General features: G+C 41.3%; 1 protein-coding gene across 5 annotated transcripts; it reads right to left on the reverse strand.

The window, feature by feature from the left end:
• Positions 1-2,455: 2,455 nt before the first annotated feature.
• LOC117501678 (protein MTSS 1-like) lies at positions 2,456-41,404 on the reverse strand. Of its 5 annotated transcripts, none has more exons than XM_034160628.1 (15): positions 41,127-41,404; positions 25,729-25,790; positions 24,454-24,527; positions 8,556-8,640; positions 7,937-8,028; positions 6,727-6,801; positions 6,588-6,599; positions 6,018-6,175; positions 5,652-5,759; positions 5,442-5,539; positions 5,088-5,304; positions 4,681-4,923; positions 4,306-4,473; positions 3,842-4,001; positions 2,456-3,729 (listed from the first exon to the last, which is right to left on the reverse strand). In XM_034160628.1, exons 1-15 carry the CDS (start codon positions 41,196-41,198, stop codon positions 3,125-3,127), a joined length of 2,229 nt encoding a protein of 742 aa, XP_034016519.1. In that variant the 5' UTR covers positions 41,199-41,404; the 3' UTR covers positions 2,456-3,124. The 5 variants fall into 5 exon arrangements, with proteins under 5 accessions (XP_034016519.1, XP_034016520.1, XP_034016518.1 ...); XM_034160629.1 differs by having other exon boundaries at positions 3,842-3,998; positions 5,088-5,307; XM_034160627.1 differs by having other exon boundaries at positions 5,088-5,307.
• Positions 41,405-57,929: the final 16,525 nt, after the last annotated feature.

Raw genomic sequence — 57,929 nt, forward strand, 5'->3', positions numbered from 1 at the left:
CTTTCCTCACTCTTCTTCTTGCACAGTCACAGTTTTTGAGAACTGTCTACTCCACACAAATTTACCATAGAGTGCCATACTGTTTGTATTTCTTCATAGCTGATGTAAATAAAGTTCAAAACATATTCAGTGACTTGGAAATGTTCATGTATCCATCCCCTGACTTGTCTGAAGAAAACTGGCAATTAAACTGATTATTTACAGGTATGATACCGAAGGGGCCCATTACTTATGCAACTCATCATCTTGGCTTTTATATTTTTCATTAATTTATATCAAGTTGTAAATATTTACTTTCAGTTTGAGTCTAAGAAAGATAATTTCAGAAATTTTTATACTGAGAAGCCTGATTTACTTTTTGTATTTGAAATGCCATAAACAAATTAAAATGCATGAAATACCAAGGGTCTGAATACTTTTGCACACTCTTAAGGCTATGAAATTGGGTTATTAGTAAAAAAAAGTAAGTTTTTAACTAATAACCCAATTAGTACTGATAACCCAAAATCAAGGGCATGTCCTCTTCAGCCTTAAGACTGTGCATATCATGAATGCTTGGTCTTGTTGATTTGTGAGAATCTACTGGTACCTTGTTTCCCATGTAACAATAAGAAATATACTCAAAACCTGGATTCATTTTTTTAGTCACATAGCACTACTATTATTCTGAACACTACTGTATTTCCTTGATTAAATGCCTGACCTCGAAGTGGGACCTGCCTCATTTAATGTCTGGGTCAAAACTTAATCTAGAGAAAAAAGAAAAAGTGCCTGCCTTAAATAAGGGCCAGACATTATTTGCATTAAAAATATTACAATTGGTTGAGTCCCTCATATTTGTAAGTCTGCTGCGGAGTGGTACCTTAAAATCCTAAAGCATGAATTTATGTTTCTACAACTCCATAACTCATTTTGTCCGATATGAGCGAACGTCTGTTATTACATAGAAAACCATACAGCAACATTGGGACTTTCGCTTTTTTCTGGTGAATGTGAATATCTGGTTTATACGATGATGGTTCAGGCAAGTTTTACTATTTTTTTTTTTTTTAAATTACTGGAGCAACTTCACTGTGACGAAGACAACTTCCTGCGACATAACTTATTCACGGTACATTTACCCCAAACAACCGCTGACTTTTTTTGGCATATGCATAATGGGCGTAAAATATCAGCACAGAAATCAGATGAATGTGAATGTGTTTACTGCAGCACATGAATGCATCATCACAAACTTACTTTCAGGTTGATACATAGTCTGGTTTTAGACAGTGAACCAAAATTTTACATAAAAAAGAACAAACAAACTCTTGCAAAAAAAAAGAAAAAAAAAAAGTTGAACAGTGACATGCATTTTTTCCCCCTTCATCAAACAAGTAGTTTCATGGTTCTCACTTTATGAACTGCTTCAGCAGCGCTGTGTTTGTTTACATTTGGCTCAGAACCGCCCCTTTAATACAGCCAACACTGCCTCATACTCAACTCCATTTATTTAGAATGTAATAACAAAAAAAGGGGACTTTTTGGACAGATTAAAAAAATTTTTTTTTTATATATATATATATATATATATATAAAACAAATAATATAATAAAAAAACCAGTGGACTGAATTAGAAAAGTTCTTTCATACCTTTAATATTCTATAAACATCAATTCTACAAATATGAGACTTGTTTTGCTGAAATGTTGCACTTTTCTTTATGTTGGTGTGATTACACTTTCAACTATTTGAACTGATTTCACAGCATTTTATATTTATATATTCATGGACCATACAAACTATTTTTGGATATTTGAGCTCAACATGTTTGAGAATTGTAAAAAAATAAATTAAAAAGAAAATAAGAAAAAAGAGACATGACTAGGACAGTGGAGTTACTTTAATTCTTTTGTACGGTTAATAGTCTGAGGTGTTGCATTCAGGTGCATTGGTGAAGAACAGTTCCTCACATTCAGCTTTAATCACTCTGGAAATTTAAACAGAATGAAAATAATCTAACAGCCCCCTCCCCCCTTCCCCAAAAACCAAATGTGATTTTTTTTTTATTATTATTTCACCAGAACATACATCATCTTATAGAGAAATGCAATTGTTTGTGATGATGGATTATCAACCAGCAAGTAGATTTTCCCAAGGCTTTGACCTCTCCTGTGAAATAAGGAAAAATCCATCCATCCATTTAATACGATAACTAAAAATCAATAAATGCAATCTGCCTGTAAGTATCCAAATAAAATCAACATACATTGAGGAGAAACAGATTAAAATTTGGTTAATTTTTTTTTATCATCCAAAAAGTAAGTTCCTGGAATATACTATAGTGGAGCTGTATACTGTACCTGCATTAATGGACCAACAGGTGGAAATGCTGCTCCATTTCAAGAACCTTGGGGCATGACAACAACCAACCTGTTTCTTATATATCCTAATTATATAATATACTATAGTGTGTCTGCCATCTGCTGGATAGGTCTGGGATTGGTGCAGGGAATAAACATCACAAGCATTATGGGAATTAGGAACAGGAAGCTCCTAGTAGCTGAAGTTACAGGTAGCTTGAATCATTTGTCAGTTTCACTTATAAAGCTGCTGCTTGTTAAATAATGTAGCTTTTTTTCTAAGAAAAACATTGCTAATAGTGCTGACACTAGATGGATACATGCTGAGCTCAAACATGCAAAAATGATTGGTTTGGTCACTAAGTTTAGCACGACAGCTTTTGGCACCTTCAGTGAAAACTACAGAAAAATAAGTAGTACAGACACGTCCGAAGAGTTAAGCTTTTCAAAATCGTCCCCTGTCACATAGCATTTACGGTCATGTGGCTAAATGTTTCGACTTTTCACTTCTGTTCTTGCATACTGATGTGCACAGATGGTGTCTGATCAGAATCCGTTAGCTCTAGTTTCGTGCTTTTAAGCTATCTGACCCAGTTCCTTTTTAATAACGCTGCAAATTAACTTTCTAAAGTTAAATATTCACCATTTAACCACAAACATTCTTTAACTAAACATTAACCTATTTACAAACTAACCCTTTTAACAAACCGACTGTTTACATTTTAATTCAAATTTAGCAATTCCCAAATGAAGAATTTTGTGAGGAAGTTCTTGCAAACGTCTCAGTGAAAACGTGGCGCTGATCGGTCGTTGGTCGTCACCTTCTTCAGCTTGACTCCACGGCGGATCATCATCAAATAGTCTTCGGCCTCACAATGTTCAGACTCTTCCAGGAGCTCAGGGAGCAGCCGGCGTTCAAACTCTGACACACGCCCCCCCGGCTGTGGTGGGGGAGTGGGCGGGTCTGAACCCTCACCGCGGAGCTGAGCCTCTGATGACAGGTCACCTCCCCCTGGGGATAAAAGGTTGGTCGAAGGGCTGAGTGGCGTCTGTGGTGTGCTGCTGCCACCCGGGGGTTCGGGCACAGTCGGGGTCTTGACTGGGATCATGGGTGGCTTAATGGGGATGGGACCCAAATTGAGGCCCCCTGAGGGCCGGCGCAAGTTGGGTTTGGAGGACGGAGTCCGGCGGATGGTGGCAACCCCTGGAGGAATTACAGCTGATGGGTTGGAGGGCAGGCCGGCGGTGGAGGCGGGGCGCTTGGACTGGAACATTCTGCGGTACGACTGGTTGATGTCGCTGTTTCTCGGGATGGTGGACGATTTATCGAAGTCTGACTGATGACCTTCCTGGTCAGCTCCCACGGAGAAGTAGTCACAGTCCGACACTGCAGAGACCAAAAAACAGTTTTGATTTTCATTCTCTGTTTTAGCTGCAGAATTGTTACAGACTCATGCAACTAATGATTTGCATAATCATTCTGTAGCCGGGATGTGCACCTTGTGATGGGATGGCGTCCTCCGAACAGCAGGGTGTGTTAGTCTGGCTGCTGTAGCCGCTGGAGCCCTGCAGCGAGTCCCTGCTGGATCCGTGAATGTCCAGGTGGAGCCCTCGGACCAACGCTCGGGCCAGCTCCTCGTGAACCTCCCTGTCCTCCTGCTGAAGTCAAAGAACCAATTAGGTTTGCTTTTAATCCTACATATAAGAGTCAGGTGTATGTGGGCGTATCTGTTAGTTATGGACCAGAATGTATCTGCAATGTTCAAATACTTATGGGCCTTCCAAATTTAAAGGTCAAGGTTTGTTTAGGAGGATTATTCTTAATCTTCTGATCTCACTCAATTCTGTCATTGATGCCTTTAATCAAAGACAAAGCATTACTGTCAGAGGTGAAGCAAATCACGATAATTACTAAAAACTCTGCTCAGAAAAGTTTGTTAAAGCAGATCTGAACCGGTCTGACCTTGACTGATATTCCAGGGCTGCTCTCTTTAATCCTGTGTGGCTCCTTCCCTGCTGTGGTGACATCAGTGCCCTGATGGCTGCTGGGATCTGGAGTTTCTCGTCTGTCTTTGCTTCGCCTCAGGGTGTTGACCACAGGCTGGTCATAAGGACCTGGTTTGGCCCAGTCCTGTGCACACGGTCACACTAAGGATCAACCAAATGCTGGACTTTGCTGCTTTTCTCAGTTTTAATTTCTGTGAATGTCAGATTTTTTTCTTTTAGGAAATGAGATGTTTTGACATTTAAATGGAAAACATAAGATTTTTCCATTTTAAATTGAAACTCAATCAGAAAGAAAATGAAAAAGAATTTCAGGGCACAACAAGGATCAAACCTTCCAGGACAGGACTCTGGATGACGGGATCATTCCGGGTCCTGCGGGGCAGGGGGGCGGGGACTCTTCAGATAGGCTGCAGCCTGAGTGAGGCCACGCCCACTCAGGAGAGAAAGATGAATATGGGGGTGAGTAGATGGGGAAAGTGGAGGTGAAGCATGGAAGGTGGAGGTGGGTGTCCTGGGCCTGCAGTAGCGCTCCATGCAGACAGAGGGCAGCGTGACGGTCAAAACCATTTGACAACTGAAAGTGACCGTGTGAGGAAGAAGCAAAAAAAACAAAAGTCAACAACATGAAAACATGATGCAGGTGAGTGAAATGTGCTGTATGGAGGCGGAGAGAATTTAACACCAAATGGGTCCCATCTCAGTTGGCCAATGAATGTTGTTTGACCTTTGGCTCCTTACCTGTGAGGACTCCAGAGGCATCGGCGACGGGGATTTGGACGGGTAGGCATCCTGGGAGATGAAGCCGGAGTCGTGGGAGGAGACAGAGGAGAGGCGGGCAGGAGTCTGCTGGGGGAGCACAGAGGAGGAGGAGGCGCGGTAACGGAAATGGGAGGTGGGGGAGTGGCAGTGGGAGCCGCTGGAGCGCGAGTCGCTGCTGTTGACGCTGTTCAGGCTGCTGCTGAGCAGAGACACGAGCAAAAAAAAAAAAAAAAAAAAAAGAAGGTTACAAATGCTTCTGTCTACAAACAGCTGCAGTTCCACACTCATTCCAGTAGGGGGCAGCAGATTACAGAATTTCACTTTAAAACCAACCTGCACATGCTGGACTTCCTGGAGACTGTGGTGCTTGGCGATGAGGGCGGAGTCTGGTACAACCACGTGCACTCTGAACCCTTCAGGTCCACAATGACCTGCTCCGAAAGACCGAAAACTTTAACACCAACATGTCTGTTTCCACGCCATCACAAACCAAAAACAAACAACGCTGGACAGGAATGGAGGAGGGGCTAGGCTCTGGCGCACCTGCTCGCTGGAGGCAGGGAGCTTGTGCGGGTCCATGGTTAACGCCTTCAAGTCATCGTTCAGAGTTTGGAGATGAGTGATCTCCCCGAGCATCGACATCTCCCCCTCCTGAGGCACACAAAAAAGATTAAAAAAAATACAGGATACGATTTACAAAAATACGATCAATTATTAATACTGTCATTGTTTGCACAATACATACATTTAATTAATCTAAAATTCTACTTTCACTAAAACTGAAGACCAACTTCATGATTAAGGTTTTTCACAATAAAGCTCAGCAGAATAACTTCAATGAAACTTGGATTTGTTTTTGCTTTTCCTCAAGGATAAAATGTTTTTGCTGTTTTGTTTGGTCTGACTGACCACGACAGGCCGCAGCATGGAGACGAAACAGCAGAAGCGGCTCCGCTCCTCCACCAGCGCCTTCCTCACCGCCTGCTTCTCCGTCTCCTCTAGCAGCAGGTATTTATCGCTGACGTCCTGCATGGCGCTGTCCAGCTGAGGCTGGATGTCCCCACGGCCTGTGAACACATCACCACCGAGGAACCATTAATTCCAACACAACCTATCAGGCAGACTGATTAGAACTTTTCTATGGCGTGTTTGAAGCTACATGACAGAAACCCCGTCGTAGCACCGCCAAGTCTGCGGCGGTCATGATAAAGCACGCTAAGAAAGTTGATCAGATTTTTAAGTGCGGGAAACTGCAGACAACACGAGCCCTGAAATCACCACAGCAGCCACTGCGTTCCATTTTTTTTTTTTTTTTGCTTCACACGGCATCCGCGACAGCTTTCATCACCGTCGACGTGACAAAAATCTCAGTTGTCCACTCAACAAACACCAGGAACAAAATGGTGACACAACCCTCAGCAGCAGGTCAAAGGTCATGACCCCAACACAGGTACAAAGTTTTGGTTCACAGTAACTCACCAAATATGTCAGCTGGACAGAGAAGAGCATGATGGGATACCATGAGGAGACAAAGGAGAACAAAAACATACAGTTAGTTTTGAAAATAACCTCTCTTTATTTATACCTGATTACTGATCATGATCAGATTTTCACAAACCTTTCTTGGCTTTTTTCTGCAGCTTCAGAGTGTCTGAAGATCTTTTCTTGATCTCCTGACGAGCCTTTTTATACTCTGTGGAGACGCAACAAGACAGGAAGTGACCTCATTTTCGTCATCAAAGCTACAGGGAGCGATCGAGTCGCAGTCGCCGCAGGGGAAAAAAAAACACCACCACCACCATCCCGAACAAACGTCTGCTGACATCACTGAGAACTGTTACCATTTTATAGATTATGTCGGTTGACCAATTGTCACTAATTGTCACTGGGGTCATTAACTCAAATCTGAGATTAGACCAACTCAGATTAGAGAATTTTATTAAAACAAATTATTCTCCACTGAATGAATAATGACATCAACACTTATTTATAATAACAGATTAGCCATTTGATCTGTATAATTTAATTCTGATTAAGAAACATTTAGGAGAGGATGTACATATGTATTTCTATAACAAAAACAAAACTGAATGGTAAAAATTTTAATTTAAACCTTTAAATCCACAAACTGCCACAAGTTTAAAAAAAAAAATAAAAACTTGGATCATTTATCAACTGAACAAACTATCAGGAAAAAAGAACAAATTCAAATTTAAAATAAAGTTAACCAATTTCATATTATTCTGCACATCTTACAATCATAATTCATTTGCATTATGCAGATCGTGTTAAAAAATCTAAAAAAAAAATGAGCTCCTCCGTGTAAAGGATGGATCTTTAATGACTCGGAAATCAGATGTTGAACTGCAGATGAACAGAGAACACAGACTGATATTGTACAAAAATAGAAACAAACATGTAGTTCATGTGAAGCATCTAGTGAAAATGTTGTAAATTACCCCCCCACACCCCCAAAACATGAACTTGCTTATGGTTTCTTTTTTATAATTACATTAGAATTGTGTTATTCTGCAACAAAGATATGTTTTGGTTCTGTCTGTTTCTAACCGTAAATATTTTGTCAACAGAGGTGCCAAATGTGCAGGTGCAGTGAAAAATGAGAGTAAGTTCAACAAAAAACACCCAGAAACAGTTTGCTGTTCAAAGGGTTAAAATCTTTTAGAGTCGAGCTGATCGGTGAAGAGACGGGCTGAATGACCTGTGAATTATTAAACTAAAGACCGGATCTGGACGTGGACAGCGTTGACGGTGGACAAGCATTTGATGTTTTTGCGTTAATGTGTTTGCATGTGTGCGAGCGCATGCACCTTTGGCGTGGTCTTTGTCCAGCGTGTTGGCCGCTCGCTTCCACTCCTCCATCTGTTCCTGCAGCGGGTTGATGAGACAATCCACAAAAACCCTGGGGAAAAAAAATAATAATTTCAGGTTTTTACACTTGTAAAAATAAAAATAAATATTTTTAACTGCTGCTCAAACAGGAACTGAAATAAAACTGGACTTTACTGGTTCATCTGTGACATGACATCACACTTTATAAAGTCACAGACATTGATTGTTGCATTTTTGATCAACTTATTGTCATTTGTGATCAGGAACCAGAACAGGCAACATTTTCAGTTCTGGATCTTTTTGGGTCATTTAGACTGAAATCATGTGTTCACATCCTAAAAAAAAAAAAAAAAGCAGGTAGCTGAATGGATAAGGAGCCAGTCCACCAATCCGTAGAGCTGGGTTTGAATTCCGCTTGTGCTTCCTGTCTGTGTCCTTGGACGAGACACGTAACTTGCATCGTCTCAGTCCGACGATGGTGTCGGACATAGTTAAGGAGCTGAGGAGTCAGGAGGGAGCAAAACAGATGCTAATGAGCTGGAGGGAGGCGGTTGGCGTGGTGACCTGGGAGCAGACACCGCAGCCGTTCATACTCACATGGAGAACTGACGGAGTCTGGTCTCAATGCTGCGGTGCCTCATGCACATTCTGGTGAGAGCAGAACCGATGTCCCTCGTACCTCCTGGAAAAGAACAAATGAACAAAGAGGACCAGCTGTCAGTCATGTTTGAGAAGTGGTCTGATCTGCAACCGGTTCCTAGACTAGCAAAGTCTTCTGGCAAACGTCCTGTAAAATTTGCATAAATCGCAAATAAATAAATAATTTCATACATTAAAATAAATTTCAGGTTTTGTTTAGTTTTTTGTTTTTACTTGAAACGGTTTAATAAATGCACAAGTCTCAGATTGTTGTTTTGGTCAGAGGAGGGAATAAAGAACCAAAACAGGTTGAATAAAGTATCCTCCACAGTGAGGTCAGAGGTCACAGTCATCTTCAGAACAGCTGGGAGGAGTCACAGTTTTGCTTAAGGGCACTCCAGCAGCGTGGAAGTGAGTGCATTGGAGCAGAAGCTCTGCGGGCACGTAGGAGCCAGATGGTCACTCCCCCAAGCCCTCAGCCTGGAGATTCAATGTTTGACCAAACGTGAACTTTGTCCCAAATCTACTATTAAAGGAAAAACACAATTTATTTTAAGTGACGCATTCAAGAAGAAACCCATGTTGCATTTAAATCAGATTTTTACAATCATGTAATTACTGAGTGAATATCAACAGTTGCCTTTACGCAGTCAAGCACACGGCTGTGAAAATATGAACCAATTTTTATGTAATAATTCTTTTATAAAATTTGGAAAAATCTTAATTTTTGAAATAATATTAGTTTCAATTGAGATTATCTGTTGACTTTTATATTAAATTCTAAGTTGCCTAAAACATTTGCATGGTAGAGCCATGTTTTATGGCTGTCGGTTTATTCTGCCCCCTGGTGGATGGGTAACATTTTATATCCTACAACAAATGTCATTTTGAGAAGGACTGCAAAATTTATTTAATTTCAGAATTTTCATTTATTCATTTTTAAATAATGAAATGGAGATGCTCAGAGTTGTGGTCACTCAATTTGATTTTGGTTAGTTTACGGAAACTCCAGCCAGAGAGCAGCGACCCAGTTTGGTACGGCCACCTCCAAGTCTGAGCAACACCGGTCCAAACCCTCAGAGCAAGTCCTGATGATGTCCTTTCCAAGCCAGAAGAAAGTGTGTCAAAAAAAGAAGTAATAATTAACTGAACCAGGCACAAATGTATTCAGAGTCGTACAAGTTATTCACCAACTTTTATACAGAAAAGAATAATGAGAACAATAAGAAGAAGAATCCCAATGACCCAATCCCAGATAAGCGGTTGAAGATATAAGCATAATAATAATTTGCTTTTGAATATTTCTGAGCAAAAGCCAAACAAAACAAGTCTCGAAAACTTAAAGAAAAATTACATACAGGAATTACATTAATTTGTATCTTTGTATTTGCACATTCTACATCGAAGGCAAAGTGGACGAATTTAGGTTTGTGAAAAAAATGTATGAAATCTGAGTTTTGGATAAAAAATGTAATTAGAGCTATAAGAATTTTTTAACCATTTTATAGATATAATATTTATATTTAAAAAATTTAATCAATAATGAAGATCACTGTTCGCTCAACTGATAAGTCAGCTACATGGGGTGTGCAGCCAGTACATTCTGAGTGCCGGTGTCGCAAACCGAACGGTCCCCCCTAAAAATTGGTCTGTCCTGCCTTCAGTGCGCATGCGTCATTTCGGACCACAGCAGCACATCTGAGTCTGACTCTCTTCACCCAAAGCGATCAAAGGGAATAATGTGAGTATTAACCATCAGATGACAAAGTAAAAGTCAGTTTTAAGAAAAAAAAAAAGAGGCAATAATTGGTGAGTCGCTACTGACGCTCTGAAATGACGTAGGCGCAGTAGCACATCCGAGTCAGACGTGCCGCTGCGGTGCTCTGATCGGTACCCCCATCTTTTATTATGAAATAATGCTGAATTTATTTGGAAATGATTGTTGTACAAAAGCTTCAGATATCTGTCGCTGAGACAGATGACTGCAGTGCAGTTTGAAGCAGAAACGAGGTGATAATCAGTGAATCGTTCTGGTGCCGCTCAGAAATGACATTGCTGAGCTCCGAAATGACATGCGCAGTGAAGGCAGGGTGGAAAGATTTTTTTGGGGGGGGCCCTTCGGTCGGTGACACTGTTCCCAAGCCTGGATAAACGAGTAGGATTGCATCAGGAAGGGCATGTGGCGTAAAAGTAGCCAAAATAGAGATGGACATTACAAAATAAATTTCCATACCTATCAATCGAGGCCCAGATTGACAACGACCACCACCAGTGCCACTGGGCTACTGCTCAGCAAACAAGAAGAGGAGGAGAACATGTCTACAGACAGTGGGAGAAGAGGAAAACTAGAAGGGTGGACGTGAGAGTTGGGTCTTTGAATGTTAGCAGCATGACCAGTAACGGGAGAGAGTTGGCTGACAAGATGGGGAGGAGAAAAGTAGACATATTGTGTGTGCAAGAGACCAAGTGGAAGGGAAGTAGGAGCAGGAACAGGCAATGGGTTGAGTTGTTGTATCATGGTGTGGACAGGAAGAGAAATGGTGTTGGGGTCATTTTAAAGGAAGAGTATGTTAAGAGCATACTGGAGGTTAAGTGAGTGTCTGACGGTGATGAGTGTGAAGTTGGAAATGGAAGGGGTGATGGTGAATGTCATCAGTGCATATGCCCGACAAGTAGGATGCAAGATGAAGAAAGATTTCTGGAGTGAGTAAGATGAGGTGGTGGAGAGTGTGCTCAAGCATGAAAGAGTAGCGATAGGAGCGGACTTCAGTGGGGATGGTGGTGAAGGGAACAGAGGTGATTAAGAAATAATGTGTAGATATGGTATCAAGGGCAAGAATGTGGAAGGGCAGATGGTAGTTGATTTTGCAAAAAAGGATGGAAACAGCTGTGGTGAATACCTACTTTAAGAAAAGTTAGGAACACAGGTGACATAAGAGTGGAGGAAGGTGCACACAGGTGGACCACATTCTGAAGATGCAGCATAAGGTGAAAAGAGAAGTGACAAAAGCTAAAGACAGGGTATACTGCGAGCTGTACAAGAAGTTGAATATTAAGGAAGGAGAAAAGGACTTGTACCGATTGGCCAGACAAAGGGACAGAGCTGGAAAGGATGTCCAGCAGGTTAAGGTGGTAAAAGATACAGATGGTAATGTGCTGACAAGTGAAGAGAGTTTGTTGAGAAGGTGGAGCAAATATTTTAAGGACCTGATGAATGAAGAAAATGAGAGAGAGAAAAGGCTGGATGCTGTGGAGAGAGCAACTCAGGAAGTGCAAGGATGAAGTATTGGCAATTATGGAGAGGATGAAGAATGGAAAGACAGTCAGTCCAGATGACATTCCAGTGGAGGCATGGTAATGTTTAGGAGAGATGGCAGTGGCGTTTCTAACCAGATTATTTAATAAAATTTTGGAAAATGAGTGGATGCCCGAGGAGTGGAGACGAAGTATGCTGGTTCCTATTTTTAAGAATAAGGGTGATGTGCAGAGCTACAGTAACTACAGAGGCATAAAGTGGATCAGCTACAGCATGAAGTTATGGGAAAGAGAAGTAGAAGCTAGGCTTAGAAAACAGGTGAGGATCTGTGAGCAGGAATATGGTTTCATGCCAAGAAAGAGCACTACAGATGCAATGTTTGCTCCGAGAGTACTGATGGTATCAATAATATAGAAGACCAGAAGAAGTTACATTGTGTATTTGTGGACTTAGAGAAAGCTTATGACAGGGTGCCAAGAGAAGAGTTGTGGCACTGTATGAGGAAGTCTGAAGTTATAAATAAATGGACTGCATTTATATAACGCATTTACATCTGCATCAGACGCTCAAAGTGCTTTACAATTATGCCTCACATTCACCCCGATGTCAGGGTGCTGCCATACAAGGCGCTCACTACACACCGGGAGCAATAGGGGATTAAAGGCCTTGCCCAAGGGCCCTTAGTGATTTTCCAGTCAGGCGGGGATTTGAACCCATGATCTTCTGGACTCAAGCCCAACACCTTAACCACTAGACCATCACCTCCCCTAAAACTAGTAGTGAGGGTAGTGTAGGACATGTACAAGGATAGTGTGACAGTGGTGAATTGTGCAGCAGGAATGAGTTTCATTCTAGGTGGAGGTGGGATTATACCAAGAATCAGCTCAGAGTCCTTTCTTGTTCACAATGGTGATTGACAGGTTGATGGATGAGATCAGTCGGGAGACTCCATGGACTATGATGTTTGTGGATAACATTGTGATCTGTAGTGAGAGTAGAGAGAATGTTGAGTCCAGCCTGGAAATGTGGAGATATGCTCTGGAGAGCAGGGGAATGAAAGTCATTAGGAGCAAGACTGAGTACATGTGTGTGAATGAGAGGGAGCCCAGTGAAAAAGTGCAGCTACAAGGACTAGAAGTGGTGAAAGTAGATGAGTTTAAATACCTGGGGCCAACTGTCCAATGTAATGGAGAGTGTGGTAGAGAGGTGAAGAAGAGTGCAGGCAGGGTGAAGTGGGTGGAGAAAGGTGGCACAAGTGATTTGTGACTGAAGAATATCAGCAAGAGTGAAGGGGAAAGTCTACAAGACAGTAGTGAGTCTAGCTATGTTGTATGGGTTAGAGATGGTGGCACTAACAAAATAACAGGAGGCAGAGCTGGAGGTGGCAGAGCTGAAGATGTTGTGATTCTCTTTGGGAGTGACAAGAATGGACAGGATTAGGAATGAACATATCAGAAGGACAACTCAGGTGGGATGGTTTAGACATGTGCAGAGGAGGGACCCAATGTAGTATACAGGGAGAAAAATGCTGAGGATGGAGCCACGAGGCAAGAGAAGAGGGAGGCCAAAAAGGAGGATTATAAATGTGCTGAGGGAGGACATGCAGGTGGTTGGCATGACAGAGGAAGATACAGAGGACAGGGTGAGATGGAAAATACTGATCTGCTGTGGAGCCCCCTAACGGGAGCAGCTGAAAGAAGAGGACTACTGTTAGCTCCACTGATTTTATGAAGACAATGCATTAAGACAGTTGTGTTTCTGAATGACTTTCAGAGGTGAAAGCTTCTAGCAGCCTGTCAGATTGAGAGGTCAAATGTCAGTTGTACACGGCCTGAAATTAAAGCGAATCCTGACTGATTTTTTTGCGACATCGTGAAGCAGCTAAAGATTACAGCAGATGTCTTCATATGTTGGCATTTGCTGTCACAGTGACAGTGAGGGGCCTGGAATGTAGGCTCAGAATATCAGAGCTTAGTCTGCCTCAATCAGAGTGGGAATGAGCTCCAACATTCCGGCAGGAGTCACCCGAGCCGAGCGCTACAGGAAAAAGAGCAGCTGAAGATGGCAAAGTAGTAAATCACCGTCCGCCAGCATGTATTTAATATCTCACTGCTGCAGGAAGGTTACAACTGCGAAGCTATTTTTAAGAAGTAGAGCACGAAAATGAGGAAAGAAGGCCGGAATGGAGGACAGGAAGAACCTCAAGGACAACAGAATTAATCACAAGCAAACATTTACTTCCAGCTTCTCAATTCTGAAGATTTACAGAATGTTCTGCTTTTCTTACTATAAAGTGTATATTTGGGTTCTAAACTAACCCAAACATCTGAAGCCGTTATCTTTGACTCAGAACTCACCAAGAGCATTCTGCATCATGTTCTAATATGTCTTAAGCAGTTTTAAAAGAAATGTGAAGAATCCACTCACGTCACATGTCAAAGAATCTGATGGATGTCGACCTTGATTGACCTTTACTTTGGAGACCAAGCATTAAAAACATGTCCTTTATTAAACCAGGTAAAGTCTCATTGAGATTAAACTCTGTTAGAAGAGAGATGTGGCCATGAACGCAGCATGGCATAACTACAGCATAATGAAAACAAAACACCAGTTTCAGTTTATTTAGGTTCAATTGTCTGCAAGAATTCTAGAGTTTGAAAAACAGAAGAAGACCAATAGATCATCTGCATAAAAATGGAAAGCAGAGTTTGATAAGTTGTTACAAAGATTACTTGTATACGTGGTGACATGCAGAGTGGTCCTAGTACTGAGCCCTGAGGAACACCTTTCAACACAAGACAAAAGAGAAACACCCAACAGACTGGGCACATTGTGTTCTAGCTGATGAGCAGTCAGAAAACCATTTAACAGCACTCAGATAAGGCAAAATGTCAAAGTCTATCTACCAAGATGTTGTGACCCACAGTTCAAAATGCTGTGACGGGTCAATGAAAAGAGTATCGCAATACTTCTTGCAATCCAAGCTTCAATAATGTCATTTACAACCTAAGTAATTGTAATAATTTTGCCGTGGAGTGGATGATACTGACACATTATCATTTGTATCTATAGGAAAAAAAACAAACATTTAAGACTAACTAAAACACATAATTAGAAATAGGCCTGTAATTATTTACCAGCAAGGCATTCCCTCCCTTCAGCAACGGAAGATCAAATGTGATTTCCATGTCAGGAAATACAATGCCAGACAAGATAAGATTAATGAAAATGACTCAGAGGTTCTGGTATAACAAAATCAAAATCATCCATTTTTACTAATATTGGACCAACTTTAACATTCTGACAAAATACATTTTGTATTTTTTCAGCATTTTCACCATTTTTACCCCACACCTCCACAACATTCAGTCAGATAGTCCAAACTATACCTTTTTAGAATCATAATTATCAGACAAATAATTTGATAGACTTTTCAATATGAATGGAGCATTTTTAAATGTGGGGCCCATGTATTCTTTCACTGACCCCTACCTGGGTATACTGTTTAATGCATTATTTAGGATATAGTCATGACATTAATATTTCACTTTCATGAGATTAGCAAATATTGCCCTCATTCAGAGAAACGCAGCCCTTGGTAAGAAATATGCAGTGAACTGAAGATGTTTAAGTTCAGCAACCAGAACTCTGAGGTCCAACCTCCACTGTTAATGGTCCTGACCCGTGAGGGAAGTAAATAGAATTCCTTGCACCTTCTGGAGGGTCGCTGAGGTCGTACAATCCTGGAATACCATGCAAGGGACCTGGGTGAGGGGGCAGGCATCAGAATGTCTGGCAGTGGAGGCTGAAGTCTTTGGATGCCTTCAAGAGGGCGTGTGCGTTTGGAGGGAAGAGTTTACAGTAGAGTCATAGGAGTCTTCAAATAGTCATCCCAGAAATATCTCCCATCTCCAATTACATGGTGGACAGGACGCATCGTTAGCTGTTGCTTGGAATTTACTATCACATATTAAGTCAGTGGTGCCCCACGACTGACGCAATGAGTTTTCTGAACACAAAAACATTTTATATTCTTTGCATAGTCTGAGTTCTCATCTCGCATTTAGTGATTTTATGCTGGAATTAAAAGGACTTTCAGCAGCTGTGGACAATCAGCTCAGACGAGCCACTAATACTTTTACGACGATAAAATCTTTAGTCAATTTTCAGCAGTTTAGTATTCTTTATCATCATTATCCATACGTGTAATGTATAAATACATACACTCAACTAGCAGTTGAGACCATCGCTGTGCATGAAGACTATTAGTGAGGGAAGCCACCAAGACTCCCAGAAAACTCAAAGGAGTTCCAGGCTTTGTCTGGATGTGATTACAGAAACTGGGGTAGTGCTACATTTGCTACTGGAGGCAAAATTTCACATCTTCCTTTTAAGAAAACCTTTCAGAGTTGTCTGGGCATCTTGTTGGCTTCCCTCACTTGCCTCCTTCTTGTGGTGGTATAAAGAGGGAAAATTATAAATAAATCTGACTGTACAGATGGGCAACAACTCAGACTCCATAAATAACAGGACTGGAGCAGCATGCTTAAGTGTCTGGAAAGAACCAACTTTTACATTTGAAACATAAAAGCCCAGTCTGGTTCAAACCCTCAACGTTTCTGCCATGAATATGGCTACATGTTATGTTTCTCGAGTATGATGTTGTATGAACTTTTCCACAGTGGAAGATTCATCAGATTCTGAGGAGCTCAGGCTGAATGTTTGTGGAGACAGTCGAAGATTAAAATGAAGATTTCAGCAGCTGTGGAAACAGAACCACTGAACGGTGCAGAAAAAGCCCTGATACGGCGTGACAGGGACCACCCAGCTACCAGGTATTTACTCGTTTATCAATGTTCCACACAAACATTTGTGTTCAACCATCTTTGTGAGGCTTCATCCAAACCAAAGCGGTGTCTTAATGGTGCTCCTGCAGGCGCTAAATATCAACTTATTTCAGGGTAATTTGGCACTGGTGAAAGTGGTGCTCATAAAGATAGAAAACACACGGTTTGATCTACAGAGAAGACAGAACACAGAAACAAGATCTAACTAATGGACGCTCTTTAATCCAGATGTCTTCAAACGCCCAAAGGCATCGTCCACGGCGGCAAGCGGCCAACGCACACACTCTGAGCCACGACTAAAACAAAGTGAGCATTTGATGTGTTTGACCTGAGCTGCTGCCAGACGCTGAGCCAAACTCCAGCTCTTATTCCATCTCTGATCTCAACGCTGGCAGGCAAACAGCACACACGCACCAACCTGTTAGCACATGCCCCTGAACGCTTGTCTTCTTTTTCTGTCCAATCAAATCATTACATCATCCTACAATAATTCACAAAAAAAAAAAAAAGAAAAATACTGGTACAAAATTAATAAGACAGAAAGAAGTCAAAAAATAAAGAGCAAGAAAGAAAAGGAGACAGTAAAGTGGGGAAAAGACAAGAGAATATATGTCATATGAGCAACAATCACTACATTTTTATTATTTTTTACTTTAAATATGTATTTCCAAACATTTGGCTGAAGATGTTCATAATTTCTATTAATAAGTAAGTTTTCTGCTCTGCTGTGTGGAAAACAATGTTTTGGAGTGTGTGGGACTCAGTGGGAGGTCTGGAACGACAGTGGCGTCTCTGCCTGTTTGGACAGTTCTCTATCGCCTGTGATTGGCTGCACCAGACTGACTCTGATCTTCCAGTTTTAACCTGATGGAGTCACATGATACAAACATTCTGCACACCAGGATCTGATCAGTAATCCTGGAGCTGCCACAGACCTCCCCAGATGATCCCAAAACTCCTGTTTGGACAACAACAGAACTCTTGAGATACAATTAACCATCAATTCATTAAACTGATGGTTATTTTTTATTTTACAATTAATCATTTAGTTTACAAAACAACACAAAAAAAAAAAAGAGTACAAAATCCACTCACTCATCTTCAAACGCTTACCAATTAAGGTTCACGGGGCACTGGAGCCAATCCCAGCAGTCATAGGGTGTGAGGTGGGGTACACCCTGGACAGGAATCACACGAATACCTACGGCCAATTTAAAGTTTCCAATCCACCTAACCTGCATGTGTTTGGAGGTGGGAGGAAGCCGGAGCACCCGGAGGGAACCCACGCAAACTCCACACAGAAAAGCCACAGGTGGGAATCGATCCCATGACCTTCTTGCTGTGAGGTAACAGTGCTAGCCACGAACAGTGCTGCCAAGTACAAAAATCCAATTTATTTATTTATTCTTTACACAAACAGAGCAAACAGTATTAAAACAACCTACTTTTTGTTGAATCTTCCTGTTTTGGTGTAAAATGGTTTAAACCTAGAATCTCTCTAATTAATAACTCACAAATCCAGTTTAAAATAAATTGAACTATGCTGTAAAAACAGTTTAAAATCAGATTCTCTCTAATTAATGGATGACAGGTGGGCACAAAACATCAGTGTCAAATTAAGTAAAAAACATGCACTTTTTATAGGTGCGGTGTGAAATAACACGCTTTTACGCCAATAAGGTTTTTGGCTGTACAGCTTGGAACCAGCCCACATTTTCACCAGCTTGTAGTGGTTCTTTGAGGGCAGAATAAAATACACAAGTTCCTGAAGTTCTGACATTGAGACGCTGTGATGTAACATCAATGTGCGGTTTTTACCTTCAGCGACACCTTAAAATTCAGTTGCAGCACTTTTCCTCCTCGTTTTTGTGATGCAATGCATTCTGTTGAAGATGTGGTCTGGTGAAGGTTTTGTCTTTGACATTAAGTCATTTAATTCAGTGTCAGTTATTGATGGGACGGAGCTTTATTGGAACGAGGTCAAACACACAAACAGAAGAAAAGAACAAACATTAATGATGCAAAGGTAAAGTTCGGGTCTGCAGCGTAAATTATTTAAGAGCTGTTCAACCGTTCAAACAGCTTGGGCCTCCTGCTGGTGACCTCTGCAGCCACAAACGATCTCTAAAGGGACGAGCACGCCGAGGCACCAAATGCTGGTCTGCATCATTCTCTAGTCAACTTTAAAATCACTCAAAGTCAACACATAAAACAAAGGCAGCGACACAGAACACTGTGCAAGCTTGGCGAAGCTGTTTGAGCATTTTTCTGTTTTGAATGATCAACTGTGCAGAAAATTGTTCGTCTAATCTGGCAACACAAATGGGGGTGGCTATCATATAAGCCAACTATGTAACAATCTTTTTTTTTTTTTTTTTTTTTTTTTTTTTTTTTTTTTTTTAAATTGCACTCAACCAGAATCAAAACTGTTTCCAAAACTGATCAATATAGCTAAATTCTGTAAATTTCATCATAGGTACACTTCAACTGTGAGACAAAATGAGAAAAAAAAAATCCAGGAAATCACATTGTAGGATTTTTAAAGAATTTATTTGTAAATTATGGTGGAAAATAAGTATTTGGTCAATAACAAAAGTTCAGCTCAATACTTTGTAACATAATCTTTGTTGCCAATGACAGAGGTCAAATTTTTCTTGTAAGTCTTCAAAGGGGTTGGAACGTACTGTAGCTGGTATTTTGGCCCATTCCTCCATGCAGATCTCTAGAGCAGTGACGTTTTGGGGCTGTCGCTGGGCAGCATGGACTTTCAACTCCTTCCACAAATTTTTTTATGGGGTTGAGGTCTGGAGACTGGGTTACCCACTCCAGGACCTTGAAATCCTTTTTTACGGAGCCACTCCGTTGCCTAAGCAGTGTGTTTGGGATCATTGTCATGCTGGAAGACCCAGCCATGTTGTATCTTTAATGCTCTCACTGAAGGAAGGAGGTTTTGGCTTAAAATCTCATGATACATGGCCCCGTTCATTCTTCCCTTCACACAGATCAGTCATCCTGTCCCCTTTGCAGAAAAACAGCCCCAAAGCATGATGTTTCCACCTCCATGCTTCACAGTAGGTATGGTGTTCTTGGGATGCAACTCAGCATTCTTCTTCCTCCAAACACGACTAGTTGAATTTTTACTAAAAAGTTCTATTTTGATTTCATCTGATCACATGATATTCTCCCAATCCTCTTCTGGATCATCCATATGCTCTCTGGCGAACTTCAGATGGGCCTGGACATGTACTGGCTTAAGCAGAGGGATACGCCTGGCACTGCAGGATTTGAGTCCCTCTGTGTGTAGTGTGTAGCCTTTGTTACGTTCGTCCCAGCTCTCTGTAGGTCATTCATCAGGTCCCTCCGTTTAGTTCTAGGATTTTTGTTCACCGTTCTCATGATCATTTTGGCCCCACGGGATGACATCTTGCGTGGGGCCCCAGATCGAGGGGGATTATCAATGGTCTTGTATGTCTTCCATTTTCTTACAATTGCTCCCACAGTTGATTTATTCACACCAACCTGTTTGACTATTGTAGATTCAGTCTTCCCAGCCTGGTGCACATCTACACTTTTCTTCCTGGTGTCCTTCGACAGCTCTTTGGTCTTGACCATGGTTGAGTTTGGAGTCTGAATGTTTGAGGCTGTGGACAGGTGTCTTTTATACAGATAACGCATTCCAACAGATGCCATTAATACAGGTAACAGGTGGAGGACAGAAAAGCTTCTTAAAGAAGAACTTACAGGTCTGTGAGAGCCAGAAATCTTGCTTGTTTGTGGGTGACCAAATACTTATTTTCTACCACAATTCACAAATAAATTCTTTAAAAATCCTACAATGTGATTTCCTGGATTTTTTTCTCATTTTGGTCTCTCATAGTTGAAGTGTACCTATGATCAAAATTACAGACCTCTCTCATCTTTCTAAGTAGGTAAACTTGCACAATCGGGGACTGACTAAATACTTTTTTACCCCACTGTACATCCAGGTTTTGGAGCAACACATGCTGACATCCATGAAACGTCTTTTTCAGGGACGTCCCTGCTTATTTCAGCAAGACAATGCCAAGCCACATTCTGCACGTGTTACAACAGCGTGGCTTCGTAGTGAAAGAGTGCGGGTACTAGACTGGCCTGCCTGCAGTCCAGACCTGTCGCCTATTGAAAATGTGTGGTGCATTATGAAAAATATGACAACGGAGACCCCGGACTGTTGAACAACTGAAGTTGTACATCAAGCACGAATTACACCTACAAAGCTTCAACAATTAGTGTCCTCAGTTCCTAAACGCTTACTGAGTGTTGTTAGAAGGAAAGATGATGTAACACAGTGGTAAACATACCACTGTCCCAGCTTTTTTGAAACGTGTTGCAGGCATCCATTTCAAAATGAGCAAATATTTGCACAGAAACAATAAAGTTTATCAGTTTGAACATTAAATAGCTTGTCTTTGTGGTGTATTCAATTGAATATAGGTTGAAGAGGATTTGCAAATCGTATTATGTTTTTATTTACATTTTACACAATGTCCCAAATTCATTGGAACTGGGGTTGTATTATGCTTTCTTTTCCCACGACACGGCAGATGCGTGAATGGAGCGCTGTGACGAGGCATTTCTCCAAAAATGCTGCATTTCTTCAGTAATTTTTTTTCCACGGTAAGGAATTTAATTTTTTCCCACAAGTCATCTTCCCAAACAAGGATGTCTTATCAGGCTGTGATGATGAATCTGAATGAAACCACATAACAGGTCAGATTAAGACTTACCCTGTTCCCACCCGCTGCTCAAAATATGTTACCATGGCATTTCAAAACTCACACAAATGGCAAAGATTTGTGCCAATGAATATAGCAACATGCTCCTTCCACGTGGAGGAGGTGGCCACATCATCATCCAGATACACCTCAGTCTGTCGGACATGACATGCTGGAAGGCGGCAGAAGGAAGCCAGGAAGTAATGTGGAGGTGCGGAGGCGATGGACTAGTGGTTAAAGTGTTTGGCTTGAGACCAGAGAATCCTTGGTTCAAATCCCAGCCTGACCAGAAAATCACTAAGGGCCCTTGGGCAAGGTCCTTAATCCCCTAGTCACTCCCGGTGTGTAGTGAGTGCCTTGCATGGCAGCACCCTCACATCAGGGTAAATGTGAGGCATTCGTGTGTAAAGCGCTTTGGGCGTCTGACGCAGATGGAAAAGCGCTATATAAATGCAGTCCATTTACCATTTTAACGTGGTGTCAAAGGCTGAAATCTCTCAGTCACGTGAAGCGAAAGACCAAACAGTGCAAATGTGCAGACTTTTATGATCCTGTAAATTCTACTTTTTAAATAAATGAATAAACAAATAAGGCACATCAGCGACAGCGGTGTGTAAATTGAACCTTTGACCTCAGCTGTGGAGAATCGTCAGCACAGAGTGAATCTGAGACATTTGTAGCTGCTGGTGAGCTCAATGAGTTTGGAGCTGGAACAGAAAGAAGCCGGGTTCAGGTTCGATCCAACAAGCCGTCTTTAAACCTGTCACGTTATGACAGCAATGTGTCTAATGCCCAGAGATTCATGGAAAGAAAAGCTGGAAAACCAGAAAATACGACATGACTGCGGCATTTAAAAACTGATTTATACAGATGGTTAATAAGTATTTGGACAACGGGGGACTGTTTTTCCATACTGTAAGAATGCAGCATTTAAAGTGCCTTTAAATGCAGATGTTAAAAAATGTAAAACAAAGCACTGAGAGCACAAACTTTCCAACAGACATGCCGGGTCTGGTCTGGAATAAGAATTCTCATATGTTGAAGCAGAGCTAAATAAAGAGGGCGGGGCAGCAGGCAGAAATGCATTTTTATGTGTAAATAAGCAGAAGGTTCAGGATCTCATTTGCTTTCTTTCCTCCGGCACACTTACCAGGTGTTGACATTTCCACACAGCACTGAGGACAAAACGCACCCTGGTGGCAGGTCACCATGGTAACTGTGTTCTGATTGACACGCGCTTACAAGCAGGTGCATGGAGCAGAACACCTGCTGCGTCTCATCTCCATCACGCCACCGATGCTCCACTTCTGCAGGCAGGGTTACGTCCTTCCAGCACCAAATGAGTTCGGACTGAAGGGAATTACGACTAATGAACCATGATGCAGTGATTCAGTGACGCCGCAAAACTAAAGCAAAATATCACGAGTGACAACATTTTTCATTTTTCTCACCCAGAACCAGCAATTCAATCATTCTGGACAACAGCAAAGCTTTTGCAGACTTTGATTTGAATGTAAATAACAAATATGTGCTAAAGGTTCAGGATGACTGCACCAAACCCTTGAACAATGTCAGAGTGATACACCATTTTGTCTATGATTCAATCATGTTGCCAGACCAAAGGTATTTGGGCAGACAGTGGATGAGGTGTTTCACATCCAGTTGTGAAACTACATAAATTATACAGACCCAGAGTTGATAAAAGTGATTTATAGACAGAAACATCCTCATCAGAATTGCTGGCATCACCATATTTTTAAGAACAGTATTTAATTTTATCAACACATCTTTACATGTACACAGTATGGTACTGTATGGTCAGTCTGTCTGGAGGAGGCAGTTCTCAAAAACCAAATGACCATGAGAGAAGAAAACTAGCGAGGGAAGCCACCTAGACAACTCTGAAGGAGTTAAAGGCTTCCGTGTCTGTGATTGGCGGTGCATTATGCACCTTTTGTCTATCACACCACCAGTCACACCTTTGTGGTTGAGTGGAACAGAAAAGTATTGTTGGACATGAAAAGGGATCAAGTCTAGACTCGAGTCTCCCATGTGCCTTCTGGCAAACTACAACTGATAACTTGCATCTTAATTAAAAAAAAAAAAAATCCCCTGTGCCATTCCACCAAGAACCTGTTACAGGGAAATAAACACATTTTATAAACCATTACCTCAGCTTTTATTCCTGCTGCTGTGAAAAGGACTGCACTCAAAGACAATTTCATTGTAGAGAAACGTGCAATGACAAAAAATTGAAACTCTATCTATATTCAGTGTTGGTGTTTTGGTGGCTTCCCTCACAATACAGCTTTACCCTATAGCACCACACTATTTCTTAATGATTTATGTATCATTTTTGGTCTTGTTGAGTAACTGGGCATTTCACTGAACAATTCTATGTGATAATATAAAACTGGTTTATTTGCATTTACTTAAAATTCAGGGGTGCTAACAATCCTGATCAGGACTACATGCCTGAAACTCGCAGACCGGGCAGACTGCATGATAACAGACACCCTCCCGTCTTTTTTTCATCACCTCTTCTCCATCACCATCTGCCCTCTTCACTGCACTTCCTCCTCGACTTTTATCAAATATATGTTCTCAAAAAAACAAACCTCTTCAAACCTTCCAGACAGAATTCAGGGCCAGAATCTGCATCACCACATTTTAAAACACTAAATGCGAGGGGGGGGGGCGACATCAGGACATCGTTTTATTTCTCACATGATGCAAATTTTCGCTTTCACAAAAAGGTGTGAAGGATGCAGCAGAAGAGGAATTACGAGCCAGTAAACTGTCCCAAAGGCTGCAGAGAGAAAGCGATAACAGCGTGCACGTCTGCAGGAGTGACATCACGCATGAAGGGCACAGATTAGAGAGTTTGTGGCAGCACAAAGTGCCGATTCCAATGTTCGTGTGCACCTGTGATGTGCAGGAATAACTGACATCAAACTGTTAAACAAGGGGGAAAAAAAAAAAAAAAAAAAAGAGCAAACCTCGACTGCTGGTCGCCAGGTCGGCCACCTTCTGGAAGGCATCCAGGAAGGCTGCTACGGCAACAACAGTCATCCTGGACACACAACATGGAAGTGTATGATTAAGACGTACAAATCATATGAAATACTTGTTTTAAAAAAATAACTGTGTTACATGTTAAGAGGAGGACTGGGGAAGGAGGAGGAAGAACACAGTCGGTGTTTGTGATGAGCAGTGACCTTTCATGACCTCTGGCTGTGCAGTGAGGCGGCCTGCTGATCGTCTCACCGATAACGACTTTACAGCGGCATCAATCTCTGCCAGCCAGAGAAGGTTAATTGAGTTGCGCACGTGAGTGGGTGTGTGTTTGGCCTGGGACACAGAACCGCTCCAAAATTATTTACATTTGCAAAAAGATTTTAAAATGTAGAAATTGAAATGTGAGCCAATTTGTGCAGAATCAAAACTGTTCACTGAACACATTTAAAAATAAATAAATAAATAACGCCCATCCATTTTTTTTTTGACAGGAAGCCTGATGTGAGTCTCATTATCACAGATGTACATGTTGCCTCATAAATTTTTGATTTGCACTTGGTGGGTTGTAGGTAACTGATTTTAACTGTAACTCTTTGTAATCCATCAACCAATCTGACATCTCTCATCAGGCACTGGGTCGCCATGGTAACAGGTTAATTAGGATGAAGATGCCCAGTTGTCCAGATGGGATTATATAGATTAATCTCTGCATTTATCTTTCAGTTGATGTGCTTCAAACTCGATGCAAAAGCATCTCAATTTATATTTTAAAAAAACGTCTTACCATGACCTCAGTCAGGATCCAGTCCCAATCAAGACCGAGACCAAAATTCTATCTAATTTTAATGGCTCCACTTCTTAATAAAACAGGTGACTTAAACCATGTTAAGATAAAAACAAACTCACATGCCCTTGCTGGTAAAGGTCATAAAACAGAGTTACCTCCAGAATGGGTTAAAACTGTCTTATTATTTTTACTTATTTATTTGGTTAAAACTTTATTATTGTATTATAACTTAGTTTATTATATACTATTTATTTGATTATATATTATATTATTATATCTTGGTTTATTTATTTTAAAGGGGGAAAATTTAGAATCCAGATTCACTAATAAATTCTAAACTGATGGCAGTGTCTAAAATGGTTTCAAATATGCATTAGGGTGATAGTTTGAGATCATCTAGTAAATCTGAACATTGTTCATGACAGTGTAACACGTGATTGACGGCTGATTGTGTGGTTGCCATGTTTACCTGAGCTGAGACTGTAGTTTGCTGGCCTTGCCGATGAAGTCGTCCCAGATGGGATAACTGCTCTGCAGAGAAAAATTGGCACCGAAAATGATTTTATATCGGAACAGCACTCAAGCAAGAACACTATATTATTCAATAATGTAATAGAGTTTATCAGATGAATAAAAGTCTGATTACTTTGTAATTTGTTTGGTTTTTTACAGACAAAAAACAAAACAAAGAGTTACTAAATCAATAAATAATGTTAGTTCACAAGGTAAAATACAGTCTTTATAGCCAATTATATGGCATCTGGAAACTTTTCATTATTTCCGCACCAATCTCGACTTGTGCTTTTTGTTTTTTTTTTTTGATGATGCACATTTTTGCACAGCAGTTAACATTTTTAACATGAACTTACAGTTTCTTCATGTAAATCTGAGCTGCTACATTATGAACATCAGAATCTGCAGTGAACCGGGAGACAAATCAATACCACCAATCCATAAGCCCCGCCCACCCAGGCTCATCCACAGGACGCCAAACGAGCGCCTCCAGGCAAACAGTTCTACTGCACTGACTGGGCTCACAACTGCATGTGTGAAGACTGAAAACTGAGTGAGATAGAGGTGTCAAACTAGTGGCCCGAGGGTCAGTCGCAGCCCACCAGCCAGAAGATTACGGGTCATTTATAAATAATCATCCTCTGCAGCCATTTCCTTTCTGGGTTTTAGATGACACGCCCCAAACTGAACCTGAGTGATTTCTCTTTCAACTTCAGAAAATTTGTCCTGTGGTTTGTGAAGAAAAAAACAAATCAGAAGTGTTTGTTTTTCCAACACTGCTGTTGTGAAAGTGTCGTGACACGGACCCACAACAGGGGGCATTAATGAACGGACAATGGATAAGCCAAAAGTAACAATTTAATGTTGTGAATCGCACAACGACGTACAGACAATAACAATATGGTGACTGTCAATCATACACCAGGTGACGTGTGGGCAGGCTCGACGATAGAAGACGCCTGGCAAGAGAAGAGCCGGATCCCACACAGCTTCCACCACCAACGGAGCTGAAGAACACCGGAGCCGCCAAGCACTGCGCCCCAGGTAGCCACTGTCTTCAGCAGTCAGACCCGGTACTGCTGGCAGAGAACAGAGACAGTCCTGATGAGTGTGAGTTCGCACACTCAGTAATCCCACAGTCTGTATACAATTGGGAGGGAGAACCTCCACCTCCAATCACACACTCGTGCAGCTCCTGTCTAACCACTTATCTGGTTGGGGTGTGAAGCGAAGCCGTCGCTGATCACACCAAACGCCAATCCCACAGATAAGGACACACCACAGGAAAACGGCTGCAAAGAAGTTCAGACTATTAGTCAGTGTTAAGTCAGCAGAGAAGTTACCTGAATGGTAGCTAATTTCTCGGCGAGGAGGTGGAGTCGCAGTCCGGCCTTTATGGAGATGGTGATGAGTTGACTGAGTGACAGCTGGTGCTGATGAAGAGTGACAGCTGTCACTCCCAGTGGCTCCGGCGCCCTCTCGTGCTTGAAGCCCGCACTCCAAGCAGGGCACCATCTGGTGGTGGTGGGCCAGCAGTACCTCCTCTTCAGCGGCCCACACAACAACTGCCAGTTCTGGAAGGGTACTGTGCACTTCTAGAAGCTGCCTGGTAAAATTATAAAATACTTTTTCTTGAATAGTTTTGAGTTTAGTGCTCAGACAGTCTGAAAATTGTAACAAAACATCTGAAATCATACAAGAGCATTCCACACTTCCATTAGACCAATGTGGTCCAGGTCCACTTCCGGACAATTCCACTTTCTCATTCTGTGGGGAATAAATACACAAGAGGCAACAAACAGTATTTTTATAGCGCTTTTGTGATCAAAGCTCTTTACACTGATGCCTCACATTCACCCATTCACACACACACACACAGATGTCAGGGTGCAGCCATGCACTCACTACACACAACTCTGAAGTAAACAACAACAAGGAAAACTATCTAAACTAAACCTGTCCACCAGTACGGTTAGGTCACACAATCCTTTCTGTGACATCACTCACAGGAGAGCTTTCACCACAAATTACACTGAAATTTACACGTCAGTCAAATTTCAGAGGCAACAGCTTTGTGACCAGTCAAAAGTTATTATTAGATTTGCACAACATGAGGAAACCCTGCGATATTGTGATGACAATATAACTTGTAACTTTACAGGGCTGATTGGTGGATTGCTGCAGAGATAGTTGTCCTTCTGGAAGGTTCTCCACAGAGGAATGCTGGAGCTGTGGCAGAGTGACCATCGGGTTCTTGGTTACCTGCCTGACTAAGGCCCTTCTCCCCCAATTGCCAGTTTAGATGGGCGGCCAGCTCTAGGAAGAATCCTGGTGAATCTGAGCTTCTTCCATTTAAAGCCCCCATCACGCATAGCAAGAACATGTGCAGGAACCAGGTCGAAACGTCAAAAATTGCCATAATCGGACGCAGTCGAGAGGGAAAGAGGCGTGGTCAGCCATGTCAGAATGCATCCAGATTACCTCGTCCACACCTGCATGATGGCATCCAAAGCGTATGTGGACAACAGTTTAGATCTTAAAAAAAGAAAAAAAAGAAGCTTTTTCACATTGCCATTATGGAGTATTGTGTGTAGAAGTTTGAGGAAAAAATAAATTTCATCCATTTTGGAATAAGGCTGTATCATAACAAAATGTGGAAAGTGACGCGCTGTGGATACTTTCTGGATGCACCGTACGTGCTCAGACTGATGTGATGAGGACATTTTGATTAACTGTGCAGCACTCGTCAGGATAAAACCTTAAATGTGACCCAGATGTTCAATTCTGAGCAGGCGATGACGGACTGGCTGCTGTTGTTGCCACAGTGACAATTTATGTCCTCAGTGACTGTCAGATGCAGCGACAACATCCTCACTGCATACGTGTCCAAAAAAAACAGACTGAAGGAGGACATTACAGAGATACAAAAAATAAAATAAATTATATTATTCATGATTAACCCAACTGTTTTCTACTAATTACACATGTACTTCATAACACATACATTTATAATCAAAACGAGTGTATCACACACTGATCCATCTTAAACCATTTTAACATGAACTTAAAACTGTTAAACATGTTTCACTTCATATGTGACCTAAAAACATTTAAAAATCATCTGAAAAGGAAGCTCATTACACACGCTTACCATTGTTGTAGAACTGTTTAAAAACCGGTTTATCTCAAATAAACCTGAAAAGGAGAAACGCTGAGAATGTCACATGTAGCATTTCTTTCTTAAGCCACCCAAATTTCACTAAAGTGAAAAAATTTAGTTCCTGACAAAATTTAGTTTCTCCTGACATCCAAGCATTATGTCAGTTTATTTTTGAAGCATCTTGTAAAATTACAAGCTCATTTAAATCAAGAGAACATAATTATCTGGGAGGGAATTCCATAACAAATATTTTCTTTTTAACGCCATCTGCAGGAGGACGTGCGTGTGCACATGCATGAGCATTTTAAAAGGCCGGACGTTACCTTGGCGTGACGCATAACGCTCACGTCCGTGAGACGTCTTGTAAATTACATCAGAGGCATTATCATGTTACAAAAACAGTTCATTTTAAAAAATGTTTATTTTTCGCAAGCATTTAACTAATGTATGCGAAACATCTTAAAATTATGCAGAAACACTGTGGTTTTGGAGCATTTCCCCCCATGTTGGATTAGCAGCCAGAGAGACCAGCCAGTGACATCACAGTGCCTCTCTACTCCGATTCACTGTGTCCTTCCCATAATGCTTTGCACAAGTTTGGGGAAGCCCCCACATGATCTATGATGTCACTGTCAGAATGTTTTGGTCTCAACCATTGCTGCCTTAAGTAGTTCAAGTCTGTGTGTTCCTTTGAACATTTACCATTCAGGGGAACTATCTAATTTTTTTCTAGACAATGTGAATTTTGATCATACTGGTAACATTACCAATATATTAGTGATATTATGATTCCTACATTTAAAGGCTAATAAATAAAATTATAGTGGTGCCAGTGAAAATTGGCTTAAATCTTAAAAGGTCAGTGGCACTATATTTTTAATTATTAAACAAGTTTGTGATTATTCAAGTTGATAATTTATTTCAGTTTAAGGACTGATTATTCCAGCTCCATGAAATAAACAGGGCAGTGAAACACTAAATAGACTGCATTTATATAGCACTTTTCCATCTTCATCAGATGCTCAAAGCTCTTTACAATTATGCCTCACATTCACACAAACACACTCACACACCGATGTCAAGGTGCTGCCGTGCAAGGCGCTCACTACACACTGGGAGCAACTAGGGGATTAAGGACCTTGCCCAAGGGACCTTAGTGATTTTCCGGTCAGGCTGGGATTTGAACTGAGGATCCTCTGGCGTCAAGCCCAACACTTATCCACTAGAGCATCACCTCCCCTCCCCGGTGAAATTACTTAAAATAAAACCATTAACAGGCTCTTAGAAACCCTCAGTTTAAAAAAAAATAGTATATCAGAATGCTACAACCCCAATTCCAATGAAGTTGGGACGTTGTGTGAAATGTAAATTAAAACAGAATACAATGATTTGCAAATCCTCTTCAACCTATATTCAATTCAATACACCACAAAGACAAGATATTTAATGTTCAAACTAATAAACTTTATTGTTTTTGTACAAATATTTGCTCATTTTGAAATGGATGCCTGCAACACATTTCAAAAAAGCTGGGACAGTGGTATGTTTACCACTGTGTTACATCACCTTTCCTTCTAACAACACTCAATAAGTGTTTGGGAACTGAGGACACTAATTGTTGAAGCTTTCTTCGTGGAATTCTTTCCCATTCTTGCTTGATGTACGACTTCAGTTGTTCAACAATCCAGGGTCTCCGTTGTTGTATTTTGCGCTTCATAATGCGCCACACATTTTCAATGGGCGACAGGTCTGGACTGCAGGCAGGCCAGTCTAGTACCCGCACTCTTTTACTACAAAGCCACGCTGTTGGAACACGTGCAGAATGTGGCTTGGCAATGTCTTGCTGAAATAAGTGGGGACGTCCCTCAAAAAGACGTTGTTTGGATGGCAGCATGTGTTGCTCCAAAACCTGGATGTACCCTTCAACATTGATGGTGCCATCACAGATGTGTAAGTTGCCCATGCCATGGGCACTAACACAATGCCATACTATCACAGATGCTGGCTTTTGAACTTTGAGCTGGTAACAATCTGGATGGTCTTTTTCCTCTTTTCTCTGGAGGACACGACGTCCATGATTTCCAAAAACAATTTGAAATGTGGACTCAGACCACAGCAGACTTTTGCACTTTGTGTCTGTCCATTTCAAATGAGCTCAGGCCCAGAGAAGGCAGGGGTGTTTCTGGATGTTGTTGATGTATGGCTTTCGCTTTGCATGGTAGAGTTTTAACTTGCACTTGTGGATGTATGATATGTTATACATATGATATGACTGTTATCTCTAAAACTAGTTGTGAGGAGTTCCTGGATTTCTTTATTGATAAGGTTAGACTTATAAAGGACAACCTGCCTCCATGCCATGGTCCCCAGCACTGGGAACCTCCCACTCAGTGCTGGGCCTTATTTGAGCCTGTTACTGTAGAGGACATCTCAACCATCATGAATAAAGTGAAGCCATCCTCTGGTATTTTGGATGTTCTTCCGTTTAAACTGTTTGTGAATGTATCTGACTCCATCGGGCCCTACATTGCTAAAATGTTTAATATATCTTTGTCGAGTGGTGTGTTTCCCTGTTATTTTAAACATGCCATTGTGGAACCACAGTTAAAGAAAGCTGGATTGGATTCTACAGAGCTCAAGAACTTTAGGCCAATATCTAAAACCCCTTTCTTGGCCAAAGTCTTGGAAAAGGTAGTCTGTGCTCAATTGAGATCGTTTTTGCAGGCTAACAACATCCATGACACTTTTCAATCTGGGTACCGTGAGTTTCATTCTACTGAAACAGCCCTGTTGAAGGTGTCTAGTGACATGATGATGGCAGCTGACACTGGCAAATGTTCGGTGCTGATTCTGTTTGATCTGTCTTCGGCGTTTGATACCGTTGACCATGGCATTCTGATAAACAGATTGCGGGATTTGGTTGGAATGTCAGGTTGTGTTTTAGAGTGGTTTACCTCTTACCTGACTGGTAGAACTTTTAGTGTGACGGTGGGCAATGCAGTGTCGGAATCTGCAGATCTTCTGTGGGGTGTGCCACAGGGATCGGTCTTAGGACCTATTTTGTTCTCACTGTAGGGATCGAAGGTCACAGGCATTCAATGTTGGTTTTCAGCCTTGCCACATATGTGTGCAAAGTTCTCCAGATTCTCTGAATCTTCTGATTATATTATGGACTGTAGATGATGGAATCCCTAAATTCCTTACAAGTGAACGTTGAGAAACATTGTGCTTAAACTGTTGGACTATTTTTTTCACGCAGTTGTTCACAAAGTGGTGAGCCTCACCCCATCTTTGCTTGTGAACGGCTGAGCCTTTTGGGGATCCTCCTTTTATACCCAATCATGACACTCACAATTAGTGTCCTCAGTTCCCAAACACTTATCGGGTGTTGTTAGAAGGAAAGGTGATGTAACACAGTGGTAAACATACCACTGCCCCAGCTTTTTTGAAAAGTGTTGCAGGCAACCATTTCAAAATGAGCAAATATTTGCACAAAAATGCTAAAGTTTATCAGTTTGAACATTAAATATCTTGTCTTTGTGGTGTATTCAATTAAATATAGGTTGAAGCGGATTTGTACATCATTGCATTCTGTTTTTATTTACATTTTACACAATGTCTCAACTTCATTGGAATTGGGGTTGTAGTTTAGTCACTTATTGACCACAAAAAGGCATGAATGATTGAAAAACCAGTCACAACTTTGTGTGGCTAAAAGCAGCATAGATAGTGGTGCTGAAACAATTATTGTATATTAGATGATTGATAGAACTCCAACAGATCATTATTTTTGCGAAGCGATTAATTGCAACAAGTTATTTTAATCAATCAGAAAACCAAACCTTCTCTATTTCAATTTTTAATATTTTGCATTTGCTGCTTTGCTCTTTTCAAAAATCACTGTAAATTGAACTGAATAAATAAATGAATAAATAAGTTGAATTTGAGTGTAATTAGAGCTCACATATAATAATTTTATCATGGATAGTGTATTGCACCATATTTTGAAGTGAGTATTGTGATATAGTCATGTTAAAATCAAAAAATCCATAGAAGAACTAAATAGTAAATGGATAATGTCCAGGATTAGAATTCATGGTTCAAAATAATTTCTTTCATTTTAAATATTTACTGCTATTAAAATGTCCACAGAATTAGAGTGAGTAGGGGTGTAATAATTTATTGTACAGAAATGTAATGTGGAGCTAATGTACCATAACACACCTTTTTCTGGGAAATATTTTGGATTCATTTATTTAGTTGGATAAAAACACACACACATTTGCAGAAAAGACCTATTATGACCCTGAATTTTTTTTTTTTTTTAAAGGGTTTGTTTTAAATTAGCTAAGGTAGAATTGAAATGAAGTGTACCAATAGATTTTGAAAAATCCTGAAAAAACCCCACCAATGATCAAGATTAGATTAGATTAAGTGACTAATGGCTGTAAAATGAGCCGATGATCAAAGGTAGTCTGATGGCCAAGTGGCAAAAGAACAAAACTCATATTTCAGAAACAAAGACTAATGGTTTGACTGAAATGACCAAAACAACAGAGATCATGAAATGTAATCAATATTGATTTACTGTCTATCAAGTTGTCAATTCAGCAGGAGGGTAAGAAAATAAGAGAAAGAACCACAGACTGAACAGCAGTGAGAGAAACAATGAAAGCAAAAATGTGCGACACAGAAAAATTGTGTTTGAGGCTCCACGAGACCCCGCCCCCTTCCCTCACTGTCTGAAGCCTCGCTGCAGCGTTACCATGGCAATGGTATCCAGGCAATGACGCTGGGCATCACCTTCATGAACATAACAAGGCTGAACACACCGAGCTCTCCTGGACCCCCCCCCCCAAAAAAGGGGTGCTGATGGTAACACACACACACACACACACACACACAAAACAAAAAAAAAAACACAAAGTGCAACAAAAGAACAAAGGCTGAAGAGCAGACAAAGTATTACATTAACCAGTCAGGTCTCTCGAATGTTAAAACATCTCATCTTACCAGGATTGGAAGCTTAGTGCCAGAGAACGAGGCCAAAATGTAGAAGATGTTCATTTGATACTTTTCCATGAGCGAAGTACTGCCAATGCAATGAGCTCAGCTAGCTACTGTTAACAGGTCAGGTCTGGTCGCACGTGCTAGTGTGGCGCATTACTGCATCCATCACCCTATGGAACTGCTCTGATTCATGATTGGCAACCATCAAACCACTGGTCCATTCCGCCTCTTGACAGCAGCCATCGATCTGCTGCAGCTAGGTGATAAGTACAGGGGTAGCCTTAGTCTTCTCGTGCTGCTGAGGCACGGGTGCGCGGGATTACGCGCAGGGAAATGCAGCAAACTGTCATAATATTGTAACTGATATTCCTTCACTTAACCCAAAACCATTGTAATGATTCTCTGGAGAGACCTCGTACTGTCATCACTTGGGTCACAGGTCAGCATCCAGGTATCACAATCATACTGAAAGACAAGAAGAACCACAATCCTGAAGACCTGGACCTTCATCCTCTTTCTGCAAAGGCACCATTCAGGACCAAGTGGCAACACTCCAGCTCCCATTTTGACCCCAACCAGGAAGTGCAGTTCCTTGACTGGCCACTTGACGCTGGCTCCAAAACAGAGCACATTCCCATAGAAACCCATGTTAAACCATCCAACTTTAGAACAGAAATAAACATCTTTACAGCCTGTTATGAAAAAAACGGTTTTGGTCTCTACAGATACTTTCCTCCTCTGTAACAACTGTACATGGGGTGAATGTTTTCTAACTTCTTAGTTTAAGATGTTTTAATTAATAAAATTCTGTATAATAGTGGGGGCGTGGTAGCTTTGAGTGACAGGGACTTGGTCCATTGAGTCCTCCACTCGTAGTCTCCGACCGAAACAGAGCCACTCACTGTTGCATCTGTTTTGAGTATTTTATTACAAACACCTGCAATAATATAGCTTGTTGTGCAGTGAAACATCCTAATTCGCTGTTTTGCAGTTGTGAATATCTCGCGGTCTGTGACTCATGCAAAAGGTCAGTTTCAGCAGAGTTCCAGTTCAGTACACAATGTAAACAAACCTTGTGAAGTATAGACAATATCGGGACACGACAGAAGTCCATCAAAGGTGCTACACCTCCTCTAGATAACCATCTCAACTTGCGAGAGTGTATCATCATCATAATCACCCATGAACTCGCTGGATCAATGCCATCCACATCCTCGCTAGCCATTGATTACATGCGCTGTGAGACGACAGCACTCTGCTGGCGCCGCAGTGCATTCTGGAAAGCGCAGGGTGCCGCCAGGGGGATTAAGTACTGAATGGATCATCTAAGATGTCTCTGTTGCAATATTCATGTTGAGTGACACTCTTGTCTTATTTAATATTGTATGCTAACAGTGTTAGCACTTTTAGTAACTGTTGGGAGGTCCACTTAATGCACTTTACTGAGGAAATATGCGGCAGGTAACTTTTACAATCCACACCAAAGTAAACCGTTATGAGAACCACCACAAAGTCCACAAAAATATGAATGAATTAATACCCAAACCGAGGTTAGCTGTTAGCTTGCACTTCGGACTCACCAAGAGGGGAGTATTCAGGCTTTAATTCGTCACACGCGGCACCACCCACGGTCTGCACCTTTATGCGTTAATGAGTTCATTGTGAATCAGTGCAGGTAGGCTCTCAACATGGCGACGCCCAGAAAAGGCAGTCATTTCTGCTGTTCCAGGTCTCTAGAGAAAACCAACGGATGACGTCATGCAGGTTCTGTCCAGTATATATACACAGTCTATGGTCAGGACAAAATACCAGTATCTAACCAAACGCTGGGTCCATAAGTATTTGGACTGATAACTTTTGTAATTTTGTCTCTGCAGAACAACAGAATCGAGATGAAGTGAAACCATCAAGATGTGCTTGTAGTGGAAACAAACAGCTTTAATTCAAGGGGTTTAACATTAACCATTTTGGAATTACAGCCATTTCTTTTTTAAACACAGTCCCCACATTTTCAAAGGGCAGCTGAGGGAGGACGCACTGTCACCACCACACTCCAAAACCACTCTGGGTCCTGGATGACAACTACCCCAAAGTAACCCTCCATGTGTTACAGCAAGGTGAAACACGGGAGTGTCTTTGACCTTCTCCAGTCGCTGGGGTCCTTGCCCCGCACTCAGAGAGACACACCACATGGCCAAATTGTCGTAGCTGATGTTCCCTTAACAATACAAGTGATACTCCTCAATCTGACTCTCCCAAAATAAATTGCTCTTTTGAAACAGTTATCCCAGTAGTACCCAATGACCCCCCAAAGAGACCAGGTACCACAGTGGCAAGGACAACCCAGATTACAGACTATGCCTGTATACTGCTCGGTGCCAGGATGCAAACCCAACTGAAGAACTTTGGTTCTAAAATACCTTTACATGCCATGAAGAGGTTTAGCTTTATTCACACACCTCCATGAGAATACTGGGGATCCCAGAATCAAATCAAATCAATTTTATTTATATAGCACCAAATCACAACAAAGTTTCCCCAAGGCGCTTTATAATGTAAGGCAAAAGCCATACAATAATTACAGAAAAACCCCAACGGTCAAAACGACCCCCTGTGAGCAAGCACTTGGCGACAGTGGGAAGGAAAAGAAGAGCCTAACTGTATGAGAGAGGAAGAAAAGAAGCTGGAACCACTCAAAATTGTGTTTTGTTTTTTCCACCTTGAGGGTGATCCTTTTTCAAAACTAAACAAAAGAGTAAAACTTGGGTTTAGTAGTTCTTGAAAGAGTCTCTGTAGGCTGACGTGAAGCTACTCTAAGAGGATGAGTAGATTTCTCCTCTCGGGAATCACATTCAGATCAGTTCCACTTAAAAGGATCAACATGAATGTGTCTGCTTCAGTTAACCTACTACAACACACATGGCGTGTGTACACGCATGCACACACACTACAGAAACAAAACCTACAACAACCTGTCAATAATGACACAAAATGAGGCATTAACACACACACACACACACACACACACACACACACACACACACACACACACACACACACACACACACACGTTGTGCACTCAATATAAAGCATTTGTGCTTTATATTGAGTACATGTGTCACTTTTGTTGTTGCAACCCCTCAGAGAGAAAAAAAAATAAATCATAAGAACGACACCTCTTCACTTGCAAGAAAGTCTTTTTTTTTTATTAATTGTTTGGGTAGGAATGAAAGAGCAAAAAATTGACTTAAATTTCACATAATTCTGGTGGAGGACTCGTGACAGACAAAGTGGCTGGCAGCGATTAGAAGGCCCCGTTGTTCACACGTAGTCCGCAGCACTGAGCCAAGTACTGCAAGCTGCCGCTGGAAAGAAGTGGAGGGCAGGAGGTTTAGGTTAGAGGTGCCAGCTTGTGACCAGAAGACCTTCAGTTCAATTACCTGCCAGACAGTAACGTCACTAAAGTGACCTTGAGCAAGACCGTTAATCTTCAGATTGCTCCCACTGTGCAGGTGGAGACCCCTGCATGGTGGCACGTCCGTGTGTGAACGGATGAATTTGAGGTATCATTGTGTCATGCTTTGATCATCTGCATCAGATGGAAGAGCGTAACAGAAACGCAGTGAATTTCCCGTTCAGGTGTGTGACAGTAGGTACAGAAAGAAATGTAATATTCAGTCAGTCCGTGCAGGTGATGTCACAGATGCACTGCCCTATTTCACTTTCAGCCATTTTAATTATGACACTAATCATAATTAGTAGGAAGCGGTTCAACAGGCAGAAAAACCCCAACAGAGCCTGACCGATATATCGATTGGCCAAAAGCATCGGCCGATATAAGCCTTTGACAAACATTTCACTTTCAGTTATTTTCGCCGATATGAAAACTTTAATTTTTCCAAATAAACAATGCAGAAAAGCCCTTCGGCTGCTGCAAATGTTTTCACTGTAGAGTTTGTCTAGAGGGCGGTGACAGCAATGCTTTCAAGCATGACTGGGACCCCCTTCACCACATGGTCACATTAACTACAAGAGACAGAGGCAAAGCAAACAGCTGCCATTCATTTTCAACCAGAGTGCCAATTTACAGAGACAAATGGTCACTATGCCAACAGTTAGGCAGGGCCAAAATAAAGAAAAGTCTATTTTATGCAAATGCTGAGTGATGCAACACAGCAATTATGAGTACAATTGACAGCAACATGACAGATTGGTTGGTTGGTTGTATTTTGTATATATTTTGGTTGGTTGCATTTTTGTATTTTGATGGTTATATTTTGTAAAAGTTAGAAACACTTTTATATATCTGCAGATATATAGGTATTGTAATTTTTTTACTCCTTAATATCAGTATCACATCGCACCCCCCCACCCCCGCCCCCTAAAAAAACATGTATCAATGAGACTCCAATCCTAATCCTTTGTCATCTACCGTGGAAGAACAGACAAATCCACATCACTGCCCAACAATTACTGAAAAATCCAACAGGATTACATGTCATTCTTTCAAGTACCCTTCCCAAATTTTGCCTATGCTGCAGACATACTACATGTAAACTAACATACCTGCACAAAGAGCCTGAAATTTAATGATGTATCATAAAACTTTGTCTACTCTACACTCATCCCTTAGCTGCTTTCCCCCCACAAAACCAAAAATAGCTACAATAGGTACGGTCAGACCTACGTCACTTTCGCCGCCATTTTGAATTGCCACTGAAAACAAACTGTATGTGCACTCACACCCATTGTCGATATAGCCATCTTTACCAAATGGCATATGAGTATGTGAAGAGCCTTGATAGGTGTGCAAAAGATGCTGCATAGTAGAGAAGCTTGAATCTTCGACTAGACTGGGTTGCTTGACGCGAGGACGTTTTGCTTCAAATCGCAGAAGCTTCTTCAGCTAAAATTCTTGCTCTGGTAGTCTGACTTCTGTCTTGACTCTTGTAGACAGGCAACTGCGTCAAGCAACCCAGTCCAGTCGAAGATTCAAGCTTCTCTACTATGGAAACCACCTGGACAACTGAGAGCCTTCACAGAAAAAAGTTGCAGTTAAAATGCTCATAGTTGGATATCGGGATAGAGCTGATGGCCCGCCGTGAGGCGAGCTGCTGTCTGTCCCAGCCCCTGCCTCTCGGCGCCCCCTCGATGCTCTTAGCTGAGTGTCCCACGGGGTCCGAAGCGTTTACTTTGAAAAAATTAGTGTTCAAAGCAGGCCCGGCCACCCGAATACCCCAGCTAGGAATAATGGAGTAGGAGTCAGGTTCTATTTTGTGGGTTCTCTCTCTCTGAACTGGGGCCATAATTAAGAGGGACGGCTGGGGGCATTCGGATTGTGCCACTAGAGGTGAAATTCTTAGACCGGCACAAGACTGACGAAAGTGAAAGCATTTGCCAAAAATGTTTTCATTAATCAAGAAAGAACGTTGGAGGTTTGAAGACTATCAGATACTGTCATAGTTCCAACCATAAACAATGCCAACTAGCAATCCGTCTGCGTTATTCCCAAGACCATCCTCGTTTACTCGGCTGGTAGCAGCCAGCCATTTATCCCTTCTGTCCGGACTTCTGTGGCGCTTTGGGAGCTTTTCGATCTTTTAACTTATCGTGGTTGTTACTAGGGCTGCAGCTATCGAATATTTTTGGAATCGAGTATTCTATCGATTATTTTATTGATTAATCGAGTAATTGGATAAAAAAGTACTTTTGTATTTTTAAACAATATCAATAGTGGCAGGGATCTCCCTAAGCAATGGCACAATGTCGGTGTGCCATCATGCAGATTTTTAAGTTTAGGATGTTCCCTCTCTCTCTGTTTTCCCAGGTAATTATTTATTTTTTCACATTACTAAGAGTTTTGAAGCTTTGCCCAACCATACGCCTAGGCGCTCTGTGAAATCTTCAGTCTGTGGACAGGACATTCTTTTTTTTTTCTTATTGCACATTTCATTTGCACTTTTTTTGGCTGTGAGTTATTCAGCGTTTAGTGTATATTTCTACATGCCGTACAGAGCAGCTCAAACCAAAGTCAAATTCCTTGTTTTTTGTGGATACTTGGCAAATAACAAAGCCTTTGAAAAAAACAGCTGTGGAGTGCAACATTTCCACAACAGCTGCACTGATAAATTAACTCTACAGCCTGTTGATAAAAATTCTTATCAAATCTGAATATAGGCATTTTTTTGAATAGTTAAACATGATTAATTTAAAGTGCGCTTCCTTTCGCTTCATCTGCGGAAGTGGAGAGCAGCCAGTGGAGCAAACCACGTTTTAAAAATATATATATATATATATATAAACACACTGCTTGACTTTAAATGCATAATAAGTCTTTCATATGATCAGCACATACCCTTTCTCTTAAAAGGCTTTATTTTACTCAGCATGTGGCTTTGTAAACTTGTAGCATCGCCTGCTACATTGATTAGCACTTACATTAGTTATGGGCATGCTCTACGGTCTTCTCGTTTTTTGTAAGAACGTGACAGTGCCACCTAGAGGCCTGGCATATGTACTACAGCTTTAAACAAAGCTTCGAGGCAAAGAATTTGCCTCGAACATTTTTTGTAATCGAATTATTTGCATTACTCAATTAACCGTTTCAGCCCTAGGTGGTGCAGTTAACTGCAACACATGATCATGTCATTCTCTGTGAAACCTGGTGTATATTAAGTAGAAAAAAATGTGGCAGAATGATGCGAGCACAATGGACGTCAAGTAGGAAATGAGCGTGACAGCGGTTTGATTTCAGCGGCTCACTGGTTACTACGCGCGTTGCTATGTGTGCACGTATCAAGGACCCGGATGTCCGACCGTACCTATGTTGGAATACCAAGCTTCCTTTGATGAACTTGTCATATCTGCTTAAAGTGATGGTAACCTGTGAAGTCACCTGTGGTTTCATTACAATCCTGCAACCTGCTGCAGAACCAGTTTGTGAGCTCTATGACTGTAAACCACAGGTTGCAGTCCACATCCGGCCCCCGGGGCGCCAGTTTTAGACCTGCCTCAGTCAAGTCATTTTCGCACACTCAGGTGCATGAAAAGGTTCCAGAGCTCGACCACACCCCGATCCGTAATTAGCACATTAACGATGCCTGTAGACGAGATCTTTCTTTTTATTTCAGGCTCAACAGTCCGCCGTCCAGGCGGGGGAACATTCCTGTGTTTTTTAAATTTACCTTCATATCTGCGATGACGGTCTGGAAGAGGCCCCCCAGCGCGCTGCACTCTCTCTCCATCAACGTCTCCATGTTCGCTCCAAATCCCGGAGAGTCTCAGAGAGGCAGCGGTCCACAGACGAAGCCACAGACGGACAAAGAGAAGCTCAGAGCCGCACACAACCACCCGCTCCCCTCCCGGACGACTGGAACCAAACCCATGTCTGCATTTCAAAGAGAAGAATAAAATAAACGCATGAAATCTGCCCAAACAGAAAACGCTTGACAGCAAAGTGCTCCTTGGCGAGCGGCGGGAGCGCGAGCACAAAGCGGCGGGAACGCGCGTCTCCGTAGCCCCGCCCACTCCAAACAAGACTGTGTATGTATATGTATATATGTATATATATATATATATATATGTGTATATATATATATATATGTATATATATATATATATATATATATATATATATATATATATATATATATATATGTATATGTGTATATATATATATATATATATATATATATATATAATCTTTTTATTGTGCAAATGTTTAATACATTTCACAAATGCCCCATTAGGAAAAAGGAAAAATATTATTTATTCCGAATATACGCTTATTTTTTAAAATCCTTTTTTAGATTTTCTTATTTTTGGTTAATAATTTTATTCTGAACAGACTGTTGAAGCAAAGCAAACTTACAGAATACATAAGCAAGCGGGTATTTGGTATGGATTTTAAAGGGTTCGAGCATTTAGAAATTTGCTAAAAAATATGATAATACTAAATATTTCTTTTTATTCTTCAAAAGTGGCTTAACAGAAAATCGAATTTGAAATATCCATTCTTACAAAAATCAATTGCCGTTTTTATTTAACTGAAAATAGTAAAACAAGAAACATCTTCAAATTAAAAAAATGAACCTAAAACATCAAAAGAACAAAGAGAATACACATTAGGATGTCAGAAAAAATCCACAACGAATGGAACAGAAAAATATATATAAAAAAAATAAACAGGAATAACTCAAACTATGCCTAAATAAAATAAAAACAACTGGTATATTTAATGTTGATGCTGTTGAAAATATCCAGCACTTCGTTAGTTCAAGGGAATAATTAATAATAATAAAGTAAAAAACAACAGACGTATCTTAATGTTAATAAGAAAAGAACGTGGACATTAATGCTCGTAAGAATCTTTAAAGAAGTGACATAAAGTGTCACCCTTGTGAAAAATAAATTGTTTTTGTTCGTTTAAAAATAGAATGCCCGCCTCGTTGATTTGTTTGAAAGAGAACATTTTTTATTCCATAACAGACATTTCGAATGTAAACTTTATTATGCTAAACAGATTAGAAGGAAACAGCTGCCTGTTAAATATAATCAACAGTTGACAAACGTCTGGCGCAAACTACGTGTTAAGCTACAGCGCCATCTGGAGGGCACAGAAGATAATACATAAATAAAGCAGTTGGAGAGGAACATAATTTTAAAAAGTGACAAGATACTCCAGGATTAAAGATGTGGAGAATCCCACAAAAAATTTACTTTAGAGTTTCAATTAAAAAAATATTCACAGCATTCTGACATTAATTTATCTGTCCCACGTGTCATTTATATAATTTAGATTTATATAATTTAGATTCACTGAAAATTTCCAATCTAACGAACTGTCTTAAATTAGGAGGTTATTGTAGGACAAGAAAGAGTAGAAAATGTTTTTTTTTTTATGGCTTTTGAGATTATTTATGCTGTTTTTGGTTCATTTTGATTTTTTTTTTCCTTCTTATCCTCTGAAAATCATGTTAACCTCACTGACCTTTGAGAATGGGGGCACCTAGTGGTCAACATTACTCAACGGTCCTCTGTTTCTCAACGTAAAATATTTTCAAAACTCGAGATTTTTTTTAAATTGATCTTGCTCACATGTTAGAACTGGACTGTGGTGCTTCTGAACTATTTTAAATAGGAAAAACAACATTTAACAGATGCTTTTATTCAAAGTGATATACGATATACGTAATACATAGCAGGAGTGGTGACCAAGTGGTTAATGCACTTGGTTTCAGTTCAGAAGGTTCCGGGTTCAAATCCCACCCCTGCCACATTTCTCCATGTAATGTGGAGTTGCGTCAGGAAGGGCATCCGGCGTAAAAAAACCTGTGCCAATTCAACATACAGATCCACCTTGGATTTGCTGTGGCAACCCCGAGTGCAAACAAGGGAACAGCCGAAGGGACCTACATACAGTATATAGATAGTAGTATAGTAAGTATATACATAGTAAGTATATAGAATATCATGAAAAAGTTGATTTATTTCAGTAATTCCATTCAAAAAGTGAAACTTGTATATTATATTTATTCATTACACACAGACTGATAGATTTCAAGTGTTTATTTCTTTTAATTTTGATTATTATAACTGACAACTAATGAAAACCCCAAATTATATGACCAGCACCTGTATGTATATACAGTGAGGAAAATAAGTATTTGAACACCCTGCGATTTTGCAAGTTCTCCCACTTAGAAATCATGGAGGGGAATGAAATTTTCATCTTAGGTGCATGTCCACTGTGAGAGACAAAATCTAAAAAAAAAAAAAATCTGGAAATCACAATGTATGATTTTTTAAATAATTTATTTGTATGTTACTGCTGCAAATAAGTATTTGACCCCCTACCAACCAGCAGGAATTCTGTCTCTCACAGACCTGTTAATTTTTCTTTAAGAAGCCCTCTTATTCTGCACTCTTTACCTGTATTAATTGCACCTGTTTGAACTTGTTACCTGTATAAAAGACACCTGTTCACACACTCAATCAGTCACACTCCAACCTGTCCACCATAGCCAAGACAAAAGAGCTAAGGACTCCAGGGACAAAACTGTAGACCTGCACAAGGCTGGGATGGACTACAGGACAACAGGCAAGCAGCTTGGTAGAAGACAACAACTGTTATAATTATTTATTAGAAAGTGGAAGAAACACAAGATGACTGTCAATCTCCCTCGGTCTGGGATTCCATGCAAGATCTCACTTTGTGGGGTAAGGATGATTCTGAGAAAGCTCAGAACTACACAGGAGGACCTGGTCAATGACCTGAAGAGAGCTGGGTGTTGTGTGGCTGGGGTGCCTGGCTGGTTTTTGTTTCTGTCTTCTGTTTTTCCTTCCAGGTGGCATGCGTTCAGGACTGAGTGGCTGATGTGTGGCTGAGTTATTAGGACCTCACCCTGATCACCTGAGGCTGGTCATGTGCAGCTCGTCAGGACTCACAGCTGTGGTGCATCTGTATGGATTGGGGCATGGTTGCATTTAAGTCTGGAGTACACAGTGTGTATTTGCCAGAGACTCAACCTTGTGACCAGACGGGTGAGATCGACGTTTGGAGAACCATCTCATCTTTATGGACGCAGAGACCGTACCAGGTTTGATGCCATGGTCTGTGAAAGAGGAGGGGGTGAGGTCTCACGCTCATCAGTACACTTCCTGAGGTACTTTAGGTTTTGTGACTAACATGAGTACAGTCAGTAGATGTGGTGTCCCTCACACCTTATTATATTGAGCTGTTATGTTAGTCGTTTAATCAGCTTCCACTGCAGTGGAGAATTGAACTGGGTGTTCCATGCCTGCAGGGTGGGAAGCTGATTGGTGATTAAGCCAGGAAGTGTTTGCTGATTATGTACACCTTTGAGTGGTCTCTCTGTGTATGGAGTGGTGGACTCACATTATGGTTTCTTCTTTCACAGACTCGGTTGGTCGCGGCCACCTGGGGGGTGTCGGCGGGGTCAACTGCACCGTATTGAAGGGAGGATGGATGGGGTCATGTATTGTGAGATTCTGGCAAACAACTTCCTTCCCTCAGTAAGAGCATTGAAGATGGGTCATGGCTGGGTCTTCCAGCATGACAATGACCCCAAACACACAGCCAGGGCAACTAAGAAGGGGCTCCGTAAGAAGCATTTCAAGGTCCTGGAGTGGCCTGGCCAGTCTCCAGACCTGAACTCAATAGAAAATCTTTGGAGGGAGCTGAAACTCCAAACCTGAAAGATTTGGCGAAGATCTGTATGGAGGAGTGGACCAAAATCCCTGCTGCAGTGTGTGCAAACCTGGTGAAAAACTACAGGAAACATTTGACCTCTGTAATTGCAAACAAATGCTACTGTACCAAATATTAACATTGATTTTCACAGGTGTTCAAATACTTATTTGCAGCAGTAACATACAAATAAATTATTTTAAAAAAAAAATCATACATTGTGATTTCCGGATTTTTTTTTTTTTTTAGATTATGTCTCTCACAGTGGACATGCACCTAAGATGAAAATTTCAGACCCCTTCGTGATTTCTAAGTGGAAGAACTTGCAAAATCGCAGGGTGTTCAAATACTTATTTTCCTCACTGTGTATATATATATATATATATATTTCAGCCATTTATTCTCAAACAACTGTGTCTCCTCTTTTTAAATCAAAATGAAAAGAGAACTACCCAAATGACCTTGATCAAAAGTTTACATACCCCTGTTCTTAATACTGTGTATTGCCCCTTTAACGTCAACGACAGCTTGGAGTTGTGGACGAGGCTCTCTGATGGTAAAGCTGCCACTGAATATGTCTTGGACTTTATTTACATTAATTACAAAGAAATACAAACAACTCAACCACATGGGGTGTGCAGCCAGTACATTCTGAGTGCCGGTCCCAAGCCCGGATAAATGAGGAGGGTTGCTTCAACTATGCAGACTAAGACTCGAATTTCCACACCGGATCGGTCGCGGCCTGGGTTAACAACGTCCGCCACCAGTGCTGTTGCCCAACAGGGTGTCGGTGGAAATTGGGCTACTGCTGGGTGAAGAAGAGGAGGAGAACGTTTCCACAAACAGTGGAAGAAGAAGAAAACTAGAAGGGTGGAAATGAGAGTGGGGACTTTGAATGTTGGTAGTATGACTGGTAAAGGGAGAGCTGGCTGATATGATGGAGAGGAGAAAGGTAGACATATTGTGTGTGCAAGAGACCAAGTGGAAGGGAAGTAAGAGCAGGAGCATGGTGGGTACAAGTTGTTGTACCATGGTGAGGACAGGAAGAGAAATGGTGTTGGGGTCATTTTAAAGAAAAAGTATGTTAAAAGTGTGTTGGAGGTTAAGCGAGTGTCTGACAGGGTGATGAGTGTGAAGTTGGAAATTGAAGGGGTGATGATGAATATCATCAGTGCATATGTTGGGGAAAGTGTAATGTACGGACTCACAACAGGGGGCGCAAATGAACGGTCAATAGATAATCCAATAAATACAATTTATTGTGGCAAATGTGCACAACAGGTCGAATACTGCTTTTAGACAGTCAATCACAAAATACAATTGGTGACGTGTGGGCAGGCCCGAGGGTAAGAGACGCCTATCCAGAGAAGAGCCAGGGCCCACAAGGTTCCGCCGCCAACGAAGACCTGCAGTATACTGAAGCCGCCAAGTCCCGAGTCCCCAGGTGGCCTCTGCTTCAGCTGTCAGATCCGGTACTGCTGGCAGGAACAAAAACAGGTTAATGGTGGGTGTGTGGACACCCAGTAAGCAGTCAGCAAGCTCACAGTTCTTATCCAGTTGGAGGGGACACCTCCACCTCCAACTCAGGAACAATTCAACGGCAGAGCCTGAACTACTACTTATCGTAAGTGGAGCGAGGAGTGAAGGTCGTCACTCCTCCACCGTCCACAAACCCAGCTCCAGCTGCAAGTAGAGTTCCAGGTACTCCTGCAAAAGGTTCAGAACAGACAAGGTACATGCGTTCGGCACAGAAAAATGGCTGAGAGGATTACCTGTGTGGTAAACTGATATCTCGGCAGAGATGTGGTGTCTCCTCCAGGCTTTTATGGTGTAGTGATGATGATTACTGACAGCTGTCAGTCCTGGCTCCTGGGTAGTGACTGCGCCCTCTGGTGCCTGAAACCCGACTACAGGCAGGGCGCCCTCTGGCGTAGGCCAGCAGTACCTCCTCTTCGGGCGGCCCACACAACAGCATATACCCCACAGGTAGGTTGTGAGATGAAGGCGAAAGAAGATTTCTGGAGTGTGTTAGATGAGGTGGTGGAGAGTGTGCCCAAGCACGAAAGAGTGGTGATAGGAGCAGACTTCAATGGGCATGTTGGTGAAGGGAACAGAGGTGATAAGGAAGTAATGGGTAGCTATGGTATCAAGGATAGGAATGAGGAAGGACAGATGGTAGTTGATTTTGCAAAAAGGATGGAAATGGCTGTGGTGAATACCTACTTTAAGAAAAGGGAGCAGCACAGGGTAACATATAAGAGTGGAGGAAGGTGCACACAGGTGGACTACATTCTTATAGGAGATGCAAGCTAAAAGAAATCAGAGATTGTAAGGTGGTGGCAGGAGAGAGTGTCATTAGACAGCATAGGATGGTTGTTTGTAGGATAACTTGAGAGGTAAAGAAGAAGAAGAGAGTGAGAGCTCAACAAAGGATCAGATGGTGGAAGCTGAAGGAGGAAAACTGTTCTGTGAAATTTAGCGAGCAGGTGAGAGAACCACTGGTTGGAGGGGAAACAATTTTGGACATCTGGAAAAGTACTGCAGATGTGGTGAGGGAGACAGCTAGGACAGTACTGGGTATGACATCTGGACAGTGGAAGGAAGACGAGGAGACAAGGAGAGATAGTCGGAGAGATGAAGAAAGTAGACAGGAGTACAAGGAGATGCGGCATAAGGCGAAAAGAGAAGTGGCAAAAGTGAAGGAAAAGGCATATTGCGAGCTGCACAAGAAGTTGAATAGTAAGGAAAGAGAAAAGGACTTGTACTGATTGGCCAGACAAAGGGACAGAGCTGGAAAGGATGTGCAGCAGGTTAGGGTGGTAAAAGATCCACATGGTAATGTGCTCACAAGTGAGGAGTGTGTGTTGAGAAGGTGGAGGGAATATTTTGAAGAGCTGATGAATAAAGAAAATAAGTGAGAGAAAAGGCTGGATGAAGTGGTGAGAGTAAATCAGGAAGTACAAGAGATTAGTAAGGAAGAAGTGAGGGCTGCTATGAAGAGGATGAAGAGTGGAAAGGCAGTTGGTCCAGATGACATTCCAATGGAGGCATGGAAATGTCTAGGAGAAATGGCAGTAGAGTTTCTAACCAGATTGTTTAATAAACTCTTGGAAAGTGAGAGGATGCCTGAGGAGTGGAGACGAAGTGTGCTGGTTCCTATTTTCAAGAACAAGGGTGATGTGCAGAGCTGCAGTAACTACAGAGGCATAAAGTTGATCAGCCACAGCATGAAGTTATGGGAAAGAGTAGTAGAAGCTAGGCTTAGAAAACAGGTGAAGATCTGTGAGCAGCAATATGGTTTCATGCCGAGAAAGAGCACTACAGATGCAATATTTGCTCTGAGAATACTGTTGGAGAAGTACAGAGAAGGCCAGAAAGAGTTACATTGTGTGTTTGTGGACTTAGAAAAAAGCTTATGATAGGGTGCCAAGAGAAGAGCTATGTTATTGTATGAGGAAGTCTGGAGTGGCAGAGAAGTATGTTAGGGTAGTGCAGGACATGTACAAGAATAGTGTGACAGCCATGAGATGCGCAGTCGGAATGACAGACTCTTTCAAGGTGGAGGTGGGATTACACCAAGGATCAGCTCTGAGTCCTTTCTTGTTTGCAGTGGTGATGGACAGGTTGACAGATGAGATCAGACAGGAGTCCCCATGGACTGTGATGTTTGCAGATGACATTGTGATCTGTAGTGAGAGTAGACAGCAAGTTGAGTCTAGTCTGAAGAGGTGGAGATATGCTTTGGAGAGAAAGGGAATGAAAGTCAGTAGAAGCAAGACTGAGTACATGTGTGTGAATGAGAGGGAGCCCAGTGGACTAGTGCAGTTACAAGGAGTAGAAGTGGTGAAAGTAGGTGAGTTGAAATATTTGGGTCAACTGTTCAAAGTAATGGAGAGTGTGGTAAAGAGGTGAAGAAGAGAGTGCAGGCAGGGTGGAGTGGGTGGAGAAAGGTGGCAGGAGTGATTTGTGACCGAAGAATATCAGCAAGAGTGAAGGGGAAAGTTTACAAGACAGTAGTGAGACCAGCTATGTTGTACGACTTAGAGACGGTGGCACTAACAAAAAGACAGGAGGCAGAGCTGGAGGTGGCAGAGCTGAAGATGTTGAGATTCTCTTTGGGAGTGACAAGAATGGACAAGATTAGGAATGAACATATCAGAGGGACAGCTCAGGTGGGACAGTTTGGAGACAAAGTCAGAGAGGCGTGATTGAGATGGTTTGGACATGTGCAGAGGAGGGACCCAGGGTATATAGGGAGAAGGATGCTGAGGATGGAACCACCAGGCAGGAGGAGAAGAGGGAGGCCAAAGAGGTGGTTTATGGATGTGCTGAGGGAGGACATGCAGGTGGTTGGTGTGACAGAGGAAGATCCAGAGGACAGGGTGAGATGGAAACGATTGATCTGCTGTGGCGACCCCTAACGGGAACAGCCAAAAGACAAAGAAGAAGACAAAGAAATACAAACAGTATGGCACTTTATGGTAAATCTGCATGGGGTAGACAGTTCTCAAAAACTGAGTGACTGTGCAAGAAGGAGAAGAGTGAGGAAAGCCACCAAGACACCCAGGCAACCCAGGAGAAGTTATGGGCTCATGTGGCTGTGATTAGAGAAATTGTGCACAGTGCAAGCTTTGCATTTTGTATCACTACTCTTAGCTTCATAGTGGAGTAGAGCAGAGAAGGATTTTCTTTCACCAAAACAGATCAAATCCAGGCTTGCATCTCAGATGTACCTTCTGGCAATTTGTAGCTAAACTTTCAGGTCTTCTTTTTAAGAAAATCCTCCTCTATACCACTTCATCATGAAGATGGATAACTGGTGATACAAAATGCAAAGCTTGCAATGCGCATAATTTCTCCAATCACAACCACGTAAGCCTATAACTTCTTCTGGGTTGTCTGGGTGTCTTGGTGGCTTTCCTCACTCTTCTACTTCTTGCACAGTCACTCAGTTTTTGAGAACTGTCTACTCCATGCAGATTTACAATAGAGTGCCATATTGTTTGTATTTCTTTGTAATTAATGTAATAAAGTCCGAAACATATTCAGTGGCAGCTTTACCATCAGAGAGTCTCGACCACAAAAGACTCCAAGCTGTCGTTGATGTTAAAGTGGGCAATACACAGTATTAAGAACAGGAGTATGTAAACTTTTGATCAGGGTCATTTGGGTAGTTCTCTTGTCATTTTGATTTAAAAAGAGGAAACACAGTTGTTTGACAATAAATGCCTTCACCCAACCACTAACCATGAGTGAAAAAAAAAGTTTTTGTGTTGTCATTCATATTCTCTTAAAAATGGCCAAAAAAGCAAAATTCTGCCAGGGTATGTAAACCTTTGAGCACAACTGTATATATTGAATGCAGCTTCAGACATTTTTCAATATTTTGTACAATTAAGGTTAAAGAAATTACTCGGTTCAGTCAACATACCTTTATTGAGACATTTCTGCATACAGATGTCAGTTTGGATCTCATTGAGATTCATTACAATACAAAGGGGTCATGATTCCAAATTCACAAGTCAGTATTGTGTGGCCTCTGTTTGCATCTCTATGGTATAGTTGTATTCAAAATAATATCAGTGTGTTTAATAAAAGTGAGTAAAGCTCAAAATTTTTATAATAGCTTTGATTTCCATTCACGCATTTGAATTTGGAACACTGCACATTCTATTCAATATCAGAATGAAGAAAAATTTATCAAATTTGTTATTGCTTTACAGAAAGTGAGGAAAAAGGAATATTTGGCTGTTCAAATAAACAGTCTCGTCTGCCGAGGCCCTTGACTTTCACTGCCACCCATGGGACAGCACACCCGACACCAGGGGTTTCCCCTGCAGCTGGTGATCCCACAAGGTTGATATGGAAGGTCGACTTGCCTTTTCGGGCTGTGACTGACTGAGCTCCTTGGCAAGTCCAGCCACCAGGCGCTCGCTGACGGACTCTCCATCCAGGCCTGGCTCCAGACAGGGACCCTGGGCTTCCTCCAGGCCGGATCACATTTCCTCTGCCTCATTCTGTCATGGTGTCTTGTAAACCATTCATAGTCTGGCCCCTCACCTGAGTCCAATTTGCCATGGGAGACCCTACCAGGAGCAAAAAGGCTCCAGACAATACAGCGCTCAGGTTCATAGCGGCACACAATAAGGTGAGGTAAGATAAGGTGATGGTTTCCGGAGAGGTGGACCCAGGACTAGGTGGAGAAATTATATCTCCACGCTGGCCTGGGAATGCCTCAGGTGGTCAGTGTGGCCCAGGAAAGGGAAGTCTGGGATCCCCTGCTGGAGCTGTTCCCCCGTGACCTGATCCTAGAGAAGCAGTTGAAGATGAGTGAGTGACAAATAGCAGTGTCTGAATTTTTCTTTACAAACTCAAACATTTACTGCATGAACTGAAAAATGCTTTACGATTTACCTTTCCTGGGAATCACTGAATGAATATTTAGTTGTATAACCACTGTTTCTGAGAACTGCTTAATGTCTTTTTTTGCATCAAGACAGCGTAAAAATATTATGGTGATTTTATTCTTTATTAGTTACATTTTCTTTATCTTATGCTAGCTTGTCTTTCTATTGTGACTTGAATAAAACCATTGTGCCTTTGCGTGCTAAAAAGTGCTGATAAACCAGTATTGAGACGGGATGTGAAAACATGGTTTTTCTATTTATCTGATGATTCATGTAACTGAGACAAGGCCAAGTTTGTTTGTCTTATTGAGCGATCAGGAGACGAGGTCAAGTTGTTTTTCTCATTGAAGCAGGGGTGACACGTGCAGCTCAATCAGGATCGGGGGGGGGGGGGGTGTATGATATTTCCTTTTTAGGTCATGATCAGCACTGGAATACAAGAAGAAACAAGACTGCACTGCGCGCAGGACAAGAAATGGACCAATCAAGAAAGAATACAACATCTTAGCATAGTGACGCAATGTTTAGACAGAAACTCAGATAGTATATATGGGTTCAGGGAGCGGTAGACGGGGTTCCTGCTCAGAGCCGATTGCTCGTGCAAACTAAGCGTGGACCCAGAGACTCTGTTTTTGTTACTTTGGCTCATTCTCTGTACTAAAGGCGAGGTCAGTCTGAGAACTGGACTGAGTCCTGGTCATCTTTCCCTTTCTCATCAACGGACGCATGGGGTGTGACCGAGGTAAATTGTTAAACAATTTCATGTTGATGTTTTGGGTTTACAAAAAGGTCCCGCTCCACAGCCACTTCTGGCACCTGCGAACAGGTTTTCCAGCGCAGGATCATTGGACAACATTCCACAATTCCTCTGCTTTTCTTGGTTTTGACTCTGAAACAGCATTTTTGATGTTGTCCCACAAGTTTTCTATTGGATTAAGGTCCTGGGACTGGGTTGGCCACACCATAACGTTAACCTCTTAAGCCCTAGAGCCTTTTTCACCAAATCACATACCCATACATTATGATTTATTTCTCAGCTTGTACAAGGTCAAAAATGCAAAAGTTTGGATCAGCTAAAAGTCAGGTCCTAGGGGATGTTGTGGATGCAGCAAAATTGAAAGTAAATAATACTTGGTAGGAGTAAATTAGTTGTTTTTTTTTTTTTGTTCCCAAAAAATGAATTCCGATTTATGTTTTATTTGCATGGCGTTTCAGCTGTGGTTAGTTGATATGTGATTAAAGTAGATACTTTTGTAGAGGAGACTTCGCTTGACATTTTGATGTATAATAAGTGTATGTTGGTGTCAGCATTGGTTAGTTATGAGTGTTCAAATGTTCCAAAACAGGGCAAGTCCCCAGATTTGGGTACTCTAGGGTTTAAGAGGTTAATCTCGTTGGTCTGGAACCGAGATGCTGCTCACCTGCTGGTGTGTTTGGGGTCGTTGTCTTATTGAAACTTATTTCCTTTTTTGGCATGAGGCAGCATGACCTCTTCAGGTATTTTGATGTATTCAAACTGATCCATGATCCCTGGTATGTGATAAATGTGCCCCGATACCATAGTAGGAGAAACATCCACATATCATGATGCTTGCTCCACCAGGCTGAACTGTGGCTTGAATTCAGTTTTTGGGGGTCATCTTACAAACTGCAGCCTCTAGACCCAAAAACGATCTTCCTTTCATCACATGTCATTTTTTCTACAGTAGTACTTTATGGGGGCTTCTTGCCCAGACCTTGGCTTCACATATCTTGTTCTAGTACTCACAGGTAGATCTTCTTTGATCACCATAGAGCTGATCATTGGCTGAGTCTTTGCCATTCTGACTATTCTTTGATTCATTTGAATGGTGATTTTCTGTTTTCTTTCACATCTTTGTGGTTTTGTTGCCATTTTAAAGCATTTGTGATCATTTTATGCACTTTGTTTTATGTCCCCCCATCAATTTTTTAATCAAAGAACGCTGTTCTTCTGAACAATATCTGGAATGACCCATTTTACTCATTTTCAGAGAGAAAAGCACTAAAACCAACACGTACTGTACATTTGCTGCCTTCATGGCCACAAAAACAAAAACACAGACACTACTTTTCTGAGCAGCTAATGTTCCTTTTTCTTCACTTTCTGTAAAGTTATAAATTTGGTCAAGTGTCCATGTTTTGATTTGGAATAGAATGTGCAGTGCTCCAAATGCATGTGTATGTATGGAAATAAAAGCTGTTTAGAGGATTTTGAGCTTTACTCACTTGTTTAAAAACGCACTGCTATGTTTTTAACACAACTGTATGTTAGATAATATCTGTGCTAATTCTTTGTTTTATGTTAGCTATTAAGTAGTTGTGTTATTTGTTTGGAAGTTCTGAGAAATATGTTAAGTTTTACTCTGTCATCTGTCCAAGTTTCAGATACAGGAAGAGCTCCCCTGTTGGTGAGAGCCAGTAACATTAGAAATATGAGACTAAACCACACCCATGTTAACACCCACAAGGTATAAAAAGTGTGGCATGACTCATTTTAGGGGCCTTTCACAAGATGGACACTGTCTGTGGAGGACCCAGGCCTGGTTTCTAACGTGACCTTGAATATACTCAAAATGAGGAATACAATGGTTCGGTTTTTGGCAAGGGGCAGAATTTGACATAAAAAGAACCAGGTAGAAATAACATGTACAGTAGTGTTCAGAATCATAGTAGTGCTATGTGACTAAAAAGATTAATCCAGGTTTTGAGTATATTTCTTATTGTTACATGGGAAACAAGGTACCAGTAGATTCAGTAGATTCTCACAAATCCAACAAGACCAAACATTCATGATATGCACACTCTTAAGGCTATGAAAGTGGGCTATTAGTAAAAAAAAAAAAAAAAAAAAAAGGTAGAAAAGGGGGTGTTCACAATAATACTTGTAGTAGCATCTGCTGTTGATGCAACAAACTCAAAACTATTAGGTTCAAACTGCTTTTTTAGCAATCCTGTGAATCACTAAACTAGTATTTAGTTGTATAACCACAGTTTTTCATGATTTATTCACATCTGCGAGGCATTCATTTTGTTGGTTTGGAACCAAGATTTTGCTCATTTACTCCTGTGCTTGGGGTCATTGTCTTGTTGAAACACCCATTTCAAGGGCATGACCTCTTCAGCATAAGGCAACATGACCTCTTCAAGTATTTTGACATATCCAAACTGATCCATGATACATGGTATGCGATATATAGGCCCAACACCATAGTAGGAGAAACATGCCCATATCATGATGCTTGCACCACCATGCTTCACTGTCTTCACTGTGAACTGTGGCTTGAATTCAGAGTTTGGGGGTCGTCTCACAAACTGTCTGCGGCCCTTGGACCCAAAAAGAACAATTTTACTCTCATCAGTCCACAAAATATTCCTCCATTTCTCTTTAGGCCAGTTGATGTGTTCTTTGGCAAATTGGAACCTCTTCTGCACGTCTTTTATTTAACAGAGGGACGTTGAGGGGGGATTCTTGCAAATAAATTAGCTTCACACAGGCGTCTTCTGTCACAGCACTTACAGGTAACTCCAGACTGTCTTTGATCATCCTGGAGCTGATCAGTGGGTGAGCCTTTACCATTCTGGTTATTCTTCTATCCATTTTGACGGTTGTTTTCCATTTTCTTCCACGCGTCTGTTTTTTTTGTCCATTTTAAAGCATTGGAGATAATTGTAGATGAACAGCCTATAATTTTTTGCACCTGCGTATAAGTTTTCCCCTCTCCAATCAACTTTTTAATCAAACTATGCTGTTCACTTGAACAGTGTCTTGAATGTCCCATTTTCCTCAGGCTTTCAAAGAGAAAAGCATGTTCAACAGGTGCTGGCTTCATCCTTAAATAGGGGACACCTGATTCACACCTGTTTGTTCCACAAAACTGACAAACTCACTGACTGAATGCCACACTACTATTATTGTGAACACCCCCTTTTCTACTTTTTTTTTACTAATAGCCCAGTTTCATAGCCTTAAGAGTGTGTATATCATGAATGCTTGGTCTTGTTGGATTTGTGAGAATCTACTGAATCTACTGGTACCTTGTTTCCCATGTAACAATAAGAAATATACTCAGAACCTGGATTAATCTTTTTAGTCACAGAGCACTACTATTTTTCTGAACACTACTGTACATCTGCATATGGATCTCACAAGGTTGTCAATTCTGACAGTCTGAACGTAATAGTAAGAGCTTGTTTTGCAGTAAGAGGAAGAACGCTTTGGCTCTAAAGTGAAGCGCAGTGGGCCGAGCCGATGGCAGCCAGTAACCACTGGGATGAAGCTGGCAGAGAATCAAACAGTGATTTTAACAAGAGGCTAGCTGTTAAATGACAGTGAGCACTGGGTCATACACCCAGCCTACACACTCATCACTTAGTACACAAGATGCAACACTGTCATTATCCCCCAAAACAGGGGAAGAAAAAAAAAAAGTCAACTAATAACAGCTATCAGAGAAAAACGACACTGAGGGAGCAAGGAGGTGAGTTACAGAGGGGGGGAAAAAAAAGTGTTTTTGCCTGTAACAATGTTGGCAAAAATGATCCGTTTGTACTTCGGGTCCCCAATGCTTTCCTCAAACTACAATTAAAACTAATCAAGAAGCTTCAAAATATCCACCCCAAAGTCTAATGACCCATTTCAAATTTGTTGCCAACAAATTATAAAAAGGACAAATAGAGCTTTGGTAGATGTTCAGATAATTGTAATATTTTGTTGAAATTACTTGACAGTGTTAAAGTGTAGCTGAAATGAGCGCCATCGCTTTCCTTTGAGAAGAAGCAGATGTTTGAAGAGCCGTTGAGCTCACAGCTGTGAGTTCCACTTTGAACAGCCAACAGTCCTGACGCCTGTCCCCAGTAATTTATTTATACAGTCAACGGTAATTTCCCCACAGCAGCCACCTACTTGGCAGACGGCCTGTTCTTCACCACTTGACTTTAAACCCAATTTCTGCAGCTGGGTAGAAACCAAATAAGCTTGTTTCCTTTTCGGGGTGAAGGTTCAAGTGCCTGCTTGCATCTTCAGTCTCATTCCATTTGGAACATTTTAGATCCACAGTTCAATGTTGGTAAATTGAACCTAAACAACAGCTTCAATAACTGCTGGTCCACCGGCTGAGAAGATAACCAAAGGTACAGTAGTTTTCAGAATAACAGTAGTGCTATGTGACTAAAAAGATTAATCCAGGTTTTGAGTATATTTCTTATTGTTACATGGGAAACAAGGTACCAGTAGATTCAGTAGATTCTCACAAATCCAACAAGACCAAGCATTCATGATATGCACACTCTTAAGGCTATGAAATTGGGATATTAGTAAAAAAAAAAAAAGTAGAAAAAGGGGGGTGTTCACAATAATAGTAGCATCTGCTGTTGACGCTACAAACTCAAAACTATTACGTTCAAACTGCTTTTTTAGCAATCCTGTGAATCACTAAACTAGTATTTAGTTGTATAACTACAGTTTTTCATGATTTCTTCACATCTGTGAGGCATTAATTTTGTTGGTTTGGAACCAAGATTTTGCTCGTTTACTAGTGTGCTTGGGGTCATTGTCTTGTTGAAACACCCATTTCAAGGGCATGTCCTCTTCAGCATAAGGCAACATGACCTCTTCAAGTATTTTGACATATCCAAACTGATCCATGATACCTGGTATGTGATATATAGGCCCAACACCATAGTAGGAGAAACATGCCCATATCATGATGCTTGCATCACCATGCTTCACTGTGAACTGTGGCTTGAATTCAGAGTTTGGGGGTCGTCTCACAAACTGTCTGCGAGTTGATGTGTTCTTTGGCAAATTGTAACCTCTTTTGCACGTCTTTTATTTAACAGAGGGACTTTACGGGGGATTCTTGCAAATAAATTAGCTTCACACAGGTGTCTTCTAACTGTCACAGCACTTACAGGTAACTCCAGACTGCCTTTGATTATCTTGGAGCTGATCAGTGGGTGAGCCTTTGCCATTCTGGTTATTCTATCTATTTTGATGGTTGGTTTCCGTTTTCTTCCATGCGTCTCTGGGTTTTTTTTGTTTTTTTTTTTGTCCATTTTAAAGCATTGGAGATAATTGTAGATGAACAGCCTATACTTTTTTGCACCTGCGTATAAGTTTTCCCCTCTCCAATCAACTTTTTAATCAAACTACGCTGTTCGTCTGAACAACGTCTTGAACGTCCCATTTTCCTCAGGCCTTCAAAGAGAAAAGCATGTTCAACAGGTGCTGGCTTCATCCTTAAATAGGGGACACCTGATTCACACCTGTTTGTTCCACAAAACTGACAAACTCACTGACTGAATGCCACACTACTATTATTGTGAACACCCCCTTTATTTTTTTTTATTTT

Source organism: Thalassophryne amazonica, chromosome 20 (assembly GCF_902500255.1).
Source record: "Thalassophryne amazonica chromosome 20, fThaAma1.1, whole genome shotgun sequence".
Taxonomy (NCBI): domain Eukaryota; kingdom Metazoa; phylum Chordata; class Actinopteri; order Batrachoidiformes; family Batrachoididae; genus Thalassophryne; species Thalassophryne amazonica.

Bases quoted from the DNA above. Each gene is read 5' to 3' on its own strand.
- LOC117501678 (XM_034160627.1), bottom strand. From the start codon at position 41,198: ATGGAGACGTTGATGGAGAGAGAGTGCAGCGCGCTGGGGGGCCTCTTC. The intron at 8,029-8,555 runs GTGAGTATGAAC...TTTTTTCCCCAG, and splicing joins AGACTCCGTCAGTTCTCCAT to GGTTTTTGTGGATTGTCTCA. The intron at 6,802-7,936 runs GTGCATGCGCTC...GCGTCTCCACAG, and splicing joins GGACAAAGACCACGCCAAAG to AGTATAAAAAGGCTCGTCAG.